The sequence below is a fragment of the Pelodiscus sinensis genome, chromosome 8 (assembly GCF_052426305.1).
Source record: "Pelodiscus sinensis isolate ZL-2025 chromosome 8, ASM5242630v1, whole genome shotgun sequence".
NCBI lineage: Eukaryota > Metazoa > Chordata > Testudines > Trionychidae > Pelodiscus > Pelodiscus sinensis.
Window position 1 is genome coordinate 45630770 of NC_143059.1, and position 72089 is coordinate 45702858.

General features: G+C 43.4%; 1 long non-coding RNA gene across 1 annotated transcript; it reads right to left on the reverse strand.

Moving 5' to 3' along the window:
* Nucleotides 1-49916: 49916 nt before the first annotated feature.
* LOC142830424 (uncharacterized) lies at nt 49917-59097 on the reverse strand. Its single transcript, XR_012905650.2, has 5 exons — nt 58745-59097; nt 57480-57679; nt 56227-56373; nt 52798-53021; nt 49917-50823 (listed from the first exon to the last, which is right to left on the reverse strand). It is a non-coding gene; the product is annotated as an uncharacterized LOC142830424 (long non-coding RNA).
* Nucleotides 59098-72089: the final 12992 nt, after the last annotated feature.

Genomic DNA, 72089 nt, shown 5'->3' on the forward strand with positions numbered 1-72089 from the left:
ACTTACTGGGCATTAATTTTATATTCTGATTTTAGTATGATAATTTGGGAAGTAAAAGAAGGTGATACTGAATATGTTTCCAGCAAAAAAATAAAATAAAAAAACAGCATCCATTCTGTGTCTGCACACTGGCATTTTCTTAAGCAGTGGAAATTTGTATGACTATATAGAAGCAATTTGCATGACTCTGTAGAATTGATAGAATCAAAGAGCTAAACTGTAGTGTAAATCCTATATAAATTACAGGGTGTTCTGTTTCTTCTTCACTGTAGATTTTCTAATTATATTTTTTTCTGAGACATCAAAAGCAGAAGAAACTACTATTCAGCAAAAAAACAATTTCCCTAAAACCATTTTTTTGTTTGTTTTTGGTAAGCAAATAAAGTTGTGGGATCATCCCACAATCTGTAATCTGTTCATTTGGAGACATATTGATAAAACTAGCAAAAGGACAAAATTGATAGGAACACCTTTTTGCTATTTAAAATAGTATTGAGGTAGAGGATAAACATACATGTATTTAAAAAAAATACTGGCGATGGGCCCAAAGCCAAAACCCTGGTCCAGCCCCTATCTCTAGCACTAACTTTAAATTTCTGGGGGTGCATCTACAATGTACTTGGAGCTCAAAATAAGCTACACAATTTGAGTTATGCAAATTTCATAGCTTATTTCGAGTTCATTTTGAAATAGCTTATTTGGAATTTGGCACTGTCTACACAGCACTTAGTTCAAAATAACATCCTTTACTCCTCGTGGAATGACGTTTACAGGGACTTCAGAATAGCGAGCCCATTATATTTCAAAATAGCGGGCACACTCAAAAGACTCAGAATAGCTATTTCAGGATATCTCCAGTATTCCAAAATAGCACTGCAGTGTATACGTAACTTGGGTGTGATTGTAAAAATATTTTTGACCCTGTCCAATGCAAAGAATAACTGAATCAAGACACTATGATCTTACCATTACGTACAAGGTTATTCTATGGTCAGAGAGTTTTAACAAATGTATTCAATAGTTAACATCAAATTAACTGACTTTAAAAGTGTGTGTATGGAAGGATCTGAATCCATTCTGAAACCTTTGTTTACTGAAATCCTAATTTTTAGTATGGGTTTGCATAAATTAAAAAGTTACTATTTGAAAAACAATTGTGATACAAATTTGAATCACAAAGTTAGAATATTATGGAAAAGGGACACTTTTGATAATGTCTACTTTTTTATACAGAGTTTTGTTTTGGAAAAGAGGGCATATATTAATGAAATAACTTTGTGTCAATAATTCTGACCAGCTCTAAAGAGAGACCACAATCTACTCCATCAGCCAAAGATACATCTCACACTACAGAGATGCCTTACTCAGGGTCAGAGGCATCTATGTAGAGGAACAAGCAGAGATGCAGGCAACTGGCAGCAATTAAGTTGTGGCAGCAAGCCCTCTCTAATGCATAATACATTCAATAACACTGGACAAGATAAAGCAAAATTTTGATATTATGAAGGAGAAAAAGAGCAACATATACCCTTCACTTTCTCCACTTAGCCATTCTGACCTAGCTGGAAACTTAGACCACATTGTTTCAAATTCCTCTTCCTTGTCTTTCAGACAATAAGAAATCTTTTTTTAATTAGCTAGCATACTCCACCTTGTGTACAAGACTTCAATATTTAAATCTTCAGCTGACTTCATGTTTTCCCCACATATTTATTTTGCCCATTACCGATGCTCTTAAACTGAGTTGCATGAGGAACAGTTGCTCACTATTTCTGAGCCACAGCAAAGGAGGCACAGTAAAAAAAGGCTCTGGGATACATTCTTGCCTTGGATACATGCCCATAACACCTATTAATTTGAAATGGGATTGTTCATGCAGGGGTTCACTTACTGTAGAGTGAGCATAGCATTCATCAGTGGTCACTATTGCTGTAGTGGTCCCTCTTGTCATAATTTGGCCTTCCATCCAGGTTACAGTTTAGTGCTCCCTTTCCGGAGACAAGGAAAGTCCAACATGAAGCAGTCCAATGTCTTCACCAGAGTTCTGCTCCTTATGCTCCTTATTTCCAGTGTTCTTGTCCTCTTCTCCATATATGGGCCACATTACTAGTAGCTGGTTTGGGAACCTGATTCCTCTCACTACACAGATTCCAGTCCAGGCCAAGAGCAGTGGAAGTGCCCTAAAAGTGTGGAGGAGGGGCAGCAGCACCAGAGCCATGAGTCTGCCCACTTATGGTGCCCCTTCCCCACCAAATCCCTGTTTCTACACTGTCTGGCTCACTCCTCTCTCTCTGTGCCATTGATTGCCCTTATGACTAATAAAAAGTGGGAGGGCATCAACCCCAAGTCTGCCCTGTTCTGGTGCCCCAGCCTGCACAATTTCACTCCTTGCTACTGTTTCCTGGAACTCCCCCGAGCCTTACCCTTTAAGCCTCTTAAGTTCTCCTTACCCTTTTCCTCCACAGAACACCTCCCAGGGCTTGTCCCCTCCTTAGCAAGCTAAATTCTGCTCCAGGGCCTGCCCTGTACCATCCCAGTGGCTGCTTTACACCTCCCCAGCCACTTGCCATCCTTCCCTACTCAGGATAGGATCCCAAGTCTTATTCTCCCCTGGGCTTCCTCTTCGCCATCTCTCTAATTCCAGAGAGTGACTGCAGACTCTTTCCCTGCAGCACCCTTCTGCCACAGATTTCCTGTCATACACACACAAGCCTGCTCTTGGCCAGCTGTGCTTCTTGACCTGTTAAACCTGGCTCTCTCTCCAGGTGGAGCCAGATAACATAATCGACTTCTCAGGCTCCCATTCAACCAATCACTGTCCCCAAGGCTAAAACTGTTTCTTGATCAATGAATCTCACTAGGCTAAGGTTTCCTCAGTTTATATTCTACTTCCTTGAATTTGATTATTAATATCTTTGCTCCAGTCTTAGGAAATGTCAGGTACTTTTCTCTTCGGGCAGTTTGGCTTGATCATTATCTGAGTATGATAGCACGTGGCCATAGTTGCCAGTGCATTTCCCCCCTTTGCCTTATCACTTGTTTTTGCCCTCCACCCTTTGCTATCTTTGCTTCTAGCCCACTTCCTCACCACAGACCTCTGCCTCCTTCCTCCCTATCTCTTACATTCTGTCAGACTTTACCCTGACTCTATTACTAGTGTGTAAGTAAGTAAATATGAGTCTCAGTCACAGTGGCAGAAAAACAGACCCTTGGGCCCAGATTTTTAGGCATCGCCTTACTCAGCTATGTAATACCTAAGGGTATGTCTACACTACCCCCCTAGTTCGAACTAGGGGGGTAATGTATGCATACCGAACTTGCTAATGAAGCCCGGGATTTGAATTTCCCGGGCTTCATTAGCATAAAGCCGGCGCCGCCATTTTTAAAAGCCGGCTAGTGCGAACCCCGTGCCACGCGGCTACACGCGGCACGGACTAGATAGTTCGGATTAGGCTTCTAATCCGAACTATCTGTACGCCTAGAAGCCTAATCCGAACTATCTAGTCCGTGCCGCGTGTAGCCGCGCGGCACGGGGTTCGCACTAGCTGGCTTTTAAAAATGGCGGCGCCGGCTTTATGCTAATGAAGCCCGGGAAATTCAAATCCCGGGCTTCATTAGCAAGTTCGGTATGCATACATTACCCCCCTAGTTCGAACTAGGGGGGTAGTGTAGACATACCCTAACTGATTTAAGAGCCTAAATGGGAGTTAGGATCCTAAATGGCTGATACACTGTGGCTACATGTCTTTTGTAAATGACACTTAGGCTCCTAAATACACTAGTTATTGCAGCACTGAGTGCAGCAGCTAAATATCTTTGAAAACCTTAGGACTGATCCACAGGTCATTGATTCAATGAAAAGAATCCTATAGACTTCAATGGGCCTTTGGCCAGACACTCATAGTGATACACTTGTTCTCGGGGGTGCATTACAGGGAAAGATGCTAATGAGAATATTTTCTGGTGGTAAGACTGATACACTGTGGTACTCCATAAATCAAGTATTTCACTTTGTATACTACATAGCAACTACTGGACAGCATTACTATTTCTGATCAGAGTGGATAAAATGTAAACCAGCATCAGAAACTAAAAAGGAGCAAGAGAGGATTAGAACCATCCTAGTGGCTAGGAATGACAGATTGATAATCTATTCACCAGCTTTAATGTGAGCCTGGAGAAGTAATCAAGGACTATGAAACAGAATCTGCAAATAAACTGAAGTAATTAGTCAGTTGTTAACTGAGGCTCACTTATGAGCTGTTTTTTCTCTGTGTTGCAACAGGAAGTAAGTGCTATTTTTCATATAAAAAGCCAGCCTTATAAAGATGAATAAGCCATTTGAAATGTGTTTAGTAAAGTCAAGAAGAGGAGTATACCAAAGAGGAGATGGACTAGTGTCAAGAACAAATTTAAATAACTGGTAGTTTTACTGTTGTTCGAGCCAGCTAAGGCCAAAGAACAAACAGTTTTATAGAGCACTACTGAAGATCCAAAAAAGTTTGAGATTGTTATTAATGCATGAAATATTACACTCCATTATACCATATTTAAAAAGGACAGACTGTTCTTGGCAACTAACAAGTTAATATGATCCCCACAAATAAGACTAGAGAGGAGTTATGAGAGTTAAGTCAAAAACAACTTCCAAGTTTGGGCATTAGATGATGTTCAGATAGGACATTAGGGCTGCCAACTTTGCAATACTTAAAATTTGGACACTCCATCAGAAGTGCTTGACCTTTCATGTCCATGCCTGACCTGCTCCTTGACCCCCAAGATGACACTGCCGTGGAACGAGGAGTAACGGTAGTTCGGAATAGGCAGCCTAATCCGAACTACCTAGTCCGTGCCGCGTGTAGCCGCGGGTCACGGAGTCCGCACTAGCGGACATTTAAAAATGGCGGTGCCCGGCAATATGCAAATGAAGCCCAGGAAATTCAAATCTCGGGCTTCATTTGCAACTCCGGTTGCCTACATTACCACCCTAGTTCGAACTAGGGTGGTAGTGTAGACATACCCTTGGTAACTCTATTTGATATGGGGGTAGGTGTGAGCAAAGAGTGGAATGCAAGCACTTGTGTAACAAATCCACCAGTCACTCCGTGTAAGTGTAATAATGAGATTGAACAGATGTGGACTAAGCAGTACAAGGACTCGATGCTGGAACGGATATTTAGGTGATTTCAGAACATTTTCATGAATGGCCCAAGTTTTTCTGCAAAACTTAGACTCATCTTGGGACCCCAAAGTGGGTCATGATCTCATTTTAATGGGGTCACCAAGGCTGGCATTAGAATTGCTGGGGCCTGGACTTGAAGCCTGAGCCCTAAGCTGAACCCTGAGATCTTCAGTCCTGGGCAAGCTAGGCTCAGGTTATACAGGTTGAAGCCCTTGTTCTTCAGTTTTGGTCAGCTTGCCCAACCATCCTGGGGAGCTGAGGCTTTGACTCCCCCTGACGGCTTGAGTGGGTGGAGAGGTTTCCTCCCTCCTGGGGTCACATAGTAATTTTTGTTGTCAGAAGAGGATCTTGGTACAATGAAGTTTGCGAAATGCTGTGCTAGAGAAATTACCAGCAATATCTCTATTATGGCCTCTTATTCTAAAAGGTAACAAGACAATGCATAACTCTTGTGGAAAAAAACATAGAATTTAGAGACTGACAATCTTTCTAAAGTATTTTTATAGCCACATATAGCAGAGCTATAACTCTCTATCAAATCCCATAGGATGCATTCAACATTTTATGGAAAGAATATTATTCTCTTACATTTTATGTTTTCAGATTGATTTCTATATAATTTCACTTAATTTCTATAAAACCCTATAATGGGAGTGGGTGAATGAAGTTCTGTGGCCTGCAGTGTGCAGGAGGTCACACTAGATGATCATGAGGGTCCCTTCTGACCTTAAAGTCTATGAATCAAATTCTACAGAACTTTCCCATAAATCTTCACAATAATAAAAATTATGCTTGTCCAAAGCCTTAACTGCAGCAGGAAGAAACCGCATCACCATATCATGACTCATGAAAGAAAGCTATAATATTGAGAAGTCACTTAAGAAATATAACAGTTGAGGGAAAACCCACAAAGCAGCTTGAATGAGACAGGCACAAGATAGATCTAAAGTCCTAAAGGCTTGCCTTAGTAATTCTGTTCACAAAACAAATAGCAATGACTCCCATTACAGACACATTGTAGGGCACCCAGATAGGAAAAGCGTCTATATAGTGGGTGTCACAAGCAACGTTTCCTCTAATTTCTTCCATCTACGTGCAGAATAAATTTTGTTATGTGTACTGAGGCATATGCAGATGTGCACCAGCAGTAGAAACATGTGCTACTGGCTGTGGGTGCTCTGAGTGCTCTCCTAATCAGGTTTGCAGTGGCCCCTTGTGAGGAGCCATGAGGGACAGTCTCACAACTGGCCTTCCATGAAACTCTCCCTCAAGGCCTTCCTGATGAGCACAGCTCCTTGATGTGCTCTCCATATAGCACTGGTATCCAATTGCTCAAATTCCTTGGACAGTCGTTCAGCCTCAGTCCCCCACCCTGACAGAAAAGTTTCCCCCCTTTGCTTTCTCAAAGGTTGTGGTGCACACAAGTAGGCCACCACCACAAAGGGGATGTTGCACTCGCTGGGTGAGGAGACTCTTGAACTTCCCATTAAATGTCCAAATGCACATTTAACGACCATGTGGCAACTGCTCTGCCTGGCATTGACATACTCCTTGCTGGGGTCCAAGCTGCCCATGTAGGGCTTCATGAGCAAGGGGAGCAAGGGGTAGGTTGTGTCGCCCACGATGACAATGGGCATGTCCACCTCCCTGACTTGGTTGGTGCAGTCAGGGAAAAAAGTGCCAGTGTGCATCTTTCAGAACAGGCAGCAGTTCTTTAAGATGCGAGCATTATGCACCTTTCCTGACTATCGGATGTCAGTGAAAAATCCCTGGTGATTCATAAGGGCCTGCAGCATTATGGAGAAGTACCCTGTCCTGTTGATAAAATTTGAGGCACGGTGGTCAGAAGCCAGGATGGGGATGTTGGCAAATGTCATTGCGGAGCCTTTGGCCATTATCTTTGAAAATTCATGGAGATCGGGAGAGATCCCAGATGATTGGAAAAAGGCAAATGTAGTGTCCATCTTTAAAAAAGGGAAGAAGGACAATACAGGAAACTACAGACCAGTCAGCCTTACCTCAGTCCCCAGAAAAATAATGGAGGGGATCCTCAAGGAATCCATTTTGCAGCACTTGGAAAAGGGAGAAGTGATCAGGAATAGTCAACATGGATTCACCAAGGGCAAGTCATGCCTGACCAATCAGAATTAGCTTCTATGATGAGGTAACTGGCTCTGGCAACATGGGGAAGTCAGTGGATGTGATATATTTTGACGTTAGCAAAGCTTTTGATACGATATTCTTGCCAGCAAGTTAAGGAAGTATGGATTGGATAAACAGACTGTAAGGTGGATAGAAAGCTGGCTAGTTTGTCGGGCCCAACAGGTTGTGATCAACGGCTTGATATGGTTGGTGGTCAGTTTCAAGTGGAATGCCCCAAAGATCGGTTGTAGGGCCAGTTTTGTTCAACATCTTTATTAATGATCTGGATGAGGGGATGGATTGCACCCTCATCAAGTTTCCGGATGACACTAAGCTAGGGGGAGAGGGTCCAGAGTGACCTAGACAGATTAGAAGATTGGGCCAAAAGAAATCTGATGATATTCAACAAGGACAAGTGCAGAGTCCTGCAGTTGGGACGGAAGAATCTTAAGTATTCTTACAGGCAGGGGACTGGCTAAGTAGCAGTTCTGCAGAAAAGGACCTTGGGATTACAGTGGATGAGAAGCTGGATATGAATCAACAGTGTGCCTTCGTATCCAAGAAGGCTAATAGCATATTAGGTTGCATTAGGAGGAGCATTGGCAGCAGATCCAGAGAAGTGATTATTCCCTTTATTCGGCACTGGTGAAGCCACATCTGGAGTATTGCATCCAGTTCTGGGGGTCCCACTACAGAAAGGATGTGGATGCATTGGAGAAGGTCCAGCAGAGGATAACCAAAATAATTAAGGAGCAATGGTCTCAAGTTACAGTAGGGGGAGGTCTAGCTTGGATATTAGAAAAAACTCTTTCGCTAGGAGGGTGGTGAAGCACTGGAATGGGTTACCTAGGGAGGTGATAGAATCTCCATCCCTAGAGGTTTTTAAGTCTCGGTTTGACAAAGCCCTGGCTGGGGTGATTTAGTTGGGGTTGGTCCTGCTTTGCACAGGGGGTGGACTCGATGACCTCCTGAGACCTCTTCCAACCCTATGCTTCTATGATGTGCTTGCCCTCTAGGACTTCCCTGCAGTTGGGGAAGCCCATGGCAGCAAAGCCATCCATGATGCTGTCCACATTCCCTAGAGCAAAGACCCTCTGTAGCAGCACATAGTCGATAGCCTTGGCTACTTGTATGAGCATGGCCCCAACTGTGCATTTCCCCATGCCAAACTGGTTCCTGACTGTCCGGCATGGCAAGATTCCAGAGGGCGATGGCCGCGCACTTCTGCATGGGGAGGGACAGTCACATGCGGGTGTCCTGTTGACTGAGGGTAGGCGCAAGCCACTTGCAGAGCTCCAGGAAGGTGGCCTTGAGCATATGGAAGTTCTGCAGCCACTGCTGATCATCCCATCCCTGCATAACAATGCAGTCCTATCAGTCTGAGGTTGTCTTCCACCACCAGAAACAGACCTGGATGAGCAGGGCCTGTGGTCCACGCTGAGGTTTGTCCTGCAGGTCCTGGTCTTCGTCCTGCTCAAGCAACATGTAGGCAGTCTGGATGTACCTTGCCAGGAAGTTCAGGATGAGGTTTTTGAGCCTAGCACTGCTTTACAGCAGCTCTAACTCCATGCTGTGAGTGCTATGGCATCTGCAAGGGCAACCAGAGCAAAAGGGGGCCCATGCCCACTGCATCCCTTTTGTGTCCCACAAAAGGGGAGGAAGTAGAGGCAGCGGAGGAGCAGCCATAGAGTGGAGCCTCCGAAAGCACACATTGCAACTTGCCTCACCAAGCAGCCACAGGAAGTATCTACCCTCCTGGTGCCCTCCCTGAGGGTATGTCTACACTAGCTCAGTAGTTCGAGCTAGGTAGGCAAATGAGGGCAACTGGAGCTGCAAATGAAGCCCAGGATTTAGATATCCTGGGCTTCATTTGCATCTTCCCGGGCACCGCCATTTTTAAATCCCCCTTAGTCTGAACTCCGTGCCCGCGGCTACACGGAGTAAGTAGTTTGAATTAGGATCTCTAATTCGAACTACCGGTACACCTTGTTCCACGAGGAGTAACGCTAGTTCAAATTAGAAATCCTAATTCAAACTACTTACTCCGTGCCGTGTATAGCCGCGGGCACGGAGTTCGGACTAAGGGGGATTTAAAAATGGTGGCACCCAGGAAGATGCAAATAAAGCCTGGGATATTTTAAATCCTGGGCTTCATTTGCAACTCGGTTACCCTCATTTGCCTACCTAGCTCGAACTACCGAGCGAGTGTAGACATACCCTGAGTGCTTCCAGGGCTCTAAGTCCGAGGCAGGCTGCAATCAATGTGGACATGCTATTTTGGAATTATTCTAACTAATTTTGATGCTTCCCCATAGTGGGGACACACTATTTTAATTTTGTCAAATTGGAGTTAAGTCGGTTTTAGTTATTTCAAAATAGTTTCCTAGTGTAGACATGCCCCCCTGGCCGTGGGGAATGAACTGCTCTGCTAGTTAATTTAGAGCAACCTTTTTTTGGCAAGATAGGCAGAGGGATATTGATACTTTGACATACAACTGTCAAAGCAGAGCACCCTGCAGGCAAAGATGACTACTCTGTACAAAAACAGAAGTACTGAAAATGTTGTGTGGAATGTTAGCTGCATAAGATTCTGGGGGGAAGAGGGGAGGAGAATTTGCATAGACTAGAGCAGGAACAGAAAGCTTGCCCCTAAATGGGCTGGGTCCTGGTTACCTAGAGATCATCTCCATCCTTAATGTGCAATGAGATCACCTGAGATTAGTTTAAGATAAAATTGCTCTGGTTTAATGTGAAGGTGTTTGCACTCTGTAGATAGAAGATGAAATCCTGGTCCGTCTAAAACCAACCTGTGGACTTGCAAGTCAGTCTTTTCCTAGGAAGCACAGGCACATCAAACCTAGGCCTCCCAGATGACAGAACAGAGCATTAGCACTAGCTCATCAGGCCATCCCCCTAATGTAGGTTTTAATCTTCCATCCACTTCCTGCTCTTTGAGTCTGGCTGAACATGCAAACTGAGACTGCAAATTTCCTGGTAGAAAAACTCACAACATTTCATGGTCTGAAGCCAAGAGTCATTTTAAATTTAGAAAATTTCGTAATATTCAGCATAATCTACAGCAATTATATTGCTATGTAATGTGTTTTTAAAACATCATTTAGTTCTAAGAAACCAACTATATGGGTGACAGTATAATTTTAGTTGTGTTTATTTTAGTTTGACAGTTTAGGGCAGGGCTGAGTTGGACTCTAGCCATGCTGAAAGTTTACTGAATTTCCCGAGTCTACTTTTTATTTACAAAAATCTCTAAGTGAAATACAAGTCAGTCACTCCCTTGTTGCCTGTGATTAAAAAAAAAAGCAGGAAACATGAATAAAGTGTTATGCAGGCGTTTGGAGTTTTCATATATTAAGATGGATAAGTAAGTTCTACAGAAAATAAATATTAAGGAAGCTGCATCTCAGTATTTACAGTCTGCAAAATGAGAGTACTTTTAAACAAAGCAAACAGCTATTGGTCATAAACATTAAAGAGGTTTTGCAAATTCTGTTTTAAAAAATACATTGCATTTGTGCCTATTTTGTGGACAGCCCCGAATCAGAAAGCCCCAGCAGCTTAGAGCAGAGGCAGGCTAGGAGTTCAGTGGCTGGGGCTGGTGGCCAGCAGGGGAACCCAGCCAGTAACCCCGAGCGGGAGAGAGGCAGGGGGATTGGTGGCCCAGGCCAGCAGTGGAGCTGGGCTGGTAGCCCGGGAGCAGGAAACTTGGCAGCTGGGGCCAGCAACAGAGCCCTGTGGCCAGGAAGAAAGCCCAGTTGGAAGGCTGATGGCTGGAATTGACCTTCCCTGGTCCAGCAAATTCCTTCACATTTAGGACCAGTTATGTCCCAAGGGTGCTGAATCAAAGAGGTCCAGCCTGTATTCATTCTCTCTCTCTCTCTCTCTCTCTCTCTCTCTCTCTATATATATATATATATATATATACACACAAGTTTTTCCTGTTGCACAACAGAATGATGTCATCAGGCTCTCTGAGGGTACGTCTACACAGCAGGGCTAAAGTCGAATTAAGCTATGCAGCCTCAGCTATGTCAATTTTGTAGCTGAAGTTGAAATAGGTTAATTTGGCTTTTGGCGCTGTCTACACAGCAGGAAGTCAAAGGAAAAACACTCTTCCTTTGACTTCCCTTATTCCTCGTAAAATGAGGGTTACCATGAGTCAGAGTAAGAAGTCTTCCAGCTCAACATTATTTTGAAATAAAGGCTTTTAGTGTAGACATGCTCTTTGTTATTTCAGAATAACATCAGTTATTTCGAAACAACGCTGCTGTGTAGACAAAGCCTGACTGTGAAACTGGCCAGAGAAGTTGGTGAACATAGTGAGCAGGGGGCTTTCGGGGCCAGAGAGTGGGGGGATGGTGAATGTACCGAGCAGGAGGCAGCCCCCTAGTAGGGATCTTTCCCCTCCATATTTTTACTTTAGGAATATCAAGAGTGTGAAGTCTGAGCTTCCTTTTTTCTCAAGTAGAATTTCTTGGAAGCTTCAGGACAATTTATTGTGAGCTTTCACATACTAATTTGAGTAAATGAAATATTAACAAAGACATCCTTTCAATCTAGTGTTCATTAGACATGGGAGTTAATCAGGCGTTATCATTAAACACACACACACACACACACACACACACACACACACTCAACTTTGAGAGGTGTATTTATTTGTAACAATGACTAAGAATCTCCGGCTCTGGCCAGCTTTCAGTATCTTGTCTCTCATGATACCCATCTCTACAACACTACAATCCTATATGGCAATTTTACACTGGCATTTTTCTTTACTTCTCCCATTGTTGCATTGGCGCATGTGCAGTAGAAGTAGCAATGGTGGTACTTTTAATATAGACCAGTTCCTGGTGTTTTTTCACCATCATCTAGTTTAGTCCTGCTCTGACCGTTAGTTCCACAGGGACTAAGTATAGAATAGCTGCTACAAATGGATTAAGGAAGATTTTCAAAGGTAACAGGATTCACAGCCTTTCTGAACGGAAAGGAATGCTAGTAGGATGTAGGAGAGAGCTTGAGAGGAAATAGTGAGAGTAACTGGCAAAAATGAGAAGCAACTAGAGGAATCCATTAGATGAAATCTAAGATGTATGGAAGCCATTAACTCCCATCTTGCTTTCACTGGATATTTTGCTTGTGTTCCCTGAGCTATTATAACTATTTAGCTGTTAGACATTAACTGTGAGAAGACATGCTATTTACATTTTTGGGAAAATTTGGATGAGACAAGGCTCTGACCTGTAGTTTCTGTAGACTCGCAAAGCCAAAAGGTTTTGGAGGATAAGTGGGAATTTTTAGCTGGCCTGAAGCCACTTGTGTGTAAAAGGATGGAAAGTGGGAATGGATAACTTAGATGATCTCGGTTTCCCTTAAGACTCTTGACCAGCATCCCTGCTACTCCTGGTCCCAGTACTATTGACTTCCTCCTGTAGCATTAGCCCCACCCACAAGAGAATAGAAAGCAATGTATTGAACCAAGATATAGCATCTCCCCCCAGCCCACACTGATAACTCTGTGTACACATTCAACGTTGTTCTCCACAATATCCTTTCCTATTGCTGTGAACGGCAAGAAGAAACATTGAATTGAAGGATTAGGTCAGCAGAAGAATGGGAAGAAGGGAGAAATGGAGGGGCAGCCTCCCCCCCCAAATCTGTACCCTATAAACCATTTTTCACCCTCCCCTTTCTTCTGAAGGTATGCACATGGACTTTAGTTGTGTTGCCTGTGTGAGACTGGGATATACCTGGTCAAATTTTGCCTTGGAGTAAAGGTGTCATGAAATCAAGTATACCAGCTTTGGGACTGACATGTTACATCAATTTCTGTGCCATTCAAATGTTTTCTTAATTTTTGTTTTTGCCATGGCATCAGTCTCATAACACTGCATTGTGAATTGAATTAGAAGAGTGGTTTGAAGGGGCTATGGGGAAGGAATGGATTTCTGTCCTATAGCTGCATCCGAACTATCTTCATTAATGGCATCCTTAGCTGGAATGTTTGTGTGTCTGAAGTGTAAATGAGCCATATTAGAATTCATTGACTCTGCAGAAAGAGGAATTTCATATGGAAATATGAAGCAGGCTTGTTTAATAATCTCAGGGCAACAGCTGCTTTACACTGTGACATGAAACCTCTGTTCTAGTACTAGAAAGGATAGAGCCAAGAACTCCCTTTATCTATTTTAATTACTTCACATCAAAACAGAGGTGGATTAGCACTGACAGTGCTTATTAAAATTTACAGGCGGCACTGCCTGTTGGTGCCTCCATGTCTCAAATTTTAATTCCTTCCACCCAACAAATCCAAGAAAGTTGTGGTTTTCCAGACTCCTCAGGGTTAAAGAAGTTTTCCTAGCCATTGTTCAGAGAGTGGCAGGGTAGGTCATTTTTCAGTTGAGTTTTCCTGTCCGTTTCATGTTTATCCATCATCATCCTTTTGCTGCCTGTCTCTGTCAAGTACCCTGCTCCTCCCCTGTGCTACCCCCATCTATCTCCCAGCTCCTCTTTTATGCCTCAGATCTTCTCTTTTTTTTTCAGCTCCTATCGTTCAGTTTGCCTACATCATGATCTTCTGGCTCCCTTAAGCATAATATCTCAATACCTCAGGACAGATCCATCAGGCTTATGGCTCTTTATTCCTCCATGTCTGTCTCAGAAGCTAAATTATAGAATCATAGGACTGGAAGGGACCTTAAGAGGTCATCAAGTCTAGTCCCCTGAACTCATGGCAGCAACAAGCACCATCTGGCCACAGATATTTGTCTAATCTGTTCTTAAAAATCTCCAGTGATGGAGATTCCAAAACCTCTCTAGGCAATTCATTCCAGTACTTAACCACCCTGATAGATAGAAAGTTTTCCCTAATGTCCAACCTAGACCTCCCTTGCTGCAATTTAAGCCCATTGTTTCTTGTCTTATCAAAGGTTAAGGAGAATAACTTGTCACCCTCCTCCTTGTAACAACCTTTTAGGTACCTGAAAACTGTTATGTCCAATTTCAGTCTTCAATTTTCCAGACTAAATAAACCCATTTCTTTCACTCTTCCCTCATAGGTCATGTTTTGTAGACTTTTAATAATTTTATTGCTCTTCTTTGGACTTTCTCCAGTTTCTCCACATCTTTCCTGAACTGTGGTGCCCAGAACTGGACACAATACTCCAGTTGAGGTCTAATCAGTGAGGGATAGAGTGGAAGAATTGCTTCTCAAGTCTTGATTATAACACTATTCTGCTAATGTATCCCAAAATTGTGTTTGCTTTTTTTTCCCCCAACAATGTTACACTTTTAACTCCTATTTAGTTCACAATAATCCCTAGATCCCTTTCTGCAGTACTCCTTCCTAGGCAATCATTTCCATTGTTGTATGTGGAAAACTGATTGTTCCTCTCTAAGTGGAGTATTTTGCATTTGTCCTTATTGAACTTCATCCTATTTACCTCAGAACATTTCTCCAGTTTGTCCAGATCATTATGAATTATCCTCCAAAGCATTCGCAACCCCTTCCAGCTTGGTATCATCCACATACTTTATAAGTGTACCATTATCTAAATCAGGAGGGTAGGGGACCTCAGGTCCAGGGGCCGAATAAGGCCCCTGGCTTGCCTTGTCCAGTCCCCAAGACTCAGGGCTCCCCCCTGCAAAATTGGGTAGCTCTGGGGTCTTGGGCACACAAAATCTACTATCCAGGGCCCCACAAGGCTCTGGTGTGCAAGGGTAATGTGGGCAGTGTCTTTCTCCTTCTCAGTTGGGGGCCACATCAGTGAGGTTTTGGGGCAGGATGGCTCAGACATAACGGTGGTTTAAACTTTAAAGTTATCTGTGAAGCTGCTTGCTCACAGCAGGGCATCTGGATGCATATGTTCCCAGAATTACTGAAGTGTATAAAACAAAAGGGAAGAGACATACAAAGGAACATTAGGTCACATTTATAATGATGTAAATAGTGGTGGAAGTTACATTCAGGCAAGACATACCAGGGTGTAAAGTTGGTGTAATTTGCATTATGAGAAGGCAGAATGAAGTTGTAAAGAAACAAATAGGAAGGTGTAGCCTTTTATTTTATTCAAAATTAATCATGCTTCCCTAGGTTCAGCTCTAGAGGCTACAGCCTCAAGTTCAACATATCTCTGTGTGCTCTACATCTGGGTCCCATTGGAACACAGGAAACCATAGAGAAATAGCACCTATAATTACAAGAGCACCTATACTTTAGTAGTTTTATTAAAGCTGCCAATCATATCATAAAAGTTACAACATATATGATTCCAAATAAAGATATGCACCATGCACTAACAATAACCATGGACATACTCACATCCTCCTAGGTTGTATTAAAGCCTGTTGGTCCTCTTGAAGTCTGTTGGTCCCTGCATGGATTGACTGTCAATATGGGAGTGAAAACAATGGGGAGTCCTTTGGCACCTTAAAAACTAACAGATGTATTTGGGCATAAGCTTTTGTGGTTAAAAACCATTTCACCAGATTCCTGGTGTTCCTGGAAAACACAAGTGGTTTCTGCTGGAATTTTCCATAGGAAGCTCAATTTTCTATCTATCCCTACATTCTGCATATGTATGTGATAGCATTCTCTCTCTCTCTCTTTCTTATTGGCTGTGAAAGACACAAGGGATCGTGAATTCTATAGGCTGTGTAGATTAATGTATCACCTCCATCTTGCAGCTAAGGAACACTTTATAAGCACATTTTGTTGTTACAGCATTTTTAGGAATTAAATTTAACTTTTCCAATTATGCTTTCATAATATTATCAGTTTCTGACTCTTTTCTCAGAATCTTAGGGCATCAGGTTATTAACAGGTCACCCACTTACACTCTATTTTGTATCCAAGGCCTAAAATAGCTAAAGTCCTGCAGGCCTCCACCTACAGATTTCTTGTGTTTCAGCTTGTCTGACCTATTACCCAGTTCCTATAAATATTATTCAGTCTGATTATTTCAATAATCCTATAAATTAATTCTGATTAATATATGAATATATAGAACATAGCATATTGATTAATTATATTACACAATAAATTAATACTAAACTAAAGTCTTTGGCTACAAAGATTTAATATAAAGCAGTCCTCCAATTACCAACTTTCATTCACTTTTAGACCAAACTGAGTCAGTCTTGGCGTGCATGAATGAAACTCCATCAGAGTCAATATGATGTATTTACATCAACTTACAGATGTATAACTTACCTCCCCATACACAGGTAGTTTTGAATTTGGCCCCTTGAGAATATCAGTTCAGCATATAACAAGGAAGCCAGTGCAACTCATTGCAACTCATACATTCCATGGAACATTTTCATTAACACTGAAGCAAAGGAGTCGCTGTCAAATTAATCCTTCTTAAACTGTATCTCCACCGAAGAAAAAGGATTTAATGGCTTGGTTGGTAATGGTTTCTTTGGATACCATTTGCCTGCATTACCTCGAAAAAGGGCATTACTCCTCTTCTGATACTGTTCTGTTGTGGTCCATTAATACCACATTAGGCATACTGGCTAAGAGACATCTCTTCAGTCAGCATGCCTAACATTTTCTTTGTTACTTCCTGCTGCATATTTGATTTTTTTTAAAAATACAAGGAGCAAGGACTGGGAATTCATATTTGTTTTCGGTTACTTTTCCATTTCCTTTTAAAAGAAATTGTTTCAATGTGTCATACAGGATTACGCATAAATGGCTTTAATTTGTTATGTACTAATTCAAATGCCTTTACAACTGAACAGGGAACGGAATGAATTGCAGACTAAAAACAGAATTTTTTTTCTTGTTCTGTAACAGAAAAATTATCTAACAGGGGGTATGTCTACACTACAACGTTAATTCGAACTAACTTAGTTCGAATTAGTTAATTCGAACTAAGCTAATTCGAACTAACGGATCCAGACTAAAAAACTAGTTCAAATTAGCGTCCACGATGTCCGCACTAGCCCAGGCGGGTGCCCGCCTCTTGCGGTCCCGGGCAAGCTCCCGGGAGCCGCCAGTCTGGTCCCGGGAAGAGGGGGAGGGCTGGGGGGCATCGGGTGGGTGGCTCGATCCGTGCCAGGTGCAGGGTCTGCTGGCTGGGTGCTGGCAGGCTTGCACCTGGCACAGGCACCGTAGCCAGCCCGTACCCCTTTAAGGGGTCCAGGGCCGGGAGGGGGGCAGTAGAGTTTCCCTGGTGTTGGCCAGAGTGGCCACCAGGGAAAGCTGGGGAGGGCTAGCCTCCCACTAGTTCGAATTCAGGGGCTACACACCCCTTAATTCGAACTAGCTAGTTCGAACTAGGCTTAATCCTCGTGGAATGAGGATTACCTAGTTCGAACTAATGGAGTGCTAGTGTAGCGCCTATGAAAGTTTGTTCGAACTAACATCTGTTAGTTCGAACTAACTTTGTAGTGTAGACATACCCTGAAAGAATAATATTCAAAAGTTTCTCCATGGAGAAAGTGTCATTTACAATTTGGCTACTTGCAAACTAAAATGCAACAGAAATGCACAGCACAAAAGCAGAACTGATGATTGGGAGGTAGAAGTATTTTTCCTAGGTGGGCCTAAGACAGGGGTGGGCAATAAAAAAATGGCAGCCCACCCAGGTTAGTCCCTGGCAAGCTGCCACTGCTATGCTTACCTGCGCCTCTGTAGGTATCAGATAATCACAGCTCTCATTGGCCATGGAACACCATTCACAGCCAATACGAATGGCGGGAAGCATCACAGACCTAGAGGAACTGACTCAGCCACTTGTTGATAGGCACTCCAGTCTCATTATTCTGGAAGACTTCAACATCCTTATTAACAAGACCTCAGAGACACAAGTCCTGGAATTAACTTCCTCTCTCCATGCTAGGATGCTATGAGGTTATTTTCAGTCAACCCCAAATTGTCAGCTACACCTTTGACTGGGTCCTCTGGTGAGACGGGAACACAGAGAATATTACAGCCCAGCTCATAATTTAGACTTATAGGCAAGGTTCCCTGTAAGCTGCATAACCGTGGCACAACACTTTTCTGAGCCCCACCAGAGGTTTGGTGCTCCCAGTGAAGGCAGGGAGTGCAGCGGATTGGCTGGGAAAAGAGGGGGGAGGGCACTCCTCCTCTTGAAGGAGCAGAAGCAGCAGCAGTTGCTGCCTGCTATAAATGGAGAAGCTGGCACCAGCCTCTACTCCAGGGCTGGGCAAAAGATAATCAGCAGGCTGGTTCTCAGAGAGCATCAGCTGGTTCCCTGCCTACCTCTCACACAATCAGCACTCAGGAAAGCCAGGTGCAGAGCCACCTGAGAACCTAGAGGGAGGGGAGGCAGGCTTCCCATGCTACTCCCTGGAGCTTCCATTGGCTGGTTTTGACTAATAGTAGCTGCCTGTTTGCAGGATAGGCAGCATGTGAAGTAACCCTCCTCCGTCATCCCCTGGGCTCACAGCATTCAGTTCAGAGTAGTAAACGTGGTTCCTGAAGCTCCCCTGAGCACATACAGGGGCTGAAAGGCAGGGACCTTGGCTAAGGAACCTGCTGGACTGCTGGCTGGGATCCAAGTAAAGTCTCCCAGCCAGAGCCTCTCTGACACTCTAAAAGCGGCAAGGAGTCCTGTGGCACCTTATAGACTAACCAAAGTGTTGGAGCATAAGCTTTCATGAGCAAAGACCCACTTCGTCAGATGCATGGGTCTTTGCCCACGAAAGCTTATGCTCCAACACTTCAGTTAATCTATAAGGTGCCAGAGGACTCCTTGCCGCTTTTGCAGATTCAGACTAACACGGCTACCCCTCTGATATCGGATACTCTAGCCCCTCTTGCCTTCCCCCAACCTTCTGCCCCCTTTCTGCCCTCCTACCCCATGTAACGCAAACGTTCTGCACTTCTTCTCCAGCACCCATACAGCTTCCCAGACATTGCGTCCCTTCCTACACTTCTCTGTACTCCAGTTCGTTGCCCCAGGTCACAATCCCCTACTTCACCCAAACTCCCTCCCATATCCCATGCCACAGTCCCTTACCCCAAGCTACCTTCTGCACCCAACCTCCATCCCAGACCCCCACACCTTCTCCATTAATATAATGGAAGAGTGTGGCCCTCAACCACTTACAAAATTCTTGGAGTGCCCTCCCATCAAAAATTATTGCCCACCTCTGTGTTAAGGGCTTAAGGTAAGAAAGAAAAAGATTCCTTTAACAGAATTTTTTTGGGTGTGGCAGATATCTTAAACAATGATTTTTTAAATTCTGTGTTACTAATGAATACATGGTAAGCTGTATTGAATTAAGGCCAGATCTTTGCTATCTGGGGGTATGTCTACACTATAGCGCTAATTTGAATTAAGCTAATTCGAATTAGTGCAGCTAGACCTAAAAACTAGTTCGAATTAGCGTTTTGCTAATTCGAACTAGCATATCCACGTGGAGTGGACCCTGAACAGAGGTTAAGGATGGCCGGAAGCAGTGCCGGCAGGGCATCAGAGTAGGACTTAGAGCGTGGAGCTGCTGTCTCAGGCTAGCCGAGGGCTGTGCTTAAAGGGACCCGACCCCCACCCCAGACAGACAGTTTTCAGGGGTGTCCCGCTTGCAAAGCAGTCCTGGCTTGGATTGCCCGGACTACCCACACTGGGCACATCACAGCACTCGGCCATCAAACTGGCTGCACTTGCCGCAGGCTGCCATCTGGAGAGAGGGGGTAATTGGGGGGGCTGCAGGAGAGCTTCTACCCCCAGAAGCCCCCAGAGCCAGCCCAGTCCTCCCCATCAGGGGCTCGTACCCTATTCTGCCCTCACCTCCTTCCACTTACCCTTCCCTAGCCCCCCTTCCTGATGTACAAAATAAAGGACAATTGTGTTCAAAAATAGAATCTCTCTTTATTGAACAAAACTGGGGGAGACTGGGAAAAGGAGGTGGGAGAGGGGAAGAGAGAGGGTGGGAGAGGGGAGGGCAACCACAATGATGAGGGGTTTGGAACAGGTCCCATATGAAGAGAGGCTAAAGAGACTGGGACTTTTCAGCTTAGAAAAGAGGAGATGGAGGGGGGATATGATAGAGGTCTATAAAAGCACGAGTGGTGTGGAGAGGGTGCATCAAGAAAAGTTCTTCATTAGTTCCCATAATAGAAGGACTAGAGGACACCAAAGGAAAGGAATGGGTAGCAGGCTTCAAACTAATAACAGAAAGTTCTTCTTCACAAAGCAAATGGTCAACCTGTGGAACTCCTTGCTGCCGGAGGCTGTGAAGGCTAGAACTAGAACAGAGTTTAAAGAGAAGTGAGATCAATTCATGGAGGTTGGGTCCATGGAGTGGTATTAGCCAGGGGTAGGAGTGGTGTCCCTGCCCGAAGTTTGTGGAAGGCTGGAGAGTGATGGTACGAGACAAATGGCTTGCTCACTGTCTTTGGTCCATCCTCTCCAGGGTCCCTAGTGTTGGCTGCTGTCGGCAGACAGGCTACTGGGCTAGATGGACCTTTGGTCTGACCCAGTACGGCCATTCTAAGCTCAGGGCTCAGGGTCGGGGGTCTCATTGGACCACCTTGATTTTCATGCAAACCTGCTCCTGGGTGGCCAGACTGGCAGCTCTCCTGCCCTAGACGGCCGCTTTCCTGTGCCTAGTGCGGAGGTCGTGGACGAGGTCCACGATGTCTGCACTGGACCAGGCGGGTGCCCGCCTCTTGCGGTCCTGGGCAAGCTCCCGGGAGCCGCCAGCCTGGTCCCGGGAAGAGGGGGAGGGCTGGGGGGCATCAGGTGGCTGGCCCAAGCCGTGCCAGGTGCAGGGTCTGCTGGCTGGGTGCTGGCAGGCTTGCACCTGGCACGGGCATCATAGCCAGCCCGTGCCCCTTTAAAGGGGTACGGGGCCGGGAGGAGGGCAATAGAGTTTCCCTGGTGTTGGCCAGAGTGGCCACCAGGGAAAGCTGGGGAGGGCTAGCCTCCCACTAGTTCGAATTAAGGGGCTACACACCCCTTAATTCGTACTAGTAAGTTCGAACTAGGCTTAGTCCTCGTACAATGAGGTTTACCTAGTTCGAACTAAGCACTCCGCTAGTTCGAATTAAGTTCGAACTAGCGGAGCGCTAGTGTAGCACCTATCAAAGTTAATTCGAACTAATGTCCATTAGTTCGAATTAACTTTGTAGTGTAAACATACCCTGGTAGAGTTTTTGCTCTTATGTGTCAGAAGTAGCAAGTACTCGGTGTGATACTAATTGTTTTGTATCATGAAACCTTATTTGCAAGATCTTTGAAACATGCATCTGTCTGTTGGAAAGGATGATGATATATGTACTCAAAGATCTCATAGCTGTGTTAGTCTGCAACTAAAAAAACAACCATGGTCCTTTAACACCTTAGACTAACAAAAAGATATAAATAGTATCATGAGTTTTCATGGGTACAACCCACGTCTTTAGCCAAGAATTGTGTTAATTTTCTTTTTATTTGATTTTATATTAGATAATCATAAGCATTGCTCCTTGTTAATTAGCCCTTGTTCTAATATATTTTCTTCCACACCTATGGACTATTTAAAATATATATTTATATCTGTGATTTTTGTTTGTACTGGTGGGTGCACATCCACACACTACCTCAATATTGGTGTTGCACATAAAAAATTTCTACCTGCGCAAAAGAAAATTCAGCCTGCCCAAGGATGGAAAATCTTAGAGGGAACATTGCTGATAGGCTCTCTCTGCCTCCAGACATCATGAGGACCTTGAGAATCTGGTCAGCACCAAAGGATCACAGACACTATTGAATTCCGCTATTGAAATCAAGATGGGTAGCTAACAGAACATAAGAGTGGCCAAAGGTCCATCCAGCCCGGTATCCTGTCCTTCAACAGTAGCCAATGCCAGGTGCCCTAGAGGGAATGAACACAACAGGTAATCAAGTGATCCCTCCCTTGTCACCCATTCCCAGCTTCTGACAAAGGCTAGGGGCACCGTTTCTACCCATCCTGGCAAATAACCATTGATGGACCTAGCCTCCATAAATGTATCTAGTTCTTCTTTGAACCCTGTTAAAATCCTGGTCTTCATAACATCCTCTGGTAAAGAGTTCCATAGGCTGACTATGTGCTGCATTATGAAGTACAGGTTGTACCTGACTGGTCCCAAAACACAGAATTTGCCAGACCTGGGGGAGGTCAATGCAGTGGGGAGTCTGCTTTCCCCTGGCCCACCAGGGGCTTTGCTTTTTCCTAGGCAGATTCACTGCCACCCAGGGCTCTGCTCTCCCCACAGCATTGGGGGAAGGGAGGTCTACTTTTTGCCTGCGCCTGCACTTAGCTGCCACCCAGGGCTCCACTCTCCTGCTGGGGTTCTGCTCTCTCCACAGTGCCCGGGGACTCCACTGCTGTCTGGAGCTCCATTCTCTCCTTGGTGGCTTTCTCACTCAAATAAAAAGCTGAAACATTATCATGAAAAATGGGAGGAGAAGGGATTGATTTGGGATCACTAAATCATATTGTTTTGATGAGGTGAAACTGGTTCATTTTGACTTTGTCATTTTGATTAATTCCATACTGACTTATAATGTATATGTAATATTTAAATACAAATATTTACTATTTTAATACATTATTAACATTGTTTTAATAGGTTATAGAAGTCAGAATTAAACTGAAATATTGTCAAAAATGTTTATCATCAAAATGGAACAAGAAAGTTGAAACCATTAATTTAGCCTTCTTGCTGTAGAAATTTTTGTTGAAATGACATATTCCTGCAAAACATTTCCAATTCAGTAAAAATGCATTTTCCAATGAAATACTACTCCATCCGACAGAATTTTGAGTTGCTCTATTTATTCTCATACTTAAAAACCAAACTCAGAACCGGAACCTCAAGTTCTATGAATAAGCTTTTAATTTTAACGTGTGGGTTAAATGAAGACTTTTATTTCATTGCCTTAAAGCCAGGTGTCACTTTAATACTTGAGTTCACACGGCTGACTGAGACTGTAAAAGCTCCTGTCAGAGAGAGTGCTTAAGAAGGACAGAATGCATCTCAAATGTCTGCTGCATAAGGATGTTTGTTTTAGATCATTTAAATATTCAACTAACTGCTCTGTTCCAGAAGCACCAGAGAGTAATTACTTCAAATTACTCTGGGAAGTAGTTATTTTGAAATAGCAGCAGCAGCGCGTCTACACTAACCCTATTTAGAAATAACTATTTTGAAATTAGCATTATTGCCTGAGGAAAGCAGGAGTACACATTTTGAAATAACCAGCCTGTTATTTCAAAATAACAAGCTTGGTGGTGTGTCTCCTCCACTTATTATTTCCAAATAAATCCCTAGTGTAGACCAGGACTTGAACTCCTCCACAAGGGGAAAAACCCCAGCTACTTCTCTGTTCCTGTAACTGTGGTTCTTTAAGATGTACTGCACATGTCCATTGCGCATGCACTAGAGATGTTAGGAAGCGAGTAATTAGCTAATTGTGTAGTTGATAGAATTTTTATCAACTACAAAATTAGTTGATAAGGGAAGAAGCCTTAGCCTGCTGGGACCCCCCACGGACAGGGGCTGCTCCATGGGGTGTGGAGCAGCCCCTGCCTGCAGCAAGCCTGCGCCTGCCACAGGCAGAGGCTGCTTTGCAGCATCTTCCCTTGCTCCCCACCACACACTGCTGCCTGATAGAGTGGGAGGGGGGAACAGACAGCACCATGGATACAGAGCTGGGAAAATTGGCTTTTAAATCTGCTCCCCCCAGCACTGGCTCCTGCTCCCCCTCCCCACCTTGCTGCCTCTAATAGAGAAGCAATGGGGGAGGGGGAGCAAGAATGAGAGTAGTCAAGTAGTCGACTTGACTAATCAATAACCCTAGGCTTATCAGTTAGTCGACTACTCCCTTACATCCCTAGCAAGCACCCAGTTTCCCAATGCTGCTGCACAATGGCATAAAGAAGGCAGAGTTGCCCCCACCTTCTCAGTTCCATCTATTAGAACCAAATATAGAGACAAAGAAGATTGGGGTGTGGAATGGACACATGCAAGAACAGTTAAAGAATAAGTTAGAAACTTTTTTTCTTTTTCAAAAGACTGTACATTTCATTCCACTTTTGGTAATTCACAAGCACGTTAATCTAGAAGTGGGATCAATGCCTAACTGAATAATGACTGATGAACTACACACCCAAATCTGGCATTATCTTCAAACTCTTGAGAGATGGTATAACGAGAAGCAAACTCAAGACCAAGCTCTACAGCTCTACTCATGTCCAGCATAGGGACTGAGTTAGAAAGGCTGCATAGACTGTATGCAATCTCATTGAAAGTGCTAGCACCTGTTTTGGTGTAGCACAAATGTATACAGAAGGAAATCCATCACAAGATTCTTGAGATGAGACAGGAAGGCCTTCATCCTGTCCACAACTTCATAAACAGTTGAGAGGATGACCTGAAAGGTTTAGTCCTACCCAAATAAAATATTTACACTCTTCCAACATCCAATGTGCGGAGTTTCTCCTATCCTTTTTAGCTTAAGGCTTAGGGGGAAAACATTGTTAAGTATAGTGCCTGACTAATGTGGAAGTGAGAAACAATCTTGGTAAGAAATGTTGGATAAGGATATATGTATACCTTGCCCTTGTACACAGTAGGTCAGATATCACAGTTCTCAAATCTCCTACGTTCCTTTGAAAGACTAATTGCCACCGCAACTAGCTATTCCCCCAAAGCGCAGATCCATTAGCTTTGCCAACCCCAAGGTTAAATTCTAAGGAGGAATAGGATCTTCTATTTGTGGTTAAAGCAACAAGGAGTCCTGTGGCACCTTATAGACTAACAGATGTATTGGAGCATAAGCTTTTGTGGGCAAAGACCCACTTCATCAGATGCATGTAGTGGAAATTTCCAGAGGCAGGTATAAATATGCAGGCCAGAATAAGGCTAGAGATAACGAGGTTAATTCAGTCAGGGAGGGTGAGGCCCACTTCTAGCAGTTGATGTGGAGGTGTGAACACCCAGAGAGGAGAAACTGCTTTTGTACTTGGCTAGCCATTCACAGTCTTTGTTTAATCCTAAACTGATGGTGTCAAATTTGCAGATGAACTGTAGCTCGGCAGTTTCTCTCTGAAGTCTGGTCTTGAAGTTTTTTTGCTGCAGGATGGCTACCTTTAAATCTGCTACTGTGTGTCCAGGGAGATTGAAGAGTTCTCCTAACTGGTTAGTGGTTAGTGGTCCTAACCAGATCAGCCACACTATCACTGGTTCATTCACCTGCACATCTACCAATATAATATATGCCATCATGTGCCAGCAATGCTATATACATCGGCCACACTGGACAGTCCTTACATAAAAGAAAAAAAGGACACAAATCAGATATTATGAATGGCAATATACAAAAACCTGTAGGATGCAAGATTCCCAAAGTAGTATCGCCTCTTGGTTCAGAAATGTCAATAAGGCCCCTCCTTGTCTGTTACACTGCCACCATGTTTTCTTTCCTGTGATGTGGAAAGAAAAGTTTGATAAACTAGAAGAAAGGCTTTTAACTGGAGGCTCTTAATATGGTGAGCTAACTCCTGGTGAGACCAGAGATCAATTCAGGACAGAAGCATAAAAGCCTAGAATCAAAGTAGATTGTGGAGAATTAAAAGGAATGTCCACACATATTGGCTGAGTCCATCCACCAGTCCAAAGAGACTAAGACTTCTGTGGCCAAACAAACTAACATGTCCAGAAGATGGCATGTTGGGGAGTACGCTGAACTTGGCCATCTCTGAAGCTGCAACCGAGCATAGACAACCAGGTAAGAAAAAGGCAGAGGCAATTCCATTCTGTTGTGGTAGGATGGACAGTCATGTCTAATCAAATGGCTAATGTCTGGAATCTGGTTTGAGAGAGGAGGAACTCTGCCCACCCCCATTTAAGTAATTAACTGACTAAACAGGGTTTTACATTATACACTCTACCCTCCTGCCGAGGTTGTTTGCTGGATGTCAGTACTGTCAGCCTTGGTCTCCTGGATGGCAGGCTCCTCAATGCAATCTTCCAAACTGAAGAAGAGGATCAGTATTGAGCTTATGGCATGTCAGGAGGAGTGTCTCCATGTCATAGAGGCACTCAGTGAGCACTCTGAATAGGAAGGCTCTGAGGGTAGAAGTAGGGCTGCATCCCCAGGAAGGCACATTCATCTAGTGATTCTCAATCTTTCCAGACCACTGGCCCTCCTTCATGAGTTTGATTTGTCTTTCAGACCCCAAATTCTATCTCACTTAAAAACTACTTGCTTACAAAATCCAACATCAAAATATAGAAGTGTCACAGCACACTACTACTGAAAAAATGGCTTACTTTCTCATATTTATCATAGAATTATAAAACAAAACCAACTGGAATATAAATATTGTACCAGCAGAATAAACAAGTCATTGTCTGTAGAAAATTTTAGTTTGTACTGACTTCTATAGTGCTTTTGATGTAGACTGCTCAGAGGTGTTAGAACAATCTCTCTAATGGGGTGCTGAGTGCCATTGAACTAAACTGTAAACCCTGTATATAATGGAAACCACTTCAAATACAAGAATTCTGCAGCACCATAAGTATCCCTATTTCAAGCACCTGTGAGTCTGCTGTAAACTAGGCAAATATCTAGATAAGTTGATGGGCCCCCTGGAAAATCAATTTGTACCTCAGGGGAACACTTACCCTGGGTTGAGAACCACTGATTTAGTCTGACCTTCCTGTCCTTTTCAGTTCTTGGTTTAAAGTCCCTGCAGATTTGGCACCAGTCTCTGGGTGGCTGACTGGCATCAGCTTCTTGCATCAAAAGGTTTGAATCCCAGGGACTGAAGCATGCCCCAGGTCAAGGTATCAGTACCCAGAACAGGCAGGAACCAAAGTGTACACTAAGTATACGAGTAAACAGGGAAACCTACTAGTAAAAGACAACGCTAAGACTATTGACTAGTAATGATGAGTACCAACTATGCACACAATAGAACAGACAAAGAAAAGGAGGAACACTTGTAGTAGCAAGTTAATGTGTTTCAACCACCATCCTGGATGGGAAGAAGGAATGAGAGGATGGAGACGGCTCTGCCCTTTATACAAGCATGCAGCAGCATGAGGCAGTAGAGGGCACATGTGCTGCCCTGACAGATCATGCTCTCTCACTAGCACACTGGGTGCACACACTTTTGAAGTAGATTGAACCTGGGCATCACAGCTCAAAGAACTAATTCCAGAAGACACCTGTAGGAAAACCCTTGGACACAATAGCATTAGCCATACCCAAATGTTGGAGAATCTGAATGACTGATCTGATTATCCTTTAGTCTATTTGTTGCTGTGGACAAGTGGAATTCATACCCAAGTCTTTGCACAGCACACATGCTGCTTAGCATTAAAAACAAAACAAACAACCTTCATGCTGAACCAGCTGTTTCCAGGACTCTTCCCTACAAGATATTTTCTCACCTCTTGCCTCTCAGACTATCTACCTTCTCTGAATTAGGCATAATGAGACCCCACTGGTTCAGCTGTCAGGTTGAGTCACCAAATAGGCCTCCGTTAGGTTGCAAGGCTCTTGGACCTGCATGTTATCTCAGATGCTCAGGAGCATATTCATTATAGATCCTTGGACTTTTATAAATTCACTTTCAAAGAGTGAAGTTTTTAGAAGCAACCAAGTCACTTAGGAGCCCCAGTCCCATTGACTTTCAATGAGATTTAGGCTCCCAAAGCCGAGATCCTCAAAGGTACTTATGTGACTAATTCTCACAATGGGAGTTAGGCTCCTGACTGCTTTTAAGAACCTGAATGGAAGTAACAAATACAATTAAATTAAATCACCTATGTCATAGAAGTGCTTTTGAAAGTATTCCCCAAAACATGTTCCTGGAAATTCTTCACTCAAGCCCCTTGTTACTAATTACTTAAATTTCTGCACAGTAGAGAGGCCCATCGATTGGGGGGGAGGGGGAAGGGGAAGGTGGGAGAGGCAAAGGGGGTGGCTATCCAGGGGTCTGGTGATTTAAAAGGGCCCAGGGCTCCCAGCCACCACCAATGCTACTGTGGCAGGATCTTTAAATTACCACCCGAGTCCCAGCTGACATGCTGTGGGCGGCACTGAAGGGCTGGCTCTGGGAGGCTAGCCACATCCCTGCCCTTTCTTCCTGAGGCCACCCCTTTTGGGGGCACGGAGCTGGCACCCCTCATCTTGCCCAGGGATGAGGGAAGTCTGTTGGCCATCCTGACTGTAGAACAATAAAGGAGTGGCCATCAAAGATCAAACCAGTGGTCTTTTATCTAGTCCAGTGTCCTGCTTTCGGCACTGTCTGATACCTCAGAGAATGGCATAAAATAAATCCTATTCTTTCACAATGTCTCTAGTTAATTGTGAAGCATTGTCTATCTCAAAGCATGGTATTTGATTACCCATGTACAACTGGCTGGAGCTTGCATAATGGCAGATGTTATTAATGGACACAAAATGTTCTAGCCAAAAGTTTTTCTTTTAATTCTAGCCAAACTATTTGTATCAATCATCTGCATAAGTAAATCCCAGAGAGTGATAATATGCTATGAAAAGAACATTTATTCTTATTGGGTCTAAATACACTGCCGTTTAATATCCTTTTTGCCTGCTGAGAAGTCCAGTATTATTAATCGCTATTATAGGAAAAACTTGAATTTTAACCATTGAAAAGAACTAAGAAAAAAAAAGCAAATAAAGGACATAGATAATTTTATTTAACTCTTTAAAACTTGCATTTCAAAAACTGTTTGAAACACTTTAGGAGCTCTTATCAATAGTATTAATAGATCAGAACTGCTTTCTCTTTGGAAATCAATAGTCCACAAGGCATGTCAGTCAATGTCAACTGGATGAGGGATCTCCCATACCTCACATCAGTCCTGACACAGTCGTTGCCTCAGCACATTTTTGTCAGAATACACATCTCATACGTATGCTAGAAAGACATCATGTAAGACATCATGTAAACACTGGTTCTGAAACTCTTCGTGTGATGTACATACTGATTGTGTGCAAAACAATATAGATGTGTGCTGGAAATATGCTCATAGAACACTAGAACTGGAAGGGACCTCATGAGGTCATCGAGTCCAGTTCCCTAATCTCTCAGCAGGACCAAGCATTTAGATCATCCCTGACAGGTGTCTGTCTAACCTGTTCTTAAATATCGCCAGTGATGGAGATTCCACAACACCCCTACACAATTTATTCCAGTGTTTAACCACCCTGACAGAAAGGAAGTTTTTCCTGATGACCAACCTAAACCTCCCTTGCTGCAATTTAAGCCCATTGCTTCTTGTCCTATTCTCAGAGGCCAAGGAGAACAATTTTTCTCCCTCCTCCTTTTGACACCCTTTTAGATTCTTGAAACCCACTATCATGTCCCCTCTCAGTCTTTTCTCAACTAAAAAAGCGCATTTTTTCAGTCTTCCCTCATAGATCATGTTTTCTAGACCTTTAATCATTTTTGTTGCTCTTCTCTGGACCTTCTCCAATTTCTCCACATCTTTCTTGAAATACGGTGCCCAGAACTTGACACAGTACTCCAACTGAGGCCTAAAACATGTTTGGAAGGCAGAGCATGAATCCAGCCTTCCCTAGACAGGTGTATTTACCTGTCTGGATGGCTTGCATATAGGTGGAGAAAAATGACAATATATTTACGTGCACAGTAAACAAAGACATCAAGCTAAATGGGGGGGGGCGGGGAGAGAAGACTTCTTTAACAATCATGCCAGGGAACTGAAACTTCACTCCAGTAAGCCCTTCTGGGACCTGAAACAATATATTATCTATATAAGGGGAGAAAAATGCATGTTCATTATCCTTCAGTTAGGGGACGATATCATACAGCCCCTCTGAGCCTATGAAAGCTAAATCCTTTTGACCTGGATGTCAAGAGTTGCTGGAGACTTGATATAAGTGAGAACCTGCTTGGATAAAGATTATAACTTGCAGAAAATGCGTTTTATTCTCTAGGAAACATGCTTTGTTTGTAACCATACTCATCTGTTTTTTCTTGGTCAGTATCATTTATCACTTCATTAATACATTTATACTATTATTACAGAACCATCTCAGTGCTGTGTATTAAAGAGAAAGTGAGTCCACAGCTAGCCTAACAGACTGGTGTGTACTCTTTGAAGGCAGTAAATTTAGTAATTTCTCTGAGCGTCCAGTCAGAGGACTTGACACTGCAGTGATGTATCTCTGGGGAACTCAGGAACTGGGGCTCACTGATTGGTCTGGAAAGGTAAGTTTTAGACTGTCAGAGTCCTGAAGAGCATGCTAGCATGTCAGGGAACTGACACACAGCTCAGCATCAGCTAAAATTCCCTAAAGTGAAGAGGAGTAACACAAAGGGCTCACCCTGCGCACGTTATCACAATGGTGCATATTTGTACAGTTTCTGTGTCTTAGACAAACTACATCAAAATAAGTACGTTTCATGGCCATGGTCTTGCTGAATAATTTTGCTCATTTCTATTTTATGATGAAAACAAGAGTAGCAGATACATCCAATGATACGGCAAATGCTTCAGGTATGATTAATTCTCTTTAATGGTAACACCATATGTAAGCAAGATGTAAAAGGCACTGTTAATAAAATTGGCCTTCTTGCTGACAGAGTACTGTTTTGCTGACTTCACTGTAACAAAAGTACATTCTTAGCCTACAGAACATTTATAACACTATAATAAAACCTGTCCATGAGATGTATTATCAACACATATTTGATGGCTATTGTGCTTTGGGCATCACACAAAAAATACATGTTGAATGTTAAAAGTTAGAATCGTGATGCTCCTGGCTGGAAGGCTGGAATAGATACGATGTTGAAGCTGTAAGTTTGATGAGCTTAAAATTTCAGGTGGACCTTTGAAGCAATGCCAAGACAGAAGGAAATAAGAGGCAGGAGAAAGGGAGCGAAACTACTGAGCTGGCTACTTTGCTGAAATTAGATACATGACTGACTGTTGCTGAGAAGAACTTAGAGATCAGTGTCATAGCTCAGCTGGTAATAAAGATACTGTTGCTACAGACATGATGACAAGGAAAAGGAAGAATAGATGGAAAAAATGCTATTTAGAAATGTGTAATAGAAGTGCCCTTTTAAGTGGTTAGAGCACATACATATTGATGTACTGTAAGATGCAAGATGATAGAGTACCATTTATGGTCTGTTAAACACCACAAGGACATTTGCATCGTGAATGGTAAGCAGATGTCATTGTTTTCCTAGAGAACAAAGGAGCTGGAAAGACTTAGTCCTCTGCTTTGGAAATATAAGGGCATTCATCAGATCCGAAAATGCAAAATGTGTGTCTGTCGCCCCCTGTATTTGTAGTTCAACATTAATCCCAAGTGCATTATTACTGAAGGATAAATGGTTTCCCAGCTGCGGCACACATGTCAGTAACGTAGCTTTGGAATCTATAACAATAACTGAACTCTCACTAACATAGGAAAGGATTACATATTTTGTTGCACAGACCAATGGATTGATCCGATAGGATAAGTCCTGTGTGTAAATACGCTTACTAAACTTCTTAGCTATACTGGAGAACAGGTGTGGGGCACAAAGTTCTAGTTTTCCAATATTTCTAGATTATCCTTAATTTATATGAAATAATTCACAAGTAGTCCCCTCTCCCTGCACTAACTAGAAAAGGAATGGCATAGGCTATGATCCTATAAACACACTGCACTGGTCTTCACTCACAGCGACGGTTGCCTAATGGTGAGGGAAAAGGCATGTGTGTTGGCATTTTGTTTTACTTACATATGGTAATCCTAGAAGTAAATTTGCCATAACAGAAGCAAATGTATCTTCTACTCTTTTTAATGCTACAGTATCTTTTCTTTTGATGTCCTTTAGAGTGATGTCCTTGAAAGTAAAATATCTAATTACCACTATAGGTCAGGTCATGATGCTACAGCTAAGAAATCTGAGCTATAGTTTAAGTCTTCCAGAGATTCTTTAGATGCAATGTCATGCACATATTGGGCATTAGCAAAATACAGCTGGAAAATGTCTTACAGAATTCTAGATCTGCAGATTTTCCTCATATTTATCTTTTTATAAATCTCTATAAATATGCATATTTTAGAAATATCTTCTGTTAACTTGTCACACTATGATGAAAACATATGCTCCCTAAACACCAATACAGAATTGAATGTAATGTGTAACTGAAACCAGCAACAAAAGAAACTCATTGCAGGACAGAATAAAACTAATAGTGTTGTCTACTTGCAATTAAAAAACAAACCAAATTCTTTCGCTTCTCCGATTCCCATGTTTCAATCTGGCAATTTTAAAGCCAAGTAATATTTTTCTGAGCAACCGCAGCATTCTAAAAGAAAAATATGTCCATGTTGCGTATTTAGAAGAGATTGGTTAGATACTGTGAAACCCACCAGCGTTTTCTATCTTTCTTGTACCCCAGTCCCAGAATTTAATACTACCATTGAAGAAGGGCTTTTTCCTTTACATTTTCTGTTCAGGCAAAGCCAACATGCTGAAAGTGTTAGAGGATGTGTGTGAATGTAATTTTCAGTAGGTTTATCAACATTTAAGGGATATGATGTTGCAACTAACTAAAAAACCTCATTAACTTTTCACAGAGGGACTGGATGGACTCCATGTCTGCACAAATTGAATCAAGTGGAGATCAAATGTATGAGAACTGCCTCAGACTCCTGTTACATCACATGGCACCATATCATCTGACATTGCAGTATGTGGGGAGTGCTGGAGAAATGGAAGCCTGATTGTTCCTGACTCATGCACATGAGGGAAAAATAAAAAGCCTTTCCTGCTCATCCCACATGAGGGATGCAGGGGCTGCTTCCTTGATGTGCCCTCAGGAGCACAGCACTATCACCCTGAAGAGGGCAAAAAAGGGAAAGGAGAAATTCCATGTATGGTGGAGTCTGCATATTACCCTCCCTTAGGCACAATTCCTTCCAATGCTGACACTGTAGTGGCATGATTCTGAACCATTCCTTGTCTTGAGCTTTTCCTAAGATGACTAATATATCTATGCTTCCATATCTCATTGGCCATCTTCAGTGCCTTCCCTCTTGTAATAATTGTCATGTTCGTTACATACAAACAGAGAAAGAGTGCTTTTGTTTTAAAATAAATCTTTGTAGAAGGTTGCAACTTAACACTGTTTTCCTTAGAATTCAGCACGATAACACAGTAACCAAAAACAGAGAGAATCAAAGCAGACTGCTCCCACTGAAAGAGAGTCACAATCCACCCCATCTTGTTCTAGGCTGGCTTTTTCCAGACTGATCTTGCTCTCCAGATTGCACACTTCAGTACAGAGCCCCCTAGCCTACAGGTAGGAGCAGGAAAGTTCGTCCACACTCACATACTCTTGGCTACATCTACACTAGCAGCTTCTTGCACAAGAACTGTTTTGCAGATGAGTTCTTGCACAAAAAGTCTTCCACAAGAGCCCATCTACACTGGCATGTGCTTTTGCACAAGAGATGTGCTTTTGCGCAAGAGCATCCATGGCAGTGTTGATGCTCTCTTGCTCAAGAAAGCTCTGATGGCCATTTTAACCATAGGGGCTTCTTGAGCAAGAAATTCATGTTGCCTGTCTACACTGCCCTCTTGTGGAAGAGCTCTTGCGCAAGAGGGATTATTTCTCATGGGGAGAGGAATAACTCTTCCAGAAGAAGCCCTGTTTTACAACGTCTAGACTGTAAATTTACTTGTGCAAGAATGCGCATGCAGTGTAAACAGCAGGCAAGTTTTTGCGCGAGAAAGGCTGTTCTTGCACAAGTGTAGACAAAGCCTTAAAGTGTTAGCTTGAAATTCCAATATATTCCTCCAAATACAATAATAATAATACTTTGTATTTCAATTGCACTTTCCACTGGAGTATCTCAAAGCAATTTACACATATGAGATTGTCAGAGCTTTAGGACAGGTGCCACATCTTAGTATAATAGCTACTTGGTCCACGATGGACTCCTATTATAGCTACCACAACAATAAAATGAATCAAGCCCCACAAGAACCCTATGAAGTAAGTACTGTTTTGCTGGTGGAGAAATAGAGAGGCAGGGAAGACTTAAGAGACTTGCCTAACCTCAGAAAGAGTGTGCACTGCAGAGCCAAGGACAGAACTCATTTCCCTCAGTCTGAGCCCTGAGCCTTAATCAATCACCTTGCGCACAGATTAAGGACAATAATGCCATTTATTTTTCTAAAATGTTATTTTTTACTGTCTGGACTACTCTGTCACAATGGTTCAAAATAGGAGGTAAGGAGGCAAAGTCTATGGACAAGATTTCTCAGTCTTAGATGTTATTAAGTATAGGTTATACCTATTTAAGTTCCAACCAGGGAAGAAAGTTTCCTCACTTTCCTGTTGCCAATATCCAACTCCTCTTTGCTTATTAGGAGCATCACTATGACTCCCTATGTCATAGTGGGAACAGAGTTTCTAGAAAGGCTCCTAAAGGAAACTAAGGGTATGTCTACACTAGCCCCCTAGTTCGAATTAGGGAGGCTAATGTAGGCATTCGAAGTTGCAAATGAAACCCTGGATTTAAATATCCCGGGATTTATTTGCATCTTCCCGTCCGGGTACCATTTTTAAATCCCCTTAGTCTGAACTAACTGCCCGCGGCTACATGCTGCAGTCAAACGTTAACTCGAACTAAATCCTTATTTCGAGTTAACTGTTACACCTCGTTAGTTAGTTCGGACTAAGGGGATTTAAAAATGGCACCCGGACGGGAAGATGCAAATAAAGCCCAGGATATTTAAATCCCAGACTTCATTTGCAACTTCGAATGCCTACATTAGCCTCCCTAGTTCAAACTAGGGGGCTAGTGTAGACATACCCTAAGTCCTATAGAAGTCAGAATGCTGTCCTAGAGGAATGTTTAGGTTTGTATGACAGGGGTACAGAGTTTATTCTCTCCAATCAGAATGCCTCCACACCAAACAAACAGAACATCTTCCTGAGCGTAGCAATTAAAAGTATTTTACACCTACATCACTCCCCTGTCATTAAGGGCCAAATATCTGACTCATATAGCCAACTGGTATAAGATAATATGAATTCAAGTCCTTGGATGTAATAGAATCCTATTCAGCATCAGCAAGATCAAGGGATACTTCCACTGAACTTAGTGGGAGCTTTACCATTGAATTCAACAGCAGCAGAATAGCAGAATCCAGCCTTAAACATGAGGTCTAGACTGAGTAATTAACTAAAGTGAATGTTTAAAAGCAGGACATTTAACAAAATAAACTTTATTAAAGTCTGAATCCAGATGGGAAAGATTTTTCTACCATGCATAATAAAAGCCCTCCTCCATCCCCATCTGTGGACCAGTAAAATGATTAGTCCTGTATTACTGTGGAGACTCACAATTTACAGTTCAGTAATAAATGGAATATTCTTTCCATTGCAAACTGTACACTTGGATGGGTTTGATGCCAGAGCTATTCCCCGTTTAGGAAATGTTTACTAGATTTGGCCTTTATATTTGTGGTTATTCTTATACAGACATCACTCCTGGTTTGAAGAGATCATCGTTAATGACGACCTATAGAGCGGTCAGAAACAGTTTTAGAATAATTCCTTTTAACTGCCTTTTCCTTCCAGGCTCACTATTTTCTGATATATAAAATATTTTAGGTTCTGCTTATCTTTATAATAGCTTCATTTGCATGCACATCGAACTTCCTGCTGAAATGAGCAAAAGCTCAGCTGTTCAGCTGTTGCTAAAATCTCACTTCTCAAAGGCATGTACTTTCTGATACACTGGAGCCTATTTTAAGATCACCTGTGTTGGCTGTAGAGATGTAAGCAAGTATTGACTATTCACTTCCCCCTCCCTTGCTGCCTCTGCATGAGAAGCAACAAGGGGGGAGGAGGGAAACCAGAGGTTGTGCTGGGGAGGGCTGGCAGCAGCCCCTGCCCACGTCCAGCTCAGGCAACCATGAACAGGGGCTGCTGGACCTGAACAAACTGGGACTGAGCAGTCCTGGCTTGCACCAGTCCGTGGCGGCCGCTGGGCTCTTACACATTTGAAATGCAGAGGCACAGCAGACCCAGAGTGCGCCTCCCCTTATCCACTAATCACATAGCTGCCCATTCCTTAACGTAGTTAGTTGGCTGGTGTCCATAGCATGCTCTCAGTTAACATTTTTTGCTATCTTCTTTAAAGTAAAAAGTGGCAACTAGCTCTCAGAGCATTTGTAATATGGAACGGTTTTCCATGTTTCCTTTATCATGTCCGACAGCTGAAAAGCATCAGGGAGTTGCCTGACAGAGATGCTATGGATCTTAGTGTGACAACTTTACACACTTTAATGAAGCACGCTGACTCACATAAGCAACTCCTTGAGAAATGCTTCATCAACAAATGTGATTCCACACACAGGACCTTCTGATCAACATTTGTTGGCTGAAATATGGAATTAACCCTACATACTAGGAGACATTGAGGGGAGCTCAGTCCACGGAGGTTGTGATTTGGCCTCTTGGTTTCTTTCAATGATACTATCCCCTAACAGCATCCCATTTTATTTCCTTCTGCAGCTTAGAACTGGACGAATCGGCCTAAGGCCCTGTACCCAGTGCCTGGCATTCCATGATCCAATACTGAGTCATGACCCATAGTTTGAAAACCATTGTCCTAGGCTGACGTTCAAGCTGCACTCTGTCTCTGGTCTGTCCTCTGGCTCTGGTACTTGGCAGTTGACTCTGCTGCTGACCCGTGGTTTCATTTCCCAACCTGGATGCCTGCTGTGCTCTCTAGACATGATTCCTACTCTGACCACTAGGCAAGACTGCCTACATCCTGTCCATAATACTCAGGTGCAAAAGACAGCCATGATAATTAGCAGGGCTCAACAAACCGGTGAATCTACTCACCCATGGCAAGTAGATTTCAGCTGGTCACTCCGTGCGCCCCATTCACTGGCACTTCGCACATGCGCAGTGCCAGTCTGGTGCATGCATGGTGTGGGGCTGGTGAGTAGCTCTCGCCGGGGTTTGTCAAGCCCTGGTAATTAGGGAGTCTTATAAAGATTATTGCCTCCTCGCCCTATTCACTGTGAAATATAGCTGTGAGCTATTGTATCCCATCCTCAAGATGGCAACATGTCAGTAATAGAAGTATCTTCAACCCAATCCCGCCAGCTGGTCTGTGTGGGTGCATGGTTCTGCCCATTCAGAACAGCTTGGAGTATCTGAGCCAAAGTTTATCATTTTTTTCTCCCAGAGCTGGTAACTTTTTGCTAAAGTGTAAGTTCTCAGAGGAAGACTCAATTAATTGTTTATACTGTAATTATAATAGTCTTTCTATCCCAAAGCACTTTACAAAGATTATTTAAAATTCATAACACCAGTGAGGTAGGTAAATGAGATTATTCCCATTTTGCAGATGGGGAAGTTGAGGAACAAATAAATAAAATAAATAAATAAATGTGAGCCCATATCAGTGTCACAGCTATCAGAAGACTATTATCTCTTTGTGACATTTAGAAAGCTGCCCATCATTGAGTTTTAGGGCTCCAGCTCCCTGACCTGATCTCTAACCACTGTCAGACAATCCCTCTCTTTCTGTTATTGTTCACTAAGAGGATTTCAAGTTGCACGTTGGGATGTAGTATTGATGTAGTATTTACATTGCAAAAGTATATTTAAAAAGCCACAGGGGGAAAAAAAACACAGCTTCCAACTGACAAGTGTTTGTCTGAGGCAGTGTATATCCATTTAAATGTCACAACGAACATGCTAATGCTACTGTAAATTAAGCTTTGATGTCCCTCCCTCCTCTGGTTTCTCAGCAGCCATCCCTTTTAATGGATTCCTCCAAAATAATCTCAAAATTAATTGAAAGGTATTATAAAGGAACCCAGGTGGCTCTGTAGTCCTGGACCTACCTTCCTTAGAGCCAACTTCCCACTTTCTAAACAGCTGGGTCAGAGCTTCAGATGTCTAAAATCTGTGTAGCTCTTTTGACAGCACTAACTTACATGAGATGATGGTTTGGCCATTTGCTTGGCAGGTCTCACTCTAATCCAGAATCCTGATCTAAATCAGTTCTGTTTCCTTTCCACCACTCCATTTTGTTTTGTCAGCATTCGTGTTTGGCTGGGGGTGCTTTGGTGGGTGATGGTGGTGAAGGGTAGGGAATGAAGTGGAGCACAACCAGCAAACAGAAATTACCTCACTGTGTAGATATTCTCAGAGGTTTTATTCCTCAAACAAACAAAAATATACAAACGCCTTCAAATCCCAAGTTCTTTCAAACCCTTTTGCTTCCCCCTCTCCTCCCAGCTTGAACAAGAACTAATTATTCATGGAAAAATCTCAACCCTGATTTACCACTCTGGATTCCCACTCCATGTTATACTTCTCCAGAAACTACAAGCTCTAACAAGCACATAGAACTGTAGGTATAAAACCTGGCAAGGAGGAACAGCATAATGGAGAAGAAAACAGCCTGCCAGCCTAAGGGAAGTACAGATAAAACTTCACAGCCACATATTCAAAGAAGCCAATATACCCTCTATCTTGACAAAGAAGCTATTTGCACTGGTGTCATTTACCATTATCAATTCAGCCATGCAAGAAAACTGAGGGGCACAGTCCTGATCCATATACTCACACAGCAGCACAACCTTCCATAATCAAAATAAATGAGGTCTAAAAAAAAAAAAAAAGGAAGAAGCAATACTTACCCATACAACATTGCAGAGATGTGCAATCAGGGTCCTCTTTGTGGTCTGAGCATAAACGTAGCAGCAGAGAACTTCTGACCACAAGTATCATCTTCATCTATGGACCTGGGCAATTCATTTACCTGCTCTGTCTCCATTTTCTCATCTGCCAAATGAGAGGAGAGATGGCTACTACACCTACTACATGGGGATAAAGTAAGGCTTAATGTGCATAAAGCACTGCAGATGAAAAGAAAAGCACAGTGTAAGTGCTAACTATTATTATTAAACTAGTTAAGGCAATTGGTGTTTTAATAGGAAGATATAGAGAACTTCTCTGAAATCAGACTCTTCACTTCTCCCAGACACATTTTTGAGAAGTTAAATCACAATTCTCTCTCCCCCATAGGGATTCAATCGCATCCTGCAACAGAGAAGAGACAGTAAACACATTGATGTCACCCAAAAGTTCAGTCACAGCACCCAGGAAAGATGCAATCCAGTTGCCCCCTTTGGGTCTCATTATCACATGATGTTTTGATAGACAGGGTGGAGGAAAGGTCTGTATACCAAGCAGAGGCAAGCTGCTAATGAAAATATAGCAGGCAGAGGAAAATAAAATAAAGTAACTTTGCCCTGCAGTAGCTATTATCAATTTTGGAAATACAAAGTGTTCACTGCCTCCTCCTCTTTCCAGGCAGGAAGAGCATCAAATAGATACAAGCATAAAGGAGAGGAAAAGAGTCAGAAACATTTCTGTAAATTTAGCAGAGTAAGGGAATGCATGTGTCCTGGGGGCCTTGCAAGAGCTGCTACTGGTGCAGGACTGAGTTAGGCTCCAAAGGCCAAATCTTTTTTGGCCCTGATTCAGCAAAGTACTTAAGTACATGCTTAAGTCCCATTGGCTGGAAATGGCAAACTGGAGCCAATGGGAGCTGCGAGGCTCCATGGCTATGGACCCTTTAGGTAAACAAAGTGGCATGGGCCCAGTAGAGGCTTTCCCAAAGTAGGCCTGCAGAACACTGAGAAACACTGGGTTAAAGTGAGCCGTGCCACCAGAGGGGATAGTAAGGAAAGGCCATCAAGGATGTAAGGGTTGGAAGAGGTGAAGAGGGTAGTGAGACATTGGGAACAGACATGGAGGAGAAGGTATCATCGGAGGAGAAGGTGGTGTGGTTCAGAAGGATAATTTGAGCATGTGACAGAAGGGGCAGGAGTACAAAGGGAAATTTGTTCTTTAAGGCACATCTGAACACAATTACAGCCCTTGTATGAAAGCCAAGCATGGAATAATATTTCATGAGTGAGAAAGCTGTAGTGATCACCATCTCACTTAAGTTAGATTCTTTTCTTGTTAGAAGAACCCTTTAAACTGATGGTTTGAGGTGGGGGAGCCATTAATACAACATAACTGGCATAGATGGTTCAGAAACGTCTTGGAAATGAAGAGGGATTACATTGAAAAGGGCTTTCAGTAGAAGTGCTAGTGCATTTCTATTGCTGAAGTCCTGAACCAAGGCATCTTATAGCTACCCAAATATATGTGTATCATTTGCTTATCATCAGATAACTCTTTCAGCTGTGTCTGAAAGGGACAGTGGGGAAGCTTTTAATCTTTAAATGCATGTGGTCTTTATTTTCAAAAGTAATGCAGATCTCTAGCTTAACTTTGCAGATCACTCTGTACTGTATTGTACCCCATTTAATCATTTGCAGAATGCTATTCAACTTTCTTTGTGTTCATTAGAAATTGGAGGTATGTTGTTGTATTCCTCCTGCAATGAGGTTTAACAGGTAGTTCGAAATAGGGCTTTATTTCAAACGCCCATTTCACTGCCACGTGTAGACGCAGGCAGTTATTCCTGGCTTGTAAATTTAAAAAATGGCACCCGGCCTGGAAGATGCAAATCAGGTGCGGGATATTTAAATCCCGGGCTTGATTTGCAATTCTGAATGCCTACATTTACAGCCCTATTCCGAAATAGGCTGCAAGTGTAGACATACCCTAACAAACAAATTCTACAGAAATTTTTATTATTTAGCAAAAATGTCAATGTGGAAATATTTTAGCCAAACCCCAAAATATGTTGATTCAGGAGTGATACCCTGTGTTTCGTGGAAGCTGTAGTATGGGTGCCCTGTGTTTCCATTTTTTTAATAGGCTTGGCTCCTGGGTTAGATTACATCTCCCTAATGGCACTTGGTCTCATCTTTGGAGAGGGGAGGCAGTTTGTTATGAAATTAGCCTAGTGGAGGAACCTCACCCATAGAAGAAAATGGGTCTATGTGACAACTGAATTACAATTCCCATGAGATGCTCTTGTAGCATATCTAAATGAAAATATTTTGACTTGAGGACATTATTTTTAAAACATTCATGTATTTGAAAACTGCAAAAAAATTAAAATAGAAAATTTGCAGCCAGTCCTATTAATAAGCTATACTGGCCTCAACCCTGCAAAGACGTATGCATACACTTAACTTTATGCATGCAAACAGACTTAATTCAATGGGATTACTCAGAGTGCATAAAATTAAACATGTGCACAAGTCCTTGAGGACATCAGAACACTTTAGAAAGGAGGTTAGGCATCATTATTCTCATTTACAGATGTAGAAAATAAGCCCTAGGGTACTTAAGTGATACGTTACAAGTTAGTGGAAAAAAAACAGGAAGAGAACCAAGTTCTTCCAACATTCTGCCCAGTGCCTTATTCACAGGACAACACTGCCTCTAGAGAGAGTGCTAGAGACATCTTCATGTGTCACACAAGCTCGGTTTCATTCAATAGAAAGGGATAGCTGGTTTTGGAAGAAGGCTTATTTCTAACAAATAAAGGGCCTTCCATGTTCTAGTTTCTCTTTTCTAATTATACAGAACTGTTCTAGTGATAATTACAACATCTTCTTTATAATAAGAAAAGAAAGTAAATTCACATAATCCATAGTGAACACTGCTATTGTCTACACAGATCTTCTATAAATGAGATTATTATAATCAAACAATACATTAACACTGAAAAGTAAGGGTACATCTAGCCTACATGCCTGTGGCGACAAAGGCATGTAGATTAGATTACCCGGCATAGGAAAATGAAGCGGCGATTTAAATAATCACCTCTTCATTTAAATTTAAATGGCTGCCGCGCTGAGCTGATCAGCTGTTTGTCAGCTCAGCACAGTAGTCTGAACGCTCCGCAGTCGACATCAAAGGCATTTTTCAACCTCCCAGGTATGTCTCATCCCAGGAGCCAACAAACAGCTGATCGGCTCAGCGCAGCAACCATTTAAATTTAAATGAAGTGGCAATTATTTAAATCGCTGCTTCATTTTCCTATGCCGGGTAGTCTAATCTACATGCCTGTCGCCAGAGGCATGTAGTCTAGACGTAAATAAGTGTCTTCAAATATCCCCTCAGGTCCCTTGTGCATTGCTCATTTTCTTTCAGCTTTTCTGTGCCACTCAGGTCATTTGACAGCTTCCTCTTATCCTCTGCTTCTCAGATCAGAGACTTGCCCTATTTTTACCGACAATGGGAAAACCCCTCAAAGTTTGGCTTGCTACAGATAAGCAGATACAGGTTTGGAGGGAAGACTGAGTTGGAATTCTCACAAGACCCAGCTGCCTCATTAAATTTCTGATATCTCTGACTTCAAGTCAAGATGGAAACACAAGAGCTACCTTCTGTTGGAGAGCTGGAAACAGGAATTGTGCAAAATAGTCTGCCCAACATTGCCAAACTACTGTGAAGAATTCATTCAAGTTCAGTTCTGATTTAGAATTAGCATTCTACCATAAGAATTGATCTAAACTATTCTCCATCCTGTAGCTTTCTCCAGGCATACTCCTGGGCCTTGTCCATACTAGGGAGGTATTTGAAAAGTTACTCACTATTGCTAACACACCAGTTCTTCAACTTCATGGCTGGCCCTATCATTGGCACTATGTCTATAAATTTGCTCAAAGGAGGCGTAATCCACACAATGCTGAAAGACTTCCAACATTGCTAACAGAGGTTCAGTCAACGGGTGTTAACAATAATAGGAAGGATTTATTTCACCTAGTGTAGAAATGGCCTTAAGCTTCATCCCAGAGCTGTTGAGAACTCACTGGGCTGAGAGAAGGTGCACGTGTTCAGCAAGATTGCATCCTTATTTGCCTCAAGGAGGGCTGCATGAGCCCATAATGTCTGATCTCAACTTCCTTGTGCACCTAGTTTTCCATGGTAAGTAATAGGAGCATTGAGATGCATGGAATGTAAGATCAGGCCCAGCCTGCAGAGTATAAGAAGTACTTGTAAAAGCTCTTGTAGAAGCAATTTAAAGATTGTGGTGGGGAGGAGGGGGAACACTGCTGCTGTGCATTTTTCTTTATTTTCATCAGGATTTGACATTGAGGACCAAATTATTTTTGGATTGGACACCTCACTGTTTTAGACACTGCACAGGGTGTACAGAAATGTGGTGTCTGGCTCATGCATAATATTACTGTACAATACATCATACCCTTTTTTAAGAATGTGCTCACCCAGGCATATACACTGATGCCTTATACTGACAGATTGTTGAAGCTGAGCTATAAGGAGCTGTAGAATATTGCCTAAGAACATTCTTTCATTAGACTAATACCACCAAGGTATGTGCCAAGAAAATGTATCTGCAGAGTTCTGTGTGTCTGCTTCACAATCAATACAGCACAATAAGTGTGGTCAGCATTGGCTCTGGTTATAGACACACTGTTTCTTCCCCTAGGAAAAGTATCTAGAGGGTATAATAGTTAGCACTTTCAGGCAGGGACTGTCTTTATTTTATGTCTTCTAGATCAATTTTCCATCTAACCTAGTATCTTGTCTTTCAACAATGACCAATACCACGTGTCCCAAAGGGACTAAACAGAACAGGTCATTATTAAGTGATCCATCTGCTATCAATTCCAAGTTTCTGGCAAATAAAGGCTAGGGACATCATCCCTCTGGCTTGTGAAATGTGATAGTCTCCTACTCTATGCAGTTACAGAGAATAAGATGGACATACAAAATGGGAAGTGACCATCTAGGAAGGAATATTGCAGAAAGGGATCTAGAGGTCCCAGTGGACTGCAAGCTAAACATGAATCAACAGGGTGACGTTGTTGCAAAAATATATATATATATTCTGGGATGTATTATTAGAAGCATTGTAGGCAAGACGAGAAGTAATTCTTCCACTCTACTCTGTGCTGATTATGCATCAACTGGAGTAATGTGTCCAGTTCTGGGCGCCACATTATAAAGATGTGGACAAATGGGAAAATGTCCAGAGAGAGCAACCAAAATGATTAGAGATCTAGGAAACAAGACCTATGAGGGATGATTGAAAGAACTGGCTTTGTTTAGTTTGGAAAAGAGAAGACTGATACCAACTTTCAAATACAGGCTGGACCTCCCTGGTCCAGCTCCCTCCAGACCTCCTTGTAAGATCCCGAAGAAGGAATTTTTCAGGAACAGGGGAAGTTATTTCTGCCCCCTAACACTGGCCCCCCAGCCCAGCTCCGCACCCGGACTGGCCTCCCGGCAGGCTTCCCACATGTCACCAGCCCTGCTATCACAGCCCACGGTCCCACCAGTGGGGCTCTCAGCTTTGCCGCAGCAAACCACTGCCCTGCTGCTGCTGTTCCCTGACCCCACCAATTCAGCCACTGCAGCACCTGCCCTGCAGCCTGCAGTCCTCCTGCCGGGACTCCCACTCTCCCCCCACTGCAGCTCAGGCACTGAGGTTCCTGACCCTGTCAGCCCTCCTGGGGAAGCACCAGTCCCATTGCCTTGGCTTCTGGCTTTGCCAGCCCTGCTGTGGCAGTCCCGTGGTCCTGCTGCTGGGGCTCCTGGACCTACTGCAGCAAACTGCTGCCCTGCCAAAGCCCGCGGGCATTCCAGCCATCCCGCCACCGGCTCAACTGGACTTGCGCAGCAGGGTTCCCAGCCACTGACCTCCCTGCAGTCAACATGGCTGGGTTCCTATTCCCCACAGGGCTCCTGCCTCTGGCCTTCCAGCTGCTCTTTGGTCCAGCAACATCAGTGGTCCTGCTGAACCACAGATGTTTCTAGACCAGGGAGTCCTGGTTGAGAGAGGTTCAACCTGTACCTAAAAGGTTGTTACAAGGAGGAGATAAATTATTTTTCTTAATCTCTAAGGACAGGACAACAAGCAATGGGCTTAAGTTGCAGAAAGGGAGGTCTAGACTGAACATTAGGAAAAACTTTCAGGGTGCTGGAATAAATTCCCTATGGAGGTTGTGGAATCTCCATCATAGAAGATGTTTAAGAGCGGGTTAGACAGACACCTGTCAGGGTTGGTTTAATGGTGCTTGGTCCTGCCATGAGTGCAGGGGACTAGACTCAATGATCTCTCAAGGTTCCTTCCAGTTCTAGTATTCTCTGATGGTCAAACTGTGTATAAATTAACCTCCTTTTCTGGCAAACAGCTTCTTAGAAATCCCCTACCATTTTCATCTCAGGCAGAGACCAGTCCTTATAATGGACCCTGAAGGTCAACAAATTGAGGTTCTCTTGTACGAAGGGGGAAGCGAGTGCCAACATGGAAAGCCCTGCTTTGGGAGCATAAAAGCCCAGGTGTACTAGAGTCCCCAGCCACATCTAAACTAGCCATAGGTTAAGTTAGCTAACAATTTTACCTAACATACTTTAAACAGGGCTTTGCACCCCATGTAGCTATATCATCGATGGAGTGCACATAGGCCAAAATTGGCATTTGAAAAAAATGTGTTAATTGAGTGATGATAGAGAGACTAGAGTTAACCATGATCAATTAATATTTTTAAGCAGAATTTGTCCTGTCTAGGAGTAAAGTCTTATTTAGCATTTTGTTTGTTAAACTGATGTTAGCTAACTTGTTTTAATACACAACCTATTTGCTGAGTTTGGACATGGCCTAAATTGGGGAGTACCCTAGGAATTCTCAGATTTTGGTAATCGCTGTTCACAATGCTTATTATGATTGCTTGGTTTGCAGAAACTGGGGCGTATTTCAAATTGTATTTGGCTTGTTTGCAAGCATCCAGCTCCTACATTTATGAAAGGATTGCATGTCCATCAACTCAGAATGACTCACTGTGATAAAAGGTTTATAACATAGTAGCCATTACTGATATCTGGCCATTAGCATTTAGGCTGGGATTGTCAATGGAGCCTCAGGCCCCACTCGTATGAACAATCATGCCTATTCTTTACTATCATGATTTGCATAACTTCAGGATCAGGGCATGAGAGAGTCAGATGCCCAATTCCCAGCAAATTTCAAAGAGCTTGAACATCCGATTCCCCATAGGCGCCTTTAAAAATCCCAGGCTTAAAATATTACAGACATAAATAAAACAACTGCTCATTACAAGGAAGCTGTGGAAAGGTTCTGCAGGCTCTACCAGCAGCCTCTGACACAGCATCGCACAGATGAATGGTCTCAAAGTAGTTCCTTAGGAACTGGCACAAATGTTTGCTGTTAATTGCAACAAAGTGCATTCACCATCAGAGAAAAGCCAAGGTTTTCAATTGAAATTAAATTGATGCATCGGTACAGAGATGAATTAGAACTTGGCTTTAGAATTAAAAAATAGTCCCATATATGGACATGGAAGATATTTTCCTTTTTTCCCCTCACTTCAAATAGTTTTATACAAGCTCTTATGAGCTTAGAAAGAAACCTCTGGCTAATACTTCTGAAACTCCTGTATATCATCATTAGGAAAATAGGTTGCTTTAATCATAGTTATATCAACTCAAACCTGGAGTTGCCATAGCTCCAGGAGAAGACTTTCTTTTTCCTTAGCAACCATTTTCATACAAGCCCCCTGGTTATCTTAAGTTTGTCTGTATGAAGAAATATACTGCTTTGAAATACTTCCCAGTCTCCTCCTGCACTTAGAAGAATTCAATATCCTCTCCATACATGGTTAAACTGCAGTTAGCAGAAAACAAGTGTGTGCAACTGAAGGGAAGATGTACCTCTTAAGAGAAGGGAGTAAACACAGTACATCTCAGGGTAGAAGCAGACTTGTTTGAAAAAGTGCAGTCCTGGAAGGCTCTAGACTAGGTATTATGCAGAAATGAGCAGCCCAAAGCTATGCATGATGACAAAGCTTGTTCCGCTAGATTTTTACTCACAGGGATTCCATTTTGTTCTGCCTCCAGTAACAAATATGAACATTAAACAAAATAAAATAAAATAAATCTAACTGGAAGAAATAGTATGTCCAGAGTTTAAAATGCATTTCATGCTCAGTAGATTCATTCCTCTAAAAGTTGAAACAAATCTCTTAAAGGCACATCGTTGACAACAAGGGCAGTTCTTTGCCCTTTCAAAAAGCTATGGAACATTTTACTTGCTGTGCTAAACATGTTAGTTGGGCTAAAATTAGAGCTAGCTTTGTTCTAAGAGCGGTAGTAGTACTCACATATATAGCAATGTCCTATTGTGCTCTGTTGCAGTGAAATTCACCCCTGTGCAGACAGCTAGTACATGGCAGATGGAGAAGTCCCACAGAAGCCCTATTTTGAGAATTTAACTAGGACTTAAGTGGTGCCTAGACTTCATGCACAATATCATCCTCTGCATTCCTAATGCATCTGTCATTGTGTTATCACACCTCCATTCTTGTGAGTGGGCAGGGCACAGAGTGAATGGCACCCTAAACTGAACTGACAAAGCAGAATTCTCACCTGGTGTGAAAGGCCCCATACCAGGGGAATTAAAATTTAAACAAATAATCAATACAAATGCAGAGATTTTAGAAGAAGAATGAAATAGGCCATGTTTGAATAACTGGGGAGGCAGGTAGAGGGGAGTGGAGGGAGGTAGGAGGCCTGACATAGGTTTACAAATTGTTTTTTGGGGGCAACAAGAACACAGTGGGATATAACCATGGGGATTAAACCCAGCCTTAGCTTTCAATAGGTAGGATTTTAAAGTCATTTCCCAACATGAATACTGCATCTACCTTTTCTTTGACCTTCCTTACACTCATCTTGTTCCCCTTCAATCCAGGTTACAGCCAAGACCATCATCTTTGCCCATCAATATGGCAACATCACTCAACTCTTTGAAACCTTCTCCACAGCATCAGATTTCAGCATCTTTTCTTCTCCTCATCTGACTTACACTTATTGCATTATTGCCTGTCACACCTCTATAGCCTAAGGGGTTTGGAGTCTGAGAGGAGCTCTGAGCTGCAGGCATTTGGGATGTTGGAGGGGGTTCTAGGTGTTAGCCCTGGGAGGACATTTGGATGCAGGGGTGCTTGGGACTAGGGATGTTGGGAGGACAGTTATGACTAGGGTGGGGTTTCAGGATGTGGGCTCCAGCTGAGCCCTGCTTACTTCAGGTGGCTCCTGGGTGGTGGTGCAGTGAAGCTGAGGCAGGCTCACCCCTGCCCTGGCCCTGCACCACTCCCAAAAGAAACCAGCAAACTCCATCCCAGATCCTGTTGTGGTCTCTCTCTGCTCTGTGGAGATAGGATACAAGGTGGGAGAGCAGGCACCTTGACATCAGCGCCCCTCTTCTCTCTCTGCTGCCCTGCACCGCAAGCAGGAAGCTCCTGAGGGGCAGCTCCAAGGCAAAGGGCAGGAGATGTGCAGCAGTGGGGGGAGGGGCAGCTGAAGTGCCCATACTTTGTAATAGCCTCTTGGCCAAACCAGTCAGGATCACCTGTCAGAGGCTCCAAGATCTACCAGTAGATTCCGATCTACTGGCTGGTGGCCACTGCTCTATTGCATCATGTCCTTGGGATTGTAAGCCCACTGGGGCAGGTACTGTATGCTTGTCTGTCTGGTTATACGGAGCATGAAATGCCTTAAGGAATCAGGGTGAATCTCACTCTTGTGCAGGGGAGCCGACAGCCATGCCAGGCCCCTAGGAAAGATGCGGGGGCCCAGCTCTGAGCTCCCAGAAAGGTTGGGGCTTTAGGAAGAAGGGACGAGGCTGAGACAGACAGCCCTTAGCATTGCCCAGAGCATGGAGTGCCTACCCACCCCCAGCACCCCCCGGAGCGCATTATGCCACCCACCCAGCCCTTAGAGTTGTCCAGTACACACTGCATGGCACTCCAGTAGCAAATTTCAGTTGCCCCCTTTGCCTCCCCTCACCTGTCAGCAGGCCTGCCCTTGGGCAGACCTACTGCACAAGGCTTTGCACAGCACTTAAGTCCCGCTGGTTGAAGTGGTGCAGAAACCAGGAGAAGTCTCTATGCACAGCGTTGAATTTTACCTTCAGTTCATAAGTAAGAGACTTTTAGAAACAAGGAGATGAGTGTTGTTCTATTTTGAGAGCCAACTTTGCTGTACACAGGTTAAATTTGACTCCACGAATATTTTAGTGAGGTATTTTAAACCATTTACTTTATATCCAGTTTACCCAAAATAATACATTACATTTTGAAAAATATCCCTTGGCCAAACCAAAATATCCCTTCCCCCCAAACAGTGTGTTCCACCTACTTCTGAGCAGAGTTCATTTTTTACATATACCTATAGCATAGGATTTATCATGCATATATAAAATCGAATTGCAAGGGTGAATGTTTATAAAATATTGACACATCAGATCATCCAGCACAAAACAAAGAAGCTACGTCTACACTGGTATGATTTTCCGGAAATGCTTTTAACGGAAAAGTTTTCCGTTAAAAGCATTTTCGGAACAGAGTGTCTAGATTGGCACGGACGCTTTTCCGCAAAAGCACTTTTTGCGGAAAAGCGTCCGTGGCCAATCTAGATGCGCTTTTCCGCAAAAAAGCCCCGATCGCCATTTTCGTGATCGGGGCTTTTTTGCAGAAAACAAATCTCAGCTGTCTACACTGGCCCTTGTGCGCAAAAGTTTTGCGCAAAAGGGTCTTTTGCCCAAATGGGAGAAGCATAGTATTTCCGCAAAAAGCACTGATTTCATACAGTAGGAAGTCAGTGCTTTTGCGGAAATTCAAGTGGCCAGTGTAGGCAGCTGGCAAGTTTTTCCGGAAAAGCGACTGATTTTTCCAGAAAAATGGCCAGTCTAGACACAGCCAGAGGGTATCTGGCTGAAAATCTTTAATTTATAGTGATATACCTTATATTTTCCCAAAAGTCTGTGAAATAAGGCTAGAGCGTTAGCCTGTTGGGTTTGCTTGGTTTGAAATAAAATATTTCATCACATATTAAACCACCAGACCTGGTACAACCACCCACATTTTTACCATCTTATGACTGATAGGCTGATCTCAGGACTGAACATGGAGGACATGTATGGTATTACATTGTATTTCCACTGGTTATCTAGAAGACAACATTTTGGGCACGTCTACATAGAAGATCGACACTGCAGCAGTTATCTTCCAGGGTTTGATTTAGTTGGTGTAGCATGGACCTGCTACATCAAACACAAAGGGAGTCCCTATCATCACCAGCTTCTCCTGCTTCTCACGAGGAGTAAAGGAAGTCAATGGGAGCATTTGCTCTCATCAGCTTCCCGCTGTTTAGACATTGCAAAAATGCAATGTAAGATACTTGGATGTAATTTACGTAGCTGGAGTTCTGTATCTTACTTCAACCTTCCCATGTATTGTAGGTCAGGCCTTACTTCCCAGAGTTTAGTGAAATGTTAAGTGTGAGTCTGTGGGATTGGTGAGTTAAACTTGAATATCTACACCCCTCAAACCACAAAACTTGAGCAGAAAAAAATCTTACTGTGAACTTGCCTGATTCAGTGCAAACAATTGTTGTGGATGCTTTTCCCTCCTCTGTTGATTCTTAAGATGTCCCCAAGCTGGCCTGTTTATCATCAAAACAAACCCTGCAAAACATAAAAACAACTCTGGGCTTCTCTCTCTCTCAAGTATAGAGCTGCTACTTGTTATAATCTTTAGCAACTGCAATCACCATAAAATAAAATATAAATAGTTCAAAATATGATTCAGGAGAATTCTCTTCCTAATTTTCTACACTAGAAGCCTTTCTTAGGAGCTGGCTGGCTGGTCTCTGAGTTTCCTCTCCAGCCACACCTACGTAAACCCTAAGGCTATGTCTACACTTGCGGCTTCTTGCATGAGTAATATGCAAATGAGGCTAAGCGTGGAATATCGCCGAGCCTCATTTGCATACCTAATGAGGCACCTTTTTTTTTCAGAAGAGACTCTTGCACAAGAAGGAGCGTCTACACTGCCCCTTCTTGCACAACAAAAACCCTCTTCCACAATGCCGTTACACCTATTACTTTTCAGGAAGAACGGCGTTGCGCAAGAGGGTTTTTCTTGCACAAGAAGGGGCAGTGCAGCTGCTCCTTCTTGCGCAAGAGCCTCTTCTGAAAAAAATGGTGGTTCATTAGGTATGCAAATGAGGCTCGGCGATATTCCACGCTTAGCCTTATTTGCATATTACTGGCTCAAGAAGCCACGAGTGTAGACAAAGCCTAACTGACAAATTAGCAAGGCCTACCTGTATAGTCCACTTTAGTGAAGGCCAAAGTGCTGAAGTTACTTCCCTGGAATCAGCTCAGAGGTGGGTTCCCCTAAGGTCAAAGGTGCAGTACATCTACCAAAGTTTCTCATGTATTTGCAGCTCTGTGGTCTTACTGCAGTTAGGTGACATCTCCACAGCTTTGCAGTTACTGGATTTCTCTATGTAATCAGAGCAACCGAGTGGAAGCAAATAGCCAAGAATTTTCACCAGGTAGGTATGCCCAAGTTAGGAGTTAAATATATATTATAGAATGTGATGGGTCTTTGATCAATACAACAGCTGGTATGTTTCAATCTTAGCCAATCTCTAATCACAAGGATGCTTTTAACTGCTCCCTGGCTTGCAACCAGACATTTGCAGTACATCAAACTATTGAGACTTTTTTCAAAATAATTTAGAATACAAATGTTTTAGCCATTTGTATCAATTCTTATTTGTACAACTCAGCAAATTCTTAGATTAAGGTAGGCAAATAAATTTCCCATTCCAAACAGCGGGCTTGGCTTTGCAATGAGGGAAGCTGAATACAGACTAAGCTGAACCAGTGAAACATTATTAAACTTGTGTCTTGCTCTCACCACGCAGACTGGGAGCAACTCAGCCAAACTCCTCAAGTTCTCTATTCCACTGGTGTCTTGCCAATAGCAGTCAGTAAAAGGAACACTATCCCTCTGTCTCCAGTCCAACAGATCATGAACCACTTCTTATTTTACATTAGGTGAAATGATTTGTATTTTAAAACTTATTTTTGTCCTACCCAGATTAAGTTGGCAAGATCTTAGCGGGTCTTTCCCAGTGCAACTCTATAGCTTTCTTAGAATGTAAAGTGCTTAAAATCTGCAATATATGGCCTGATCTCCTGTGTGTCCAAGGTGTATTTGATTTGTTCTGGGACATTTTGGAAATGATAGTTGATCCCAGCTGTCAGACATTACTCAAAACTGTACTTTAGCCACACCTTCCTGTGACTCAGCACCAGCTTTAATCACCTTCACTATGTGAAACATTCCATTGCTGCTCAGGCTGAGAATGTTTACTAAGTCATCCAATACAACAAAGTTTAAATTCTTTGGTATTCATCTGTTCCTTTTATAGATACACACGTACTTCATATGGTGATGTGCTCAACTGATGGCGTCAGGGTTTTATAAAGGCTTTTATGACTCAATGAAAATAAGAAGCCTGCAAATGGGACCAAAGTGCAGAAGAGCAGGTCTGTCACGCAACCAGACAATGAATGGTCAACACTTTATCTGACTGGGAAAAAAAAAACCAAGTAAAATCATTTCTTCGCATTTAGGCTTCTTACCAAAGCAAAAATCAGGCAGTTAATTGTCAGGGTGCTCAGTGTAAATTATTCCATCAGCCATTTTTTCAGACTATCTCCTTGGTCTTCTGTCTGCCCAGCCAGCCAGCCATAAGACACACTGTCCAGTGGATTACACTGTGACACTACAAAAGCCCCTTTACAATACATCTCAAGTTGTTTTCGCATCTTGCAGTCTAGCGGCACCTCATTTGGTATCTCCTTTTCTACTTCAATGCACAGGAGAAAAAAAAGAAACAAAGAAGAACGAAGCAGTATCTTTACTGTTTCCCCCTTACTTGTCTAACTGGCCATTTGTGTACATAATTACCTGAACTAGGCACAGTTTTCAAATATAGGCTTTGGAGAGAAAGCTAAACTGTCACAAATTCTAGTGGTATCCACTTACAAGAATACTGGGTGACCAGGGACATCTTGAAGCCAATTGACCGAGGGCACATTGGATGCATATGGTTTTACAAGCATCCCCTGGGGCAGGAATATACATAGTAATTCACCAAATGATGGCATGGAAGTAGCAGTGGAAGCAGGGCAGTACAGGATATTTATAGCCAGTACAGCATACCAGACAGACACAGGAGGAGCAGAATGTGGGGCTGCTTGGCAATTCTTCTGTTAGGGCTGTATCACACCAGTCTTCCACACAGGGTCTCCTACATCTTTACAGCAGCCCTGCTGGAGGACAGGTCTTGGAGTGGTACAGCCATGCCGGAGAAGGCGCCACCTGGTGGTCCCTCATTTCACTTCTTTGCTGCAGTTCCCAGGAGAACCCCAAACCACAGGGTGGCCCCAGGCTGGCAGCTCCTCCAGCACGGCTGTATGCCCCCAGCCCTGTCTGACGGGGCTGCTGTACACACACGGGAGACCCTGCCTGGAAGGGGTGGGGGCAGTATAGCCATGCTGGAGGAGCTGCAGATGTGGGGCTGCTCAGTGGTCCTGTGTTCTGCTGCTTTCCCTGCTGTGGTTCCTGAGTGAGCCCTGCACTCCAGGGCAGTCCTGGGAACAGCACTGGGGAAAGGAGCAGAATGCTGGCAACTCCTCTAGTGTGATTGTACTGCCCCTAGCCCTGTTCTCCTGTGGGACTGGTTTACAGACGCCAGACCGATGCAGCTGTGTGGAAGGGCTGACGCAGTAGCACTGCGTCAAAGGAGCAGCCAGAGGAGCACTGCCCAGTGGCCCCACATTCTCTTCATTTCACCTCTTCAGTTCTGAAGTCTCCTGCACAGTGGGAGGAGGACAGAGGTCCCCCTGCCCCAGATGAAAGGACGGGAAGACTGTGGGAGCCCTGGACTGGGGTTGAAGTCATGTGTAGAGGTCAGGTGCTCCCCATGAGCTCCTGCCCTCACTCCCCACTCCTCATACTAGTAAGAAATAGATTCTACTTGCACCATAGCATGTAAGGTGTCTACCAAAAGCCAATGGTTTACTGGTCGTCATAGTCATAGTCATTGCAAAAGATGTGCACAGGTAACATTTAAGAAATTATGTATCTATATTGGAAATTATGTTCTTAAAACCTATTATGTTCTTAAAGCATGTCATGTGCACAACAGGCCTTGGACAGGTTCTCTTCAGGCATAGGGGTAAGAGGCTCTTGTCAAGAATCAGTTGTGCATTGTATGTATCACAACTGATTCCTATTTGCATTACTGTTAATCAAAAGAATAGGGAAAGCTGCAGGAAAACAACAACTCATGGGGTGGGGGTACCTGTTTATGAATAAAGACAATAGCTTTCTGGGGTATAACTGTGAGTACTGAAGCACACACTGGATCCTTTATGGAGGAGATGAACTGTCATTGTATTCCTTCTTATGAAAGCCAACCAGGCTAGGAAACACTGCAAAGTCTTTGGGTGAACCAAACTTAATTAACAAGATACCGTGCTGTTTAATTAAGTCAAAGCTCTAGAACATGGGTTATAATTTTATTTAATACATTACCATTTGTTTTTCAATACTTGCACTTGTTATTTCTCAGACTTCTGTACCTTGTTTCTCACTATAAACCTCTCTATGTGCTGTGTGTGTTAAGAGGAGCTGAGATCTAAGGTATAAGGGCTATGCAGGGTGGATAACATTCTTTTGGGAGCAAGGGACCTGTGAGTGCTCAGTACAAAAGGGGCTGGGCATTGCAAGGGAACAGGTGGAATGTTTGAGGTTGGAGCACACCTGCCACGGCAGAGCGTCTTCAGACCTGGAGCTGACACACAGCAGACAAGGCTTCCTCATGCTAAGGGTAGGTGTAAGTAAGATGCCTTGCAACTCTGGGAAATCCTGGCAAGCATCACATATTGCACCACAACAAAGAGAGTGTTGGCGTGAAAGGTGAAAACACCAGTCTGGCATTCTGCAATATGTTGAATCCAGTGGTTTATGTAATTAGAACCCTCAAGCACACAGCACAAGTAGAAATAGAAAGATTGCCACCTGACCTGTCTTGATTTCCGAGGGGTAGGTGTGTAATAAATAGAATCATGCAGTAGTAATCAACCCATCGGTCACGACTGACTGATCAATCATGCAGCCTCAGCCAATCAGTAGAGATCTCTGGGCCACTGAAGTTTAGCAGGGCTCACACTGACTTCCTGCCTTCCATAATCCCATGCCACTACCAGAAGTGGCTTCAGGCTTGTCTCTATGCTCCCCTTGGTGGGAATAGGACAGCGCATATCTGCAAGCTGTCCATGCCCACAGCTCCTATTGGCCAGCTCGTGGCCAATGGGAGCCATGAGGACAATGCAGGGGGAGAGGGCAACATGCAGAGCATGCTGTCTCCCTCCCTCCAAGGGGAGCACAGAGACAAGCGTGCAGCCAGCCACCTCTAGGAGCAGCATAGGGCCGCAGCAGGCTGGCAGCCTGTCTGAGCCCTGCTGCACTGCCAGTTGGGAGATGCCTGCAGTGTCACCCAGCTGGAGCCTATATCTCACACTCACATCCTAGTCCTGACCTCCTCCCAGAGCCAGCATCCCACACCCCCATCTGCATCCCAAAACTGTGTCCTTGCTTAGAGCCCCCTGCCAGAGCCAGCACTCCCTCCTCCACCCCAACACTCTGCTCCAGCCTGAAGCACCCAAAATCCTTCCCAGCACTTGAACTCCTCCTGGCCCAGCCCAGAGTCTGCACCTCCAGCTCCTGCCCCAGCCCAGAAGGTGAGTGAGGGTGGGGGAGAGCAAGTGATGGAGAGAAGGGGGAATTGAGTGGGCAGGGCTTTGGAGAAGGGACAGGGCAGATCCTGGGTTGCCCTGAAATTTAAAAAGGGATCTTAGGTGTAAATAGGTTGGAGGTCACAGGCATAAAGTAATGTTCAGTTAAATTTGTATGTCACCCTTCGAGAGAGCTTTCAATGCAACTTGTATAACAAATACTTCATAACAAAGGATCCAGCATGGCTTCCTTCTGAATAGAGTCACCTGTGCAGGAGTCACTGATTAGTGCTGACTCAGAGGAAATTCCACCAATGCCTGAATTACCAACACCATTTCCTCCAGTTGCTAGATAAGCTTTGTTCTAGTTTCCATTTTATGCACCTCCATTGGGCCATGCGTAAGAACTGAAACCTACACAAACCAAGAACAAAACAAAATATATGGTCCAGTAAGTCCCCATTGAGATGATGATCGTAATCATTGTGAATAACCCCTCTCCCCTCCTTCACAACAATCAAATTACCCCTTCCTACAACTCCGGGTTTTGCGGGCATGCTGAAGGCTAATCAACGCAGGCTGTATCTGAGCAAGGAAGGTCGCCTATTCTAATGCAGGGGTCCTCCTGAAAGATTGCTTGCCAGCAGCCCCCCTTTGGCCTAACATGAGCGTGCTCCTGGCTGGATGCCTCACCTAACTGCAACTATGGCAGTGTAATATGGGGAGAGAGGAAGTTCCTCCAGTAATCATCCCATATAGACTCTTCTTAAGGATTAAAAAGCAAGATGGGGTCATGACAGAGGATATTTGATAAATGTGTCCATATGTTTTTGTTTTAACTCTAAGAACCCATATTTTTCAGTTACATCAGCTATAATGGTAGGGTATTTTCCATGACTCCCGATGAAAGGTTTAGCATACAAACAACTTCATTCCTCCATTTCTGATATTGGAGAGTCCCCCTGCACCCTCCAGAAGACAGGTTGCACCTTTCAGGACCACAAGGTACAGTATTTTCACTCTGCAACATTTTAGATTTAGATACCATTTACAGTGAAACCTTTGTTATCTAGCACTCTGTTAACTAGAAAACTTTGTTAACCAGCATATCCCCCAGCCACAATACTGTCACATCTTCAGGCACAAAGGCCTGGCATGGTTTACCATGATTGGCTTACTTTTTTATTTAAGAAGTACTAATCATCTTTAACTCAAAATAGAAATGTGAGACCAACTGCCTCATACCAATATTAAAAACTTAAGTTTTACTATTATTGTCCATTGATTTTTCCTAGGTTGATGGGACCCTCAGATAACTTGAATTTGTAGATAACTGGAACACCTTAATCCCCGAGCATGCTGGATAACACAGGTTTTACTGTATTTCCATTTATAGAAAATGCATCTAGCAGAACCATATACAAACTTTTTTCAAAATCAAAATGGGTTGATTTATATTGACCATCCTTTTCAGCCTACTATAATTCCTTTAATAACTTTCTCTATGTTAAACACATAACTGATTTGACAGATGACCCATCCTAAGAGTGCCCCATAAGAGAAGTTCTCAATTTCTTGTCCAGCATGATACAGGGAATAGCACAGCACAAAATGCTCGCTCTCTCTCCTCGTGAACACACGCAGAATTAGAACATCAGCTTCCACTCCTTTTCTTCTGCCCTAGGCAATGCTTGGGGAAGTTTTTAGCCTTCAATATTTCCTGGGAAGACAGAAAAACATGTATAGAAAGAAGAAAGAGAAGAGACAGAGCTTGACCCAAAAAAAAAAAAATGGGCAAGAAAGAAAAACGGAGTAAAAAGTAAGTAGGAAAGATGGGAAAACATTTAGACTAATGGAGTCACATGATTTTCAGTCACATGGTACTCCAAAATAAGCATGCTAGCTACCAATTTTCCTTTTGATAGCCTACTGGACTCCTACACTCTAGAATTTGATTTGTTCATTCCTGAAACTATATGTTCACATTCTTGCTGCCTGTTTTCTCTGTTGCTGGAAACTTGCATTGAAACCACAAATCACCCTTCCATGCCTCCCCAGTCAGAAACTCTGTTCTCCACAGAGGCACCAATGTATCACTGTAGATAATCACGTGTAAACCTGACATTTGGGACAGCTTGGCAGTTAGCAGCTTTCATTTTTAAATTGCAGGGTAACTCCTTTCTTCACCCGATTGATTAGATGTGATTACTCAACTACTCTTTTCAGCAACTCTGACATACAAATGGCAATTTATATCAATATCCTGGGTGCTTTCTGCTCTAGATAGACATGCAGCAGAGCTTCTAGTGCTCCAGTGTATGGCTGACATCACTCAGTCCCCTGCTGGAACACACATCCACCTTAAAGCAACTGGGGGCAATTTATTCCTGAGGTACTCTGATTTCAGTGGAGTTACACAGAGGGTGAACTGGTCCCAGGAGCACACGTGGAGACATTGAATATGCTGTTACACTCAGTATTACCCAAGCAACACCATCTAAATTTAGTTCTCCATTTAATAAGCTCTTTGGGGGGAAGTGTCAGTTTTCCACATAGCCACAAACTCTTAGAGAGTTTTCCTGTACAACAGCATCTTGCTCAGTGACTAATCATAATTCCAATAGCCCCATTCATCATCCCTTGCTGCTCTGAAGCCTTTTCTGACCAATGAGGCAACAAGGAGTGTGTCCTTTGGAACCTGACTTCTAGTAGGATTCTCATTCTGGTAATTTCCATTGTTATATATCACAATGGCACAGAATTAAGGAGTAAAAAGAAGGCCTACCTCAAATCCTAGAGAAGCAGCATCCCCTAAGAGCAAACAGTACTTTTCCTTCAGCAACATGCCAGTAAGAATTTTTGTAATGCAGCTGAGTGTATTTATATCCTGCACAGAGACTGTTAATGGCTTGGGTTCTCTGGCTGTCCAGCCTATCTCTATAAAGTACCGTGACTGCATGATCAAGACTTTAAAAAAATCAGTGTTACCTGTTTATCACAACTCTCACAATTTGTAATGTTCCAATATTAAAGTTCCAGCACCTGGAGTCAAATGATTAAGTGGAAAATCTCAGCTTATGTATATAAAAATTTCTAGACCTTGTGGCTACAGAGAAAATCTCAAAAACATCAGTTGAATGCAGCCAAACACCAAAAGGCAAATAAAAACCAAACATTAATTATTTTTAAGAGAATCTCATGATAGCTGGGGCCTGACTCACTGTTTTTGAACATCTGAAGTTGCTAATACTGAAATAACAGTATCTCAGCTATGAAGAATGTTGCGCATTTCTGAAAACGCAATGTAATTAGGCCAAACTAGTGTCACAGGCAACTTGCTGTGCTTCAAGAATTTATTTAATTAAAGGTGGGTTCAGCAGCCATAGCCTTCAGTTGGAAACAGAGACAACTATCGCAGAGATTGGCCATTACTGTCTCAGTTGGCTGTGTTAACTTTTCAATCAATTTGAACTTCCAGAGTTAATGGGATCGGTGGTTGCATAAATAACTAATTAAAACTCAAATTATCTCCAGACACTTGTTCATCTAGGAAAATATTTGGACCACAGCCAGTTTGCTAATCATTTCATTGTCACCTTTCTGCAGGTGGGCTGTGAAGTCTGAGGTTTGAGACTCGAGTACAAGTCTCTGAATAAGCTCTTGGAGGAGCTAAATCCTGGTGTCTGTACACCACAGGGAAAAAAACCCCTTTCTTCGCCTGCACAAGCAAATACACAGGCACTTGGGTACAGGTGCTAAATAAGAACCAGAATACATTCAATGATGCTGTAATTGTGATCATTTCTATGGGAGGATTATTTAATGCTCTTTTTTTATATTTGTTTCGCATTGTATTTTGTCACATGGCCCAGACGACTCTTTCCCACATATTTTCCCATGGGGCAGAAGCCTTCTGAATTCTCCTACAATGAAGGTGTTTGCCCTCCATACAGAAGCATATTCTCATTCCCCAAACCTTTGGATCCTTTAAGAGCAACACAGCTTCAAGCAGACCTCCTGAAAGCATGGTGGGACTAAGTTGCCAGTGACTCCCCTCCCTGTAGCTGCTGCAAGGAGATTCAGGGCCAAGGGAGTGCCATTCATGCCCATTATGTGAACATTTTGCCTGGAGTTCGTGCAGGCATGGGTTGCACTAACTCCTGAGCAGATTCCTCACTAGGTTACAAGGGACTGGAGGACAATGTGTGCTCCCCAGAGCACCAGGATCCCCTAACAAGGGTCCTGAATACCACAGTGAACCTTAAGCATGAGGATTTCCCTACACGCACCCCATGGGGGTGTATACCTCCCCTGAATTTCCCCAACACCCCTCCACCCCAGTTTTGTGAACTAGTTACATGCCAATTTAGTGGTTGTTTGGAAATTTGAATTGAAATTGAAACATAAATACACACTTTAAAAGCATAAACAGTGTATGATAAGACATGTGTATCTGAAAAAGTATAATAGATTTGAAAAGTATGAACATAGACTAGCTTCCTTATACAGCGGTTGTTTTTTATGACAGTGTCAGTGCATTCATTTTGGTGATGTTGGCCAACCTAATGATTTCAAATTATGATTTGTAAGCACAGTCAAAATGAGCTCTCCCTGATAGCTAGTGATGGACTGGGGGGAAAGGCTTCAGGACCAGATTGTATTTACATTCACACCTAATCTACCTAGGTATCCAACAAACAGAGCTCTGTTGTTGAAGTGATAGATTTTGGCTGGGAATGGGTTACAAATCACTTGAATGTGGGGGGAGGGGGAATGAAATTTTGTTGTTCTTATTGTATGAGTAAAGGGCATTAGAACTGTATTTAACATATTGATCTGAGGAAGTGGGTCTGGCACACGAAAGCTCATCACCTAATAAACCATCCTGTTAGTCTTTAAAGTGCTACATAGTTCTGTCTTTTGTTTGTACCTAACCTGTACTGATTGAGGGCATCAAGAGAGAGCATGGGGACAGGTATTTTGCTTGATGGTCTGTCTGAGACACAAGTACTATTTGACCTGCCCCTCTCCACTGTTTAAAGACAGAGCTGATTAGGCTCCAATGTAGTCTTTTGTTTTGTTAAGTGACCACTACAGCTGAAATCACTGATAATCAGGTCTAAATGCTTGGTCCTGCTGTGGGAACAGTGTACCTGTGAGTACAGTATTTTTGTGTAAGAGACAGCCCAGACTGCACTAGCAGCGAGGTTCCCCCACTGAGAGCTCAGCTGAAATCGCTGAGAGCTGGTTGGAACCTCAAGAGACCAACTTGCAGAGGTCACAGTGGCAGGTGGCAGCAGAAGGTTACGGCGCAGGGCCATTGGCAACAGAGCAATTTAGTGAACGGTGGCACAATGAACAACAGTGGCCAGAGCGAACAGTGAGCAGCTGGAGGAACAAGCAAGGTGACTTCTTGCTCCCTACCTGGGAGGTGCATTCACATGACACCACCTCTGAACTCTGAGTCTCTACTGACCAAGGACAACACCAGTGAGTGGGGTGAAGTAGAGGGGAAAATGAGGGGTACATTAAATAAACATTTGTTTGTTGGACTATAATTTAGTGACTTTGTTCCAGAATGCTAGATTTGTGACTGGGAATGGAAACTTATATAAATGTGTTTCCTAGTAGGCCAAGATTTTTAAAATGCATTATTTGCCAAGGTTGTTATCTCACATCATTGCTATCTGGAGAGATCATTATGTTGAGGAGTTTCCGAACGAAACATTATTATTATAATTAATTTTTACGTAAGAATGGTCATACTGGGTCAGACCAGTGGTCCATATAGCCCGGTATCCTGTCTTCCAACAGTGATCAAGTCCAGATGCTTCAGAGGGAATGAACAGAAAAGGTAATCAAGTGATCCATCCCCTGTTGCCCATTCCCAGCTTCTGGCAACAGGCTAGGGACACTCAGAGCATGGTATTGCATCCCTCTCCATCCTGGCTAATAGCCACTGATGGACCTATTCTCCAGGAATTTATCTAGGTTTTTTTTTAATCCTGTTATAGTTTTGGTCTTCACTCTTTCCTGGCAAAGAGTTCCACGGGTTGACTTTATGTTGTATGAAGAAGTACTTCCTTTTGTTCTTTTAAAACCTGCTGCCTATTAATTCTGTGTTTCTTAGTAGGCCAAGATTTTTAAAATGCATTATTTGCCAAGGTTGTTATCTCACATCATTGCTATCTTGAGAGATCATTATGTTGAGGAGTTTCCGAACGAAACATTATTATTATAATTAATTTTTACGTAAGAATGGTCATACTGGGTCAGACCAGTGGTCCATATAGCCCGGTATCCTGTCTTCCAACAGTGATGCTAGTTCTTGTGTTATGTGAAGGATTAAATAACATTTCCTTATTCACTTTCTTCACACCGGTCAAGATTTTATAGACCTCCCCATCAGAATACCCACTTAGTCATATCTTTTCTAAGATGAAAATTCCCAGTCATTCTAATCTCTCCTCCTGTTTCATACCCCTAATCATTTTAGTTGCGTATCTCTGTACCTTTTCCAATTCCAATATATCTTTTGGGGGATGGGATAACCAGATCTGCACATAGTATTCAAGGTGTGCACGTACCATGGATTTATACAGAGGCAATATGATATTTTCTGTTATGTGTTCTGGTGTATTTTGTATTTTCCCTTATGTTAAATTTGCATTATTCTAACAAAACATTTATTTTATTCATATCTCTTTTATACATTGCAGGTCAAAGTGAAAATGAAAAGACAAAAAACAATACATTCCACTCAAAGGCCTCAAAAACTAACCAAGGTGAAGAACACATCAAGAACCAAGAATATATCAACATGTCATCTGAAGGGTCAAGTAGTATATCTACATCCGACCAGCCAAGATTTTTAAAATGCTACCCACATCTTAGAAGAGTTAAATGCTTGTCAGTTGGACCCCAAACAGATGGTTTCTTGTGAATTTGATGGAGCTGCAAACTTCTCTGGAAGACATGGTGGAGTACAAGCTTTGTTCAGAGAAAAGTATACCCCTAATCTCTCCTATACACACTGCAGAGGCCATCTACTCCAACTAGCACTAGTTCGAGCTGCAGAATCTACAAAAGCCATTTAAAAAAAGCTATACATTTAATGTCTTAATTATATTCTTTTTTCAGCAAGAGTCCAAAAAGACTGAATATCTTGGAAAATATAGAAGATACACTGGGACTGAAGTTCAAATTAGTCCAACCTAAGAAAACCCACTGGCTTTCTTATGAGCGATCCTTGGCTGTTGTCTTAAAATTATTCCAGCTATTATTACTGGCTTTAGAAAGTATCTACCAAGATGAGATGGATCTAAATAGTAAGGCTGGCGAACTACTTTTGCTACTACGTTCATAGAAGACTATTGCCATTCTCTCTCTCATAAATCTACTGTTGAAACCACTTGGGTCATTAAACAATGCTATCCAGGCATCTGTTACAACAGTAGTAAATCTTTGTCCAGTAATAGAAGCTTCATTTGGACCAATCAACGAGCTATCCATTGAAAAAGTACTGGAAGAAGCAAAGATTTCAGTCCAGAAGTTGACTAATGAAGACATTTATATTGAATCCTTAAGTGAAGAGGACAAGAAGTGTTTAAGACAACTGAAAAGGTACACACACCTGATTCTTAAAACTCTACAACAGCAACTTCTAGATTCTACTCAACCTCTATGTAGCTTTTACAGATGCCTGTCCTATAGAACACAGACAGTTGAGTGGAATGAGGCACTACCAGCAATGGGGCTGCCATGTGCTCAGGACAGAATAGAGAATTTGAACACAGGGTGAAATATCATACAATGAATGAATTAAGATTTGACTTCAACTTCTTTTTTATCATCACTGGTGGCTCAACCAGATCTTTGAGCTATGTTTCCTGGGATGAAAGAAGTAGGAATTTATCTCTTGCTATTCCTAGTTACAATAGCTACAGTTGAGCGTTCTTTTTCATCATTTAATAGAATTTTGTGTTCTGAAAGAAGTCGCCTTCTGCCTGATCATGTGAATTAACTAATGAGCATATCAATTGAAGGAATGGAAGTACCAGACACACGAGAAGCCACCAAAGATGAACGCATTGCATTTGAGAAGTTCATTAAAAGAGTTGTGCAAAAGTATAACAAGAAACCAAGGATTTAGATGTAGTGCTTCATAGAAGGCTTGTGATTTTAAAACATGAGTAAAATCTAATAAAATGGTCATGAAACATTTTCCAGTTTGTACTGTGGTGCCATACAGCCCTACAGCCCACCGTCACCTTCACGGTCTCACCCCTCATTGGCCCTAACACTCCCCCTCCCCTGTAAATTCGAACACCCCCCCCATTTCAATTCCTGGGGAAAACACTGGCATGCCCCCAAGAAAACAGTGGGACTCCCTCCTCAAACACTACCTATACAAACATCTTTTTAAGCAGATAGCCTTAGGGTAACCTGGCCCCAAGACATTCCCGAGTTTATTATTTATTATAAATTCTGGAACAGCTGATACTTCCCCATCCCTGCTTCCATGTACAAATAAGATCTGTACATGGTAAAAGCAATGCATGTGAGTCAGCGGGTACAATCCAGACACTTTTTCCCCCTTCCATCACCAACGCTCCAGAGACCAAAAAGAGAGAGAACTGTTAATGCCTTAAGTAAGGTACATGGCCTTGCCAACTCTCAGGATGTTCTCACCATGTTTGGTGTGTTTCTTAAAGTCTCTTAGAATCAGATGACTAGATGAGACTCTCAGCTTTCAGAGTTTTAAAAATAAAAGTTCCTAACCCTCCCGATGATGAAGTAACTTGATGACAATGTGAACCTTAAATATTACATGCCCACAAGACAAATAGAAAGAACCCAAAACTTATTTTAAAAAAGTAACCCTTTCAGAGGTCTAATTTGAGATCTGGCATTGAGAAAACTGTTCTCACTATTTCATCTAAATGAATCTCTGTGTTCTCTTTTTTGAGGAGAGGGGAGTATTTTATGCATCCTGGGTTCTTAAAATTAATTTAAGACTTTTCACTTTTAGGCTTTCCTTGGTGCAGGAAAGTGTGTTTGAGAACAACAGTTTAAGAACAACAGTTTCTCCTGAAATTTAAAAGATTCATAAAACTGTTTAGTTTGGTTTTAGATTTTAATCCATTTGTTTTGGGGTTTTTTTTAATCGTATCTAAATGCTGAGCCACAGTCAAGTTCTGTGCCCTTTGAACCATACACAACTTATGGCAGTTTGTGTTCACACAGGCCTGCAAAATCCTCAGTAATAATGGCAGTGACGTTAGTGGTCTCCTAAAGAGCAAAGATAAATGTCACTACTAAAACATTCTCTTTTGTTTGTATAATTTAACTAATTAAAAAAGTTGGTTCAATTACAGATATTACCTCATCTACCCTGTTTTTCTAGTTGAACTGTGGCAAAGTTTGAGTCAGGTAAGAATGTCAGTGTTGTTCTAGAGCAGCCGCTCTCTCACTGGTGCAGTGTCACATAAATATAATGAATTCAGTCATGGATTTCAGCATAAGCCAATTACACTTGCAAAACTCATCACTCATCACTAGGGGTGTGTGCTTGGATTCCAAATTTATCCCTCAGCTTCTGAGACAAGTATCTTCTCCTTTGGATGAGAAAGGCAAGTATAAGAGCCATGTACTTTCTCAGCTTCTCAATATTTCTTGTCTGCTTTCTCCAAAGCCCATCTTGTTATTTTATTAACTAAGCACAGTGACCTTTAAACATAAAAAGTTATTTGCAATGATTTTTTTCTGAAATGGACAACATTTAGAGCTTGCATAAAAAGTGCTTGAAAGGGCCATTCCTGCCTGGAGCAAACAGTTGACTAAACTATAAAATACCCCCTCTGGCAGGATACAGGGGGCAGCAAATGCAAATTAAGGCAACCCCCATCTCATTGGTCAGGCTTTGGGGCTTCTCATGGGAGGTAATGATCTTGGAAGGCAGGCAGTTTGGGAAGCAAATATCTGTGCAATCCTGCCCAGATGGAGCGGTGCTCTCACTGTTTGAGGGAAAAGGACTCATTTCAACTGATTTTAGATCCTTTCACTATATTTCAAGAAGACTGAGCCCATTTATCAGAGATGGTAAATGTAATTAAACTAGTGGTATCCAGTCTCTGTAGAAATCACTTTCCAGGGATTAATGGCCTCAGAGAGGCCCTCCCATCTGGATTCACAAAATGAACATAAGTGGTGTGAGGCTGAATGTCACAACACCTCACTTTGTGGTGTGCAGAGAACACAAAAGTGGCATTGCAATCCATAGTGCAGTGTTGTGGATAGACAGAGCTGATTGCTGTGCCTCTTGGAATTCCCTCCGAGTCTTCCCTCAGCCTCCTTTGCTGCAAGGAACAGCATCATGAGTAGCTCCATGAACCAAGAAATGTCAAAGAAGCACAGCAATCTCTTCCCCTCTCCCCACACAAAGGAAGTCTGCCTGCTATTGTGTTCCTAGTGCAGGGCAGAGCAGGGGCATACCAATGATTTGTTCGTTGTTCCCCAAACAGAGCAGCTCACTCATCTGTCAGATATTTCACCTGAGCTTTGAAAGAGAAGGGGTGCATGCCTGCAAGTCAGCAGGGATCAAAACACTAAGCAAAGCAAACAGGCCAGGCATTGTGGCATACTGGTGGAAGCCAGTTCTGTGAGCAAAGCTAACAGCTGTGTCTACACTGGCTTTTTGTCGATAATAAAGGGAAGTGAAAAGAAAAAAATGTCTCCTGAAAGGGTAGAAATTTTATGTTGCAGAATCTGGGTGTTTTTCCTAATTAAAATCACAATATAGTATATACAGTCTCTGTTTTGTCACCAAGAGGCAGTTTTTGGTGAAAAAGCTTGGTAGACAAGGCTTATTACACTCCCAAAGTGGAAGAAAGAGTTTTAGAACCAATCTCAGGGCACACATTAAAAACGAAGGCACAAACCCATAACCGGTTATGAGTTCTAAACTTTGATTTCACCAACCAACTGTACCAAGTGCAAACTCCTCAGGCACTTCAGCAGCCTGAGAACAGTCACAGGCAGTCCCTTTGAGTACACTGTTAAGTCTTGCCACTCAGGTGAGCATCTCTGTGATAGATGGCCCCTTACACCAAGAACATCAACAATATTCACGTTACTACTAAAGGACCAATCACTTACCCCAGCTCAGTTGCACTTGTGGTCTCACACCAAAGACAAGGTTTGTAGTAAATCCTATTGTAAACCATATGAAGATTTATTAAACAGGAAAAGGAAATTAGAGAGTTAGTTACAAGGACAAGGCAAGAAAATAGATACACAAACAAGTTACAGCCTTAGATTATAAAGGTAATATGGGTTTCTATAATTATCAAGCTATATTTGACCTTTTGGGCTAATCCAAACTAAGCAGATGAGATTCTTGATTCCAGAAATACCTGTCAAGGTATAAGCAGCATACAAATACTTAGCTCTTTTTGTTTTGGATTTTTAATCACCCTTCTGCCATGTGCTGTGAGCTGCACATTCAGCAGATAGAAGTCCACTTTCATGACTCATCTTCACTGGGAGGAGAGCACAAAAAAGCCCCAACAGGAATCTTTAGTTTTGTTGTTAACGATTTCTCAATTCAGATGTGGGAAGTTTCCAGTTGCAAGATCCACTCATATCCTGTCTGGTATTGATAAGTCTCCCCTTTGGGAAGGAGTGTAACAATGTCTGTAGAAGAGCAGCTCTTCACACTAATTAGATGTCCCTTTCCTTTACGACAAGTCACAGTCACACAACGTAACTGCTCAGATATCACATTACAGTAAGGAACACTGATATTACCAGTAGGATGAATGCAGGCAGCAAATCATAGGCATTCGATAGACTCTTAATACTGAACCCCTTCTTGTAATTTGAATACCTGTTTTATCACAATTAACCCTCAAGTAAGCCAGACACATTACAGCTATGTATGTATTAGTCAAGGCTGGACCGAGCCATTCCGGCACCCCGGGCAGACAGTTTAATTGTGCCCCGGGTTGGAGGAGGGCGCATTCGCGGCCCATCCCTGTGCCGGGGCGTGGGAGAGGGAGCATGCACGGCCCCGCCCCCGCCCGGTGCATGGGGGAGGGTGTGCGGAGCTGGCAGCAGCAGGATGCACATGCCCGGCCAGGCCCAGCCCGGCTACCGCCACTGGTGCACAGCCCGGGGCCACCTGGGGGCAGGCCGAGCCTGGCCCAGGAGGGCCCCACAGCCGTGGGGGGAAGGGCGCTGCTGGCTGGCACTGCAGGGGTTAATGTGGCCCCCGCTCCAGGCAGCTGCTGCAGGGTGGCTGCTGCAGTCCGGGAGCCGGGTGCGCGGTGCCTGATGGCAGCTATAAGAGGTGCTGTGCTCCCCTTATAGCACCATCAGGCTCCCGGGCAGCTGCCGGGCTAGCCCCGGCCTTAATCCAGCCCTGGTGTTAGTGTCCCCATTTGAGACAGGCCTGTCCTGTCATGTTCAGCCCACACTATTTATACTGCCTCACTGAGAGGCAGCGTTCACCGGAGTACCTGAACTTGCACCTGCATTTCCCATTGAAAGAAGCCACATGGAACCAACTATCAGTCCAAACAGACCATAACTGGCAGATCAAATAAAAAAACAGACCTAAATCTAGCTACACCAGCCTGAGGCTCCCAAAATGTGTGTGTGCGTGCACAAGAGAGAGAGATTGGGGATGTAAAGTCCTGGTTAATTCATTAATTGGTTAAAACTTATGTTTAACGAGTTAACCAATTAAACGGTGAGTGGAGGCAGGGGAAGCACTCCAGTTTGGCCAACCCTAAGTGGCCCCACCACCCACTGCAACCAGGCTGGAGCGCTCTTGTCTGCGACACACCCTGGCTGAACCCACCACAGTCCAGGGCTGTTCTGACCAGGCTGGAGCACCTCATATCTGCAACGGGCCCTGTGGTGCTGGAGCAGCCCTTGCCCACAGCAGGTGGGAGGCTGCTCTAGCCCCCACCACTTAATTGGTTACATAGTCACATCCTTAATATATATGTACTTGGATAGTGTTGGATGTTCTTGGTCCAGATTCTAAGCAAGCACAAATTCATATCTCCAGGCCTGAGAAGGCATGAAGATTCAGACAGTTCTCTCACTCCCGAACAGTGGTAGTCTCTTTTATGTCAAGGGCCACATTTCTTGGGCAAGGTATAGTCCAAATCCAGATTCCAGAGAAAACAACAATAATAAATCCAATGGTGATATTAAGTAAATAAAAAGATTTTGGAGTCTGCTCAAAAGTGCCTGGTAGTCTGTATTTAGTCCCACTCTACCTATTGACTACAATCTCCAGAAGATGCCCCGCCAGATCAGGACTGAGACATTGCTAGGAAGTGGGGAGAATAATGTTTGTTCTGCAGATAAACAGGATTCAGTCCCCAAGGCTATTTGTCTGGTACTTTTTCCAATGCCTAATATCACATTAAAATAGTAACAGAGGTTTGAATGCCCTTCTGCACTTCCTGCAGTATTTCTGAGTCTGGGCTCAGCCCAAACCAGGAAACAACAATTCTTGTGCTGGCGAGGAAATCTAATACTGGAGATCCCATTATATTTCCAGCCCAAAGAAACTGGGAAGTCTAAGCCAAACTTTTTAAGTATGATCCTGCAGTCATGTTTTATGTCCTGGTAAAATGACATAAAAAACAAGAATGGGAATCAAGAGACTTGGGTTGGGTTCCCAGAAGTGACATTACAGACTTACTGTGTGTCCTTGGACAAATGACTTAAATCCTTTGGGTGACATTTCGGCCCTACTTGAAGTCAGTGACAAAACTCCCCTTGACTTCAGTAGAACTAGAATTTAATGTTCATGTTGAAGTTCCCCATCTTTGATACATTATCTCCCTCACAGGAGTATTGTTAGAATATAGGGTACACCTACACTAGAGTTTTGTCAGAAAAACAGCCTTTTTTGGACAACACCTGCGTTACGTCCACACTGTAATCGCGTTCTTGCAAAAGAAAATCGAAAGAACAGAGGGTTTTTCCAACAGCGGTACTCCTCTTTCTATGAGGAAAAATGCCTTTTCCGAAAGAGCTCTTTTGGAAAAAGGCATATGTGGATGGAGAGAAGGGATTTTTTTTTAGAAGAAGAGGCCTCCAAGAAATAGCACAGGTTCCCTGCTGGATACTCCATTCAAATTAATCAGGACTCTATGACTACATCTCGACTGCAGGCTTCTTTCTGAAGAAGCCTTTCCAGAAGAGATCGTCTGAAAAAACTTCTTCCAAAAGAGAATGTCCACACTGCCAAAGCACATCAGAAAAGTGATCTTTTTAGAAAGATAGCATGCACACTGAATGGACACGCTCTCGCATTTAAGCTGTGATTACTATGGACAGAATGGCCACTAGGGCACCTGTGCCTTTTCTGCTTTCCTCTTCTTTTGAAAGAACTCCCTTTTCCCTGTCCATACACTTCTTTTTCTGAAAGAGCTCTTTTGAAAAAGGCTTCTTCCTCATAGAAAGAGGTTTACCAATGTCAGAAAAGCCCCTCTGTTCTTTCGATTTTTTTTTTTTTAAAACAACGCGATTGCAGTGTGGACATAACTGGAGTTTTTTTGGAAAAACTAGCGTTTTTCAGAAAAATTCCACAGTATAGACATTCCGTATAGTTCCTGTTTCCTGGCCCCTCTTAAAGCTGCAGGCCCCCTGGACAAGCCTTGTGGCAGGCAGGTAGCCTTGTGAGAGCAGCACCTCACCACATGGCTCTCCCTGCCACAGGCCTTGCCACTCATGGCTCGGCCTCAAGCCCCCCATGATCTCCCTGGCCCTCGCAGAGAGCAGCCCCAGGGGTCCCAGAACCCACCCAGGGGGACCAAGAGGCGGGCACCCTCCTGGTCCAGAGCGGAGATCCTGTCCCTCCTTGAGTTATGCGGAGAGGAGGAGACCTTGCAGGATCTCCCCTTCAAGAGGCGCAATGATGACTTCTATGAGCACATGGCCGAGTCCCTGGTGGAGCACAGACACCCACCCCAGACCTTGGAACAGGTCTGGAGTAAAGTTAAGGAGCTCCGCTAGGGATATGTCCAGGCCAGAGTGCACAGCTCGTGCTCAGGGGCAGGACCCCACACCTGCCTTTATTACCAGGAGCTGCACCAAATCCTGGGGGGTGGGAAAACATCTTCCCCACCCATCATGGTGGACTCTGTCCTCCAGACTTCAGTCATTGCCCGACTGCAGGTCACAGTGGAGGAGGACCAGGAGGACCAGGGCCAGCTGGAGAAGGAAGAGGAGATGGAGACCATGACCCTGTCCCTGGAGCCGGTGTCTGAGAGCCAGGATGTCTCCCAGGCCTCGTCAGACACCAGGGAGGGATCCTGAGGCGAGAAGCCTTAGTTTGTCACACACACAGGGCAGGGGAGGCAAGCATACAGAGGGCAAGTGTTGCTGGGGCTGCTCAGGCTGGACATCGTTCTGCGGTCTGCACACGTGCAACCACATGCAACATTAGTGCGGCACACGGACTCAGCAGGCAGCCCCTGAGCACGGGTGGGATCTAGCCGCCAGGCTCAGGGGAGGCTACACACGTCCTGCCACAGGGGGAAAGGAACCCTCCCAGCACCTGCCACAGCTGGAAACAGGCTAGCCACAAGGGCGCAGGCAGGACCCCAGACACACCAAGGAGTGCTGCACAGAGCACGCAGGCATACCTGCATGTGCGAGGCAGCAACCGCTCCCACGGGCAGTGCTGCAAGCAGCAGGGAGGGGGGGTGTGGACCCCATGGAGGGCTAGGCTGTTTCTGGCTCCTCTGCTGCCCATGAGAGGATCCCACTGTGGCCAGACATTTCCCTTGCCTGCTTGTTTGTGGGCTAACGGGGGGTTGGGAAGTGGGCAGCACGGTCCCCTGGGCACCTAGTGGCCCCTGAGAGACTGGGCCTGCTGTTCAGGTCACACATTGCCTTGCTTCCAGGACATCCCTCTCCTCTGGCCCGAGCACTGTTGGTCACTGCTCACAGAAGAGGGCAAGGACACGGCCGCCGGGAAAATGTCTGCATGGATGACTGACCCCCCCCCCCTTTGTGTTCTCCACAGCTGGACCAGCCGGGACTGAGGGCCGAGCCACACCACCAGAGCCAGCCCAGGAGACCCAAAGGTGTGCCAGGGTCCA